The following is a 72,089-nucleotide window of genomic DNA, read 5'->3' as shown; positions in this document are numbered from 1 at the left end:
TGGATTTACTGAGTATGCCTACAAGAAAACAAATCTCAGGGTTGTATCTGGTGACATATGTAATACGTACTTTGATAATAAATTAATTTTGAATGTAACAAGGAGGTAGATCAGTGCTTGAAACATTGAGGGCTATGAGGATCTGGCAAAGAAAATGACGAGGCTTGGGTCAAATCAGCCATGATCATATAGAGTATTGGGGGAGGCTTGAGGAGTGGTGAGGCCAACTCCTGCTCCTATTTTCTCATTTTCTTAAAGCAACAGAATCAGTTCCTTTGTTCCATTAGAGTCAGACGGGCATAGATCAATTTCTTCTTTCTCCAAATTCCTACATGATACAAGTAGTCAGAACTTAGATTTGTGTTCTGCTTCAAGTGGTTTATCGTAAGCAAAAGAAAAATTTTGAGGAAGCAGCACTTTCAAAAAAAATTGTTGTCCGTTGTTATCTGTCCATATATTACAGGTTTCTGACCACAAGCTGTCTTTGTCATTGCCCTTTCTTGCTCTCTGTGTCACCTACCAAAAGCTTTTCCTGCATTCTGCTCTCTGATCAACACCTCCTGGCAGTTGTAAAACTGATAAGACAGCAGACTATCCACCTTCCCATCCTGGGCCCAGTGTGACACTGCCAACGACAGCCTCTGCTCTGTCATTCCTCCTCCAGGCAACAACCACCTCCACAAAGTGCCTGTGATGTTTTTTATCTGCAAAATATTAAACCAATTTAAATGAGTCTGAATTGTGAGTCTAACTTGGTGTTCTACTTTAAGCAAGGCATGCACGTATGACATTTGCCATCCATGTGTTCTGACATATAACCGTCAAGAAGTTCTTAAATGAACAAAAATCCTTAATCAAACAATAGGTTTTCAATAGTCACGAACAAGATGCTGGAAATCTGAGCAACTCACACAAAATGCTGGAGGGACTTAGCAGGCCGGGCAGCATTTTATGTGTGTTATTTACAATGGTACTCAATTATTACTGACATATTAAATATACAACACAACCCACCCTCAACTTTCCCATCCCAGCACATGATCACTGTCCTATCTTGCTCTCCATTGTCACCTACCAAAGCCTTTGCTTGTGTCCAGCTCTCTGCTCAAAACCTCCAACCTCCTTATTCTATCATTCGTCCAAGAATGTGTTTCCACCTCATTAATCCTTGCCCATCTTTCCCAGATGTTCCAAGACTACTTGGTTTCTGGCTTTTCAGGGAGATTAAATATCCCTAACTATAAATTGCAGTTAGCACTGTTAAACATCCCTTCTCAGCCTTCTCATTTCACCCGCAGTCTTTGACGTGGTTCCTCCTCCAGTGCCTCTCAGCGGCGTTGGGGAGGTTTTATTTCAATGTAAGCATAGCATTTCTAAATATGTAAGAATGAAGATAAAGCAGTTCACTCTGTTCTAAAAATGAATTGACATATTGTCAGGCCTCTCAAATGGAGCCTTCAGGGATTTGCAAATTTGAATCAATTTACTTTAGAAAAATGCCACCTCATTGACTTCATGGGATTTCTCCTGTGAGGTTTGTTGTCTATTTTGCATGACGTGGGAGGTGAAGTGCTGTTAGCTTACAGGGAGCTATGAGATATTTTGTACCATCCTCAGGATGTTTTTATAGGACTGCCAATATACATATGATTGCAAATTTAGCAACTTTTGGTTTGCATTCATAAGGAAGTTTTGCTGAAACTTACTAGATCACTTGTAAGACTTGCAATAACTCCTAGTTCTGGAAACACACTAACTCCTAGCCCTGGGAAAAGGCCAGAGGGGGTCACTGACTGGAATGGAAAATGGGTGAATAGGGAATGGTTAGGTACCGTCAGTCACACCTGGCACAACACTGGGTAGGCTGTACACAGTATGCAGTTCTGGCACTGACCTTGTGGGAAGTGTGACCTGCTCTATCTGCCTATACTTCTCGCTGCCTCAGTAATGCAGGCAGCATAATCAAAGATCAGCCACCAGGACACCCTCTCTTCTCCCATCTCCTACCAGGCAGGAACTACAAAAGCCTAAAAACATGTACCACCAGCCTCAAAGACAGTTTCTACCACACTGTTATAAAACTGTTGAATGGTTCTCTGGTTCAATAAGATGGACTCTTGACCTCACAAACTCCCTCATTATGATCTTGCACCTTTTTTGTTAACCTGCACTGCTCCTTCTCTGTAACTGTTACATATAATTTTCAACTTGTGGTCATCTTACCTTGTACTACCTGAACAACAGCTGCTCACAGTGCCAATTGTGTGAAATCAGGTTTGTGAGTTCGGTGAGTGGGGGCAGAAGACACTCACTACAGGTAAGTAGGTTAACTACTTATTTACAGGACAAGACAGGCACGGATCATTCAGTAAACTCTTCAAGTCCCACTCAGTTACAAATACTTACCTTAACTCAGCTGTGATTGGTCAGGAGTGCTGCACCTACATCCCCTTAAGTCTGGAATCATTACTTGGTTGGTTGATCATATCCAGCAGTCAGTAAATAAGATCATGGAAATAGGGGACCAGCTCCATAACTATTATTCTCTGAGGTGGGGGGGAGAAAGTGGTCTTTTGGGTCACTGGTATGCTGGGTAATAACTAGAGGGTTAATAATCCTGGGTATTATGGTGTTGTGCTTTGTGTGTAGTATAACAGGGTGTCCACAGAGGTTATACTAGTCTATGGGCCAAGTGTCACAGTGTGTCTTTCAAGGGGTTGACTGCTGCAGTAAGTGTCTAACTTACCTGCTCATCAAAAGCCACTCCAATTCGGGAGGTGGGGGTTGATCCATTTAAGGAGTGTTGCAGCCCCTCCCACTATCAGATGATGACGTTGTGGTGCCGGTAGAGTTTAAATGCAGTGCGCTGAAATCACACGGCCTCTTACTGCTCTCTGGGTTGCCCAGAGAGTTTTTTGGAGCTGGAAGAAAATACAGCGTTGGATTGACGATGAAGATTTCCTTGTCACTGTCTGAATCCGTGGTGGACCGATAACCAGGATCACAGATACCTGACACAAGATTTCTGCAGGCTCAGAAAGATGCTCTATAGATCCATCTCAATGAATACTGAAAAAAGGCAATCGTGACTTCAAAGAAGGTGTCAAAATGGTTAGTGCTGTTCCCAGCACTTATCCTCCCTACACCTCCTCCCTCCCTACCATTCAGGGACCTAAACAGTCCTCCCAGGTGAGGCGACTCTTCACCTGTGAGTCTCTTGAGGTCATATACTGTGTCCGGTGCTCCCGATGTGACCTCCTGTATGCCAGTGAGACCCGACATAGAATGAGAGACCACTTTGCCAACCCGTATGCTCCATCCATCAGGAAAAGCAGGATCTCCCAGTGGCCACCCATTTTAATTCCGCTTCCCATTCCCATTCTGATATGTCAATCCATGGCCTCCTCTACTGTCACGATGAGGCCACTCTCAGGTTGGAGGAACAAACCTTATATTCTGTCTGGGTAGCCTCCAACCTGATGGCATGACCATCGATTTCTCGAACTTCAGGTAAGGGCAGCCCCCTCCCACTCTCCTTCACCATGCCCCAACCCCATTCCCCTTCTCACCTTACCTCCTCACCTGCCCATCAGCTCCCTCTGGTCCTCCTCTCCCCTTTCCTTTTTCCATGGCAATCATCCCTGGGAAAGGAAAAGAGAATGCCGTGGTGGCTCTTCCAGGATTGCCAGTCTCTGAGCCCCTCCAGCCTCGTTGTCCTTGGTTATGCCTATCCTCCAGCTCCCCTCAACTTCTCCCAGCGGAGTCAATGCAACTATGCAGAACCTGACTTCCCCCAGTTGAGCAGGACCAGGGAATGAAGGAAAAATGCTACCTCTACTGTGGTGAGTTGGACCATTTCTGTTCTGCCTGTCCTGAGTTATCGGGAAACATTCAGACTCGTTCAGAGAAGGAAGATCTCAAAGCCCATCCTCCCGAGGTCCAGTCAGTCCGATGGGAGACTGAGAACATTGTCAGAAGAGCACAACAGCAGGAGTCTGCCCTAGGAAACAGCACACCAGCTTGCCATTTCACCCCTGGCTCAGCCTGTTCGGGTGTGTTACTGATGGGGCTTGCCTCATATATCACAGGATATTCGGGGACTGATGGAATAGTTGAGTTCAGCAAGAAGCAGTTTTCATGGATGCAGAGGTCAAGTCGTATGTGACAACCTGCCACTTCAGTAGCCAGAACAAGGAACCCAGATCACATCCACCGGGGCTGCTAGACCCATTGAGAGGTAACACGGTGATTATGGTGGTGGTGGACCAGTTCTCCAAGGCCTGCCACCCTATCAAAGCCTCCGTCAACTCGGGAGATGGCTAACCTGATTCTGCAACACGTGTTTAGAGTGCACAGCTTTCCTCAGGATGTCGTTTCTGACTGAGACCCACGGTTTTCTCTTACTTCTGGAAGGTGGTCACTTTCATCAGGATTTCATCCCCAGTGCAACGGGCAAATGGAAAGGACAACAATGGAGAGGAGTCCAAATTTCCTTGTGCTGTACAACCCAACCACCTGGAATGATCACCTGCTCTGAGCAGAATTTGCTTATGACACTCTGTGCCATTCTTCTACACGTATGCGTCGGCTCGAGTGCCAGTTTGGTTATTCCCCCCTCTACGTCCTGAGCAGGAGTCCTCACATCATCAACAGTCAGCTGGCATGCACTGTCTGTCAGCTTCTGGACTCCCGTCTGGTTTGTGGCCAGCTCCAGCACTTGGTAGATTGGGAGGGCTACGGCCCAGAGGAAAGCTCGTAGGTTCTCTCACATGACATTCTGGGCCAGAACCTGATCAGAGACTACTACTGTCACCACCCAGATCGCTCTGGCCCAGCAGGTGCTGGCCATAGGAAGGAGGGCCCTCTCATGCCTCAGTTTGGCCATCTGGGGGCGCCAGAGTCCTCCAGGCTCTGATGCTCCTCCTCCCTTCGTTATTTTCACCTGTGTCTGGTTTTAGTTATAGTGCACCTACTGTATGCCTTGTTTTACTTGTCTATTTACGTTCCCTCTATTTTGTTTGTTTCTGTTCGGTCGTGAATTTATCTCCTCAGTGTGTAGTGTTTCCTGAGACCTAGCCTGGGTACTTTACTGACCAATCCAGAAGTCAGGATTCTTTGTTCAATTCCATCCTTGTCTCTGATCTCCCATGCATTTGGGTCCACCTGGTCTAAGTCTCTCCTGGTAGTCCACAGGTTGAAGACACGGAACTTCACCATAACAAACCCGGTTCAACCCAGTCTGGCAACCACCCTGTTACACTAACACTCTGCTGGCTAGAGTTCGGAGAAGGACATCTCCCTGCAGAGTGTACAATGACAACACTCACAATAGTTAACATGGGGAGAAGGAGGCTGTAGAAGGTGAGAGCTATCACAGTCACCCAAAGGAGAGTGCAAGACCTGGTCCACAAGATATTCACTGGGGGTAAGGTGCAGATATTAGCAAATCTATGAGATCTACCAGGGCTATCACAAGACAAGATTGGCACATGGTTCCCTTGAAGGATAGCACCCTCACAGATACATTAACCTGAGCTGTGTACCACAATTTACACTTCAGGGTGGAGAGTCACAGAGTAGCATGTGTTTGTGTGGAGTTCTGAGCTCATTGACCAAAGTTCCACTTATTAGCATCCATTGAAGTACTTGTAGCAGAGATTCACTAATTGCTGTATTGTAACCCATGCCCATTGAGAAGAAGGGTGTTTGGGCAATCATTAGGTCGAATATGATTGAATTTCTTTGGTGGAGGAGCTCCCCCAGCCTGCACTGGGGAATTTTAGTTTGCAGGCTGCTTTTGCAACTAATTTCTCCACCAGGAAGACACCTCTAACTTGTATGGTCAGTGGTTCTGAGGGAAGAGGAGACTGACCAGGTTATCTTGTCTGTTCTGGGGGGAGAGGAGACTGAGGACGATCCCAGATGTCCCTATTATTGTCACTGCCTTCCTCCTGCTCCTCTCACTCCTAATGCTGTCCAGGCTCAACCTTGTGGCCATTTTCTCCCAGTCTCCAGGCCACTTCTTCTCCCTCTGCTACCTTTGTGAGTGTGTGGGGAAATGGAAAGCTCTTCGGAATAATGCAGGCTTTGGAATCTCCCTCTGAGGAGAGCTGACACCATCCCACCTGCAATCAGCCCATGGAGTGACGATCCAGGGAAGCAAAGGGTACTGCTTGCTCCACAACATCCAAATCTCCAGGCAGCTGGTCACCGGAAATGTCCAGCAGAGCGGATCTTCTCCAGAGGAAGCATCCATGAGTGTCCGCTGGAAACAGAATTCTTCTCTTGATCCAGAACTGACTGCAGGTTAAGGGAGTAGAAACTTTTCCTGCAGAGGACATTATGTAAGTTATTAAGGGACATTCTGCATGAATGCAGTCAATAGCTGCCAGCATATGAAGAAGGACCAAAGATTTCTCCTTACTTCAAACCAGAAAGGTCATATCCCTTATTTTGACTCCTAGATTGAGTCTCACCAAACAAGAAAGATATCCTCCCTGCAGGTGCCTTGTTGGACCCTTTGAGATTTATAGATACTTCAATGATATCTCCTCTTGTTCCTCTGGAGAATTCAGTTCTAGTCTACTCAATCACCCATCATTTGACAGATCTGCCATTCCGGAAAGAAGACTGGCGAATCTTCACTCTACTCCCTCTGTCACATACACATGCACTTGTTAATTAAGCAGACCAAGATTTGACAAACTAATGTAATTACATGTGGAGGTTTGGATGACCTACTCCTGTTCCTAATTCTTATGCGCTGAGATGATCAAGCAACCAAAGGACAGATGGTGTGTGATCCAATTTTCAGGCTAATGTGAATTCCTATTCCCATTCCTTAATAGTATGGCGCCCTCATGTGGAATGTGTGCTGGGCACCATCCTTCGCTGAGCTGTGTTGTGTGTTACATGATCATGAACCCAGGTGCTGTTGAGAAAGGGAAAGCGAAGAAGAAAAGATGGAAATGAGAGAAATGAAATGCTTGGAAAGGAAAAGACAGAAAGGAACCATATCAGATCAATGGCAAGAATGTGGCAAGAACGCATATGGCCGATTGATTGCATGGAAGTCTCTCTCTTTTTGTGTGGACGTCCGAGTGTGCATGACTCTCAATTCGGTGTGCACAGTTCATGGATCCTGCACTGTAAGTTGCCCTGCATGTACCGTGTCTAACATAAATCAAAAAACAACATTTAATCCTACTGCCCCATTGATGTTTCTACTCTGCATTTATATAAGAGTTGGCGATAAGGATCAAAAGAATGATAGCCACTCTACTCCAAGCACCCAATCCATTTTGGGGTAAAGCTATGACAAAACTGATCCCTGGAACATGACGGTGATGGAAGACAACCTTCCTGGACTACAGGAAACTCATACCAATTCTAACACCAGTAGCAAAGGTGGAGGAAGCAATGAAACTCAAGCTGCTCTTCATGTACTTGGGCAAAAATACTCAATGCGCTGCACCTAGCGAATGAATTTGAGCTAACGGATACATTTGAGGTTTTGGACAATGTTTGGGCAACACAGAGCATTGTCTTTATAACACACTTCAGCTTCTCACAGCTGTGGCTCACCCTCAACGAGAATATAGATGATTTCATCACGATTGATCCTAATAGTGTAGGAATGAAAGTACAAAGATTTTCCCATGAGCAAATTTGAATCAGCGATGCTTACCCAAATGTTAAATGTCGGAGTCAGCGGTGGGAGGACACAGGAGAGCCTTCTGTCCGAAAAACATGATTTGTCCTGGGACAAAGTCTGCTTCATTGCTCACCACTGCGAGGCAGTCAAGAGAAGCCTTGCACAGAGTCACCACCTCCATCACCATTGGTTTGGGCAAGAGCTCCCTCACAAGAACATCTCTATTTGCCAGCAGACACCAACCCACAGCCCACTGTCAACATCACGAAAGCCTCCACAAAGATGCCATCAGTGTGGTGAAAGCCATGCACAATGGTCTGATTGCAAGCATCAAAAGTTGGTCTGCCAGTTCTGTCAAAAGGTAGGGCATCTCCAGAAGATATGCTTCACTAAGCAATGCGCCAAGAGGAAATGGCTGAATTCAACCATTAACTCCTCACAAGGAGATGGCCAGTGCAAAGAAGTGGGCATTATTTTCCAAACCCTGACATGGGCGACTGAAACCAGCCTTCTTATTTGGTTACACTCACAGTGGACAACCAGCCCATGAAAAGCCACTGGGTCAGCTGACACCTTGCAAGGTGGATTCCCTTAAGTTAGATTCCAAAATTATGACAGCTATACCCAGCGGTCCGCAGCTGCACTGGTGATAGTGTAGACGTGTGTGGTGTGTTTATGGAAGAAGTGGTTCACCAGGGAGATCTGTTTCACTTCCACAAGGATGTGGCCAATGGCCTAATTTGCTGGGCAGAAATTGGGATAAAAAATTGCCAGTGCTGCTGGCATTAACTGTATTTGGGGCAACTCCACATTGAATTCTCTATTACAAAACTACCAGAGGTTTTCCCAAGTTGATACTTCCGGTCAGTGTATGGTAGCTAAGTTCAAGTTTTAGAGGAACTACCAACTGAAGTTTTACAAGGCACACCCAGTGCCATATGCGGTGGGTCCAAAGGGAGAAGACTGACTACAGACAGTGGGTGTGATAGAGCCCGTGCAATGTTCAGAGTGGGCCTGGCCTGACCCTCTGTGGAACTGTATCTACATCGATTATTTTGACCGTGCTAGGGACACATGCTCCTGGTTATTGTGGATACACATCTGAAGTATTTAGAGGCAATATCTATCAATTCATCAAGTTTCTTCACAACTACAATCTCCAGCTATGGCCAGTCTTCACCATATTTGGTGTTCTGGAAATGATCACATCCATCAATAACTGGCCTTCACAAATTCAGAATTTAGGGACGTTGTCAAGACGAGTGGTAAAAGGCACCTGACAATGGTTCAATAACACGCAGCGTCAAATAGCCTGGTGGAGTGAGCAGTGCAAACTGTGAAACAAAGCCTTTCCAAGCTAACACAGGGTGACTTGGTGGTAAAACTAAGCAGTTTCCCTTTCCAGTATCGGGTTACCCCAAATGAATTTTACAGGTGCTCTGCCTGCAGAATTAATGTTTAAGCGAATCACGCATTTTCCTACAGCTGGCCGTCCTGAATCTGGTCTGCAGCAAGCAAGAAGCCATGAAACTAAAATATGATACGCAGACCAGGCCAAGAATGTTTAGTGGCAGAGACAAAGTCTACGCGTGCATCTCACAGCAAGTAAACTGATCTCTGACTGTTGTCTGGCATTGTAGCCCAACCTGAGCTGAGAGACATTTGGATCATATACGCTAACGAAACGAGGAGGGGCCTAGGGAGGCAACAGAGGCATCCCCTGCCAAGGAAGCCAGTGCCCCAGCAGATGCACCGATGGACACTTCATCATGAGAAGAGACCCCGTGTCCTCGATGTCATCTGACCGTGAAGGTACGCAGCGAGAAGCTGTCCCCCTACGGTGGTCCACGAGGATGCGCCAGCCACTGAGTTGTACCAAGCGGTACAGACATTTCTTCATCTTTTTAAGTTTGCATCAATATTCCCTTCTTCCATGGTTCCCATCTAGAGAGGAGAGATGAACCATATTGGATTGATTGTGAGAATGTTGGAATGATTGATTGCACGGGAGGTACTCTCTTTTCACACAGGTTTTTGAACGTGCATGTTTTCTGCCTCGGCGGGTCTGGTTTGAGGTTCCTGCACTGTAATTGACTTTGTGTGTACCATGGTTAACATGACTCGGTAAAAACGTTTAACCCTAGTACTCTGTTGTTGTTCTTGCTCCGCGCACACATAACAGAAAGAAATACAGAAGAGCTAAAGGAGAAAGAGACTGGATAACAGGATGGGGAGAATATGGAAAGAAAAAGTGAAGGGAGAGATGATGGACAGAAGAGAGGGAAATAATGAAAAATTATATAAACTCAGGCACAAATGTAATGAAAATATTTAAAAAATACATTCTTTCTTCTTTCCTGATTCAATAGCAAGAGGTATCTACAAACAAAGGAGGCACCATTCACTTGTTAAACTTGATAAAAAATTACTTTACAAGTGAAGACCTCCAGATGTTGGAAATCCAAGCAACACACACAAAATGCTGGAGGAACTCAGCAGGCCAGGCAGCATCTATGGAAAAAGTGAACAGTTGACATTTCAGTTACTTTATAGATTTATATAAGGAATAAAAACAGAAAGAAAGGGAATAAATAATGAATGTAGTAAAAAAGAAAAGATAATACTTATCAACCAATCACTGAACCACAATATACACGCTAGAGAGAACTGTTGGGTATTTAGTATTTAAGTGGGGTGTATGGGGCATAGCACCTCTGGTGTGAAGACCTGTTTTATCTTCCGAGGTAGGTTCTTCACCTTTGCTCCTCATTTGGCACTCAGCTCTCACCTGTAGCTCTGAGTAAGCTGCTTACATGCAACAGCTGCCATACCCCAGGCAACGGCTTTGACAGGCCGGCCAAACAAGGTGAGAGTAGCCGTCAGGGTTTTTTTTTTGAACCCTAGAAGACTTTGGGCTTGTCTACCCAAAGCACGTGAAGACTGGATTCGGCAGATTGCATGGAAGAAGCCACCAGCTAGTTCAACGGGCAGGAAAGCGTTTTCCAGCACGTGTTTGGAGCGCGAAGAGCATGGCAAGATATGTAGATCACCCTGGTCATCCACTGCAACCTGACCCACCTCCAGGCATCTTGACTCTTGTCTTGCCACTGGATACAGATAGACTGGGACGAGAGAGTGAAGTTGTCAACCTGCACAACTCTCCCTCACTTTAATCAAACTCATGTGCAAGACAGGGCATCCACAAACACACCCACCCAAGGATGTCGGTGATTCTCATTGCTCACCATAGATACGTGCACACACAATAATTGAGTAATATTGTAAATATATTGTTTGATTAAGCATTCTAGTTTGGTTAAATATTTCATTATAGATTATATGTAAAAATCCATGAATTACGATCGTCGTGTTACCAATACAGCATATTGCATGTATCTTGCTTAAAGTAAAAACAAAGTTAGACTCGTATTCTGGTCTCTCCATGTTTTCCTTTCAATTAGATTTTATGCTTTGGAATACAAAAATAACAGTGGTGATAAGATATTTTTAAAACAAAACAGAGTTGACTACCTACCTGAAGAAGCGCAGCGAGAGGTTTGAGTTTGAAAAAAAGAACAGAGAGAAACATCGAGTTTTGGAACAACACATCTACATAAAAGGAAAGACGATTAAATTTTTTAAAAAGCAGAAAATGGAAGAATTCACAGGTTCATTAACAGTGAGAGCTGGGTGAGAATAATACATATTTAAAAAGCAGAAATGGCTGGCTACATCAGAAGGATCGATGCGTTTGATTGCGCAACAGATAATTGGGTATTGTATACTGAACAAATCAAGCAATATTTTGAAGCAAATGAAATAACCAATCAGGAGCGAGTGCCAATTTTGCTGAGTGTATTGGATTTAAAGACATACAGTGTGCTTAGAAGATCAACTGCTCCAACCAAACCAGCTGAAAGGAGCTTTACAGATAAGGTGAGAGTAACGCAGGGACATCTAGAACCAAAATGAATGTGATTACAGAATGTTTTAGGTTTCATAAGCAGAATTCAAAGGAAGGGGAGTTCATTACACCTTAAGTGGCTGAATTAAAGAAATCGGCTGAGCATTGCCAGTTCAGTGATGGGCTTGATGACGCACTGGTTTAGATTGTGGTAAAAACAGAAGGGTCGGCATCGTGGGGTCCTAAATGAAGTAAAGTCTGACATAGCAGAGCTTCAGTGGAGTAAAGGAAGTTACAGCGGTATGAGAGAGCTATTAAGACCATAAGACCATAAGGTATAGGAGCGGAAGTAGGCCATTCAGCCCATTGAATCTACTCCGCCATTCAGTCATGGGATGATCCAATTCTTCCAGTCATCCCCACTACCCTGCCTTCTCCCCATACCCCTTGATGCCCTGGCTAATCAAAAACCTATCTATCTTTGACTGAAATGCACCCAGTGACTTGGCCTCCACAGTTGCTCGTGGCAACAAATTACACAGATTTACCACACTCTAACTGAAGTAATTTCTCTGCATCTCTGTTCTAAGTGGATGTCCTTCAATCCTGAGGTGGTGCCCACTTGTCCTAGACTCCCCTGCCATGGGAAATAACTTTGCCATATCTAATCTGTTCAGGCCTTTTAACATTCAGAATGTTTCTATGAGATCCTCCTTCATTCTCCTGAACTCCAGGGAATACAGCCCAAGATCTTCCAGACATTCCTCATACAGTAACCCTTTCATTCCCAGAATCATTCTCGTGAATCTTCTCTGAACCTTCTCCAATGTCAGTATATCCCTTTGAAAATAAGGAGCCCAAAACTGCACATAATACTCCAAGTGTGTTTTCACGAGTGCATTATAGAGCCTCAACATCACATCCCTGCTCTTATATTCTATACCTCTAGAAATGAATGCCAACATTGCATTTGCCTTCTTCACCACCAACTCAACCTTGAGATTAACCTTTAGGGTATCCTGCACAAGGACTCCCAAGTCCCTTTGCATTTCTGCATTTTGAATTTTCTCTCCATCTAAATAATAGTCTGCCTATTTATTTCTTCCACCAAGTGCATATCCATACACTTTCTAACATTGTATTTCATTTGCCACTTCTTTGCCCATTCTCCTAAACTATCGAAGTCTTTCTGCCGGCTGTCTGTTTCCTGAACAATACCTGCTCCTCCACCTATCATCGGCAAATTTAGCCACAAATCTATCAATCCCATAGTCCAAATCATTGACATATATCATAAAAAGCAGCGGTACCAACACCGACCCCATTGGAACTCCACTGGTAACCAGCAGCCAGACATAATAGGATCCCTTTGTTCCCACTCTCTGTTTTCTGACGATCAACCAATGCTCCACCCATGTTAGTAACTTCCCTGTAATTCTATGGGCTCTTATCTTGCTAAGCAGCCTCATGTGTGGCATCTTGTCAAAGGCTTTCTGAAAACCCAAGTACACCACATCTACTACATCTCCTTTATCCACCCTGCTTGTAAATTCCTCAAAAAATTGCAGTAGGTTAGTCAGGCTGGATTTTCCTTTCAGGAAACCATGCTGGCTTTGGCCTGTCTTGTCATGTGCCTCAAGGTACTCCGTAATCTCATCCCTAACAATCAATTCCAACAACTTCCCAACCACTGATGTCAGGTCTATAGTTTCCTTTCTGCTACCTCCCACCCTTCTTAACTAGTGGTGTAACTTTTGCAATTTTCTGGTCATCCGGTACAATCCTAGAATCTTTCGGTTCTTGAAAGGTCATCGTTAATGCCTCCGCAATCTCTCTAGATATTTCCTTCAGAATCTGAGGGTGCATTCCATCAGGTCCAGGAGATTTATCCAACCTCTGACCATTAAGCTTCCTGAGCACCTTCTCATTCATAAGGAGGGAGGAGAAGATGGCGGCGCGACGCAGTGCACGCGACCGTTCTGAATAAATATCAGTATGTGTAACCAGGGGGCCGTGCACGATCCAGATTTGATAGGGACAGCCGTGAAGCGCAGAGGAACAACTGGAGAAACTTCTGAAATGCCTGCTTCGCTGCCACTGCTACTGTGCGATCGAGAATCTCCAGAGACGAAGGCCCCAAATCCTCAGCTTTGCGTATCGACTGTTGCTGGGGCCGGGGTCGAAACACTCGGCAGAGATGGTGCTCAGTGCTCAGTGTCGAATAGGTGGTCGGAGGCTCGGAGTTTTCGGACGGTGGTCGGATGCTTCCAGGATGCTGCATCAGCAAGTTGGCGGCGCTGGAGGTTCACCATCTACGTGAGATGATGGAACTTTCGAGAGACTCTGAGACTTTTACTGTGCCATGGTCTGTTCTTATCAAATTACGGTATTGCTTTGCACTGTTGTAACTATATGTTATGATGTGGTTTTTGTTAGTTTTTAGGTCAGTTTGTCATGTGTTTTCGTGATATCATTCTGGAAAAAACATTTTTATCATTTCTTAATGCATGCATTACTAAATAACAATAAAAGGGGACTACGTGTCCTCATAATCATAATCATAATAATTTTCACTGCACATACTTCACTTCCCTGACACTTTTGAATATCCAGTATACTGCACATGTCTTCCACTGTGAAGACTGATGCAAAATACGCATTCAGTTCCCCTGCCATCTCTGCATCTCCCATTACAATATTTCTAGCACCATTTTCTATTGGTCCTAAATCTACACTCAACTCTCTTTTACCTTTTATATACTTAAAAATGCTTTTAGTATCTTCTTTGATATTAGTCGCTAGCTTCCTTTTATAATCCATCTTTTCCTTCCAAATAACCTTCTTAGTTTCCTTCTGAAAGTTTTTAAAAGCTTCCCAATCCTCTATCATCCCTCTGGCTTTGGCTTCCTTATATGCCCTCTGTTTTGGTTTTACTAAGTTGGCCGAAGTAAATTGGAAGGAGATGCTGGCAGGAATGACAGCTGAACAGCAATGGCATGAGTTTCTGGGAAAAATGAGGATTGGGAAACTTTTAAAAACCTACAGAGAGCAACTAAAAGAATCATTAGGAGATGAAATATGAAATCAAGCTGGCAAACAATATTAAAGTGGAAAGTAAAAGCTTTTTCAAGCACATAAAAAAAAGAGAGATGAAAGTGGATATAGGACCGCTAGAAAATGAGGCTGGAGAAATAATAATGGGAACAAGGAGATGGCAGATGAACTAAGTGAGTATTTTGTATCAGTCTTCACTGTACAAGACACTGGCAGTGTGCCAGATGTTGAAGAGTGTGCGGGAGAGAAGTGAGTGCAGTTCCTATTACAAGGGAGAAGGTGCTCAGAAAGTTGAAACACCTGAACGTGCATAAATCGCTGGGGACAGGTAAACTGCACCCTAGGGTTCTGAAAGAGGTTGCAGGAGAGATTGTAGAGGCATTAATAATGATCTTTCAAAAATCATTGGACTCTGGCATGGTGCCAGAGGACTGAAAATTTGCAAATGTCACTCCACTCTTAAAGAAAGGAGGAAGACAATCAGTTAGCCTAGAAAGAAGAAAAAGGAAAAGAAAGGGGAGAATGACATAAGTGTATAGAAATGTAACTGCTACAACCACTACAGAGGAGAGTCCAGAGCCTGAGATTGTTTTCACAGCCACAAGTATCACCAGATAAGCAGAGAGACATCTTTTGTCAGAAAAGGCATTATCCCACAAGAGTAAGAAAAACTCCACAGCAATTAAATCTTCAGGCCTGAATGGGAATGGAACAACTTAAAATTCACTATGCTGTGGATGTCTAGATAACAGTTGTATTATACAGTATGCTGCCTATATAGTTGAGGTGCATTTTCTATTTAGTTGGAGTTTATAGCTAAGCAGGGAGGAGTGTTGTGTATTTACTACTTCAGTAATATTTGAGTAATAGTGCAAGTATGTTGTTTGTTAAGGTATACATGTTGGTTATGTGATTTATTACAGGTTATATACAAAAATACATGAATCACATACATCATGATGCCACCACATCATTTGCACGCTGCCTGCTTTGAGTAAAAATAAAGTTCAACTCACATTCCTGCTCCCTTCTTAAAGCACTCCCATATCCTAGACCGACGCCATTTTGTTTTAGAAACTTTCATTTTGTGTTACATATTTTAGTATATACCAAGGAAGAAACTAATTTAATTGTGTGGATAGCCAGAAGCTTTTTCCCAGGGCTGAAATGGCTAGCATGAGAGGGCACAGTTTTAAGGTGCTGGGGAGTAGGTACAGAGGAGATGTGAGTGGTGAGTGCGTGGAATGGGCTGCCGGCGGCGGTGATGGAGGCAGATATGACAGGGTCTTTTAAGAGACTCCCGGAAAGGTATGTGGAGCTCAGAAAAATAGAGGGCTATAGGTAACCCTAGGTAATTTCTAAAGTGAGGACATGTTCAGCTTTGTGGGCTGAAGGGCATGTATTGTGCTGTAGGTTTTCTATGCTTCTAAAAAACAGAAATAGTATATATTAAAAAAGTGAGGCAATGTCCAAGGGTTCAATGTCCATTTAGAAATCGGATGGCAGAGGGGAAGAAGCTGTTCCTGAATCGCTGAGTGTGTGCCTTCAGGCTTCTGTACCTCCTACGTGATGGTAACAGCGAGGAAAGGGCATGCCCTGGGTGCTGGACGTCCTTAATAATGGATGCTGTCTTTCTGAGACACCGCTCCTTGATGATGTCCTGGGTACTTTGTAGGTTAGTATCCAAGGTGGAGCCGACTAAATTTACAACCCTCCACAGCTTCTTTCGGTCCTGTGCTGTGTTGTTTATGCCTGCACGCCTGTGATGCCACCACAAGCAAGTTTTCTGTCACACCTGTACCTCACTACACTGGTGCATATGACAATAAACTCAACCTGACATGAAAAGAACCTGTTCACTGATGTCCTTCGGGGTGGAATTCCCCTGAGATTCCTTACGCATCTTGTCAATTCCACTTTGGATCTGAACCAGGATGACTTGCTTGTAGGTTCTGAGTGTGATACAGAAACCTCAGAATGTTTCTCAGACAGGCAGGAGATGGCTGATTAGGCTGGACAGATGTTCAGGGGAATAAGGCCAAATGCGGACAAATGGGATTATTTTAGATGACCATCCTGACCCACATGGGTGACTCGAGCCAAAGAGCCTGCCTCTGTGTGACATGACTCCGTGACTCTGTGTCTGTCTTTGTCACAAGGCGGCTCACATGACAGGAGAAACTAAGTTTTCCAGGGTCTCACCTTGGACATTATGTTTTGAGGTGCAGAGGAGCCGGGTTGTGAAAGACCTTGGCTTTCCAGATGTTGAAGGTAAGGCTCATCCCGTTTTTTTTTATTAAACTATAAAGTTTATTTACATCAAATACACACAAGGTACAGGCATTCAATATTTACAAGACAGTAAGTATAATCAGATTAAAATATGGTTACGACCATACAGCGGTCCCCAACCACCGGGCCGCGGACCCATACCAGGCTGCAAAGCATGTGCTACCGGGCCGCGAGGAAACGATATGAGTGAGCTGCACCTTTCCTCATTCCCTGTCACGCACTGTTGAACTTGAACATAGGGTTGCCAACTGTCCCGTATTTGCCGGGACATCCCGTATATTGGGCTAAATTGGTTTGTCCCATACCGGACCGCCCTTGCCCCGTATTTTCCCCGCTAAGGTAGAGCGTTCCTATGAAACCTTTCGTGCTGAAATGGAGTGATGCGAAGAAGCGATTACCATTAATTTATATGGGAAAAATTTTTGGGCATTCCCAGACCCAAAAAATAACCTACCAAATCATACCAAATAACACATAAAACCTAAAATAACACTAACGTATAGTAAAAGCAGAAATGATATGATAAATACACAGCCTATATAAAGTAGAAGTAATGTATGTACAGTATAGTCGGGAAGATGAAGGCGAGTGGGAAAAAAATCGGCACGTACGCGTATACGCACATCAGATGCGCACGTCACGCATGCTCACATAGGTGCCCGCGCAAGGCTTCATGGTCATGGTAGTCTTTCCTGAGGTAAAGTGTCCCGGGATTTGACTGCTACTTTTGTCCCTTATTTCAGAGTGGGAAAGTTGGCAACCCTAACTATAAAAGACATGTTGAGGAGAGTTTAACCCTACTTGAACACAACCCACCCCCCCAGGTCGGCCGGCCCGCAAGAATATTGTCATTATTAAACCGGTCTGCAGTGCAAAAAAGGTTGGAGACCCCTGGTCTATAAAACAGTAAATACCCTGGGGGACCCACTGCTCATGAAAATCCCCCAGTGTGCCCTTTCCAAGGACAGCTGAGCTCGGACGTATCTTCCGAAAAGGGACCGGCAGTTGGCCAGTGGAGCACCCTCCACCTTCCACCGCCTGGACCCATGAATGGCCATCTTGGCCAGGCCCAGGACCGAGCCCACCAAGAGATCCTTCTTGCAACCCACCCAGTTCCAAACTGGATGCCCGTATATGAGGAGCACGGGACTAGAATGCAGACAGAACGTCAGTACCAGCCCCTTGAGAAACTCAAAGAGGGGCTGCAACCTCTCGCACTTCATGTACGTGTGTACACAGACTCCCCTCGCCCGCAGAATGGACAGGTGGACGGGGGTCAGCGAACCTGCTCAGGATCCTGTTGTACGGGACTGCCCAATGCAACACCTTCTACCCCAGGTCTCCAGTGTACAGGGGAAGCACTCCTGAGTACAGGGATTTCCACCGCGGTCCTCCTCCGCTGCCAGATGGTAACACGGACCGTCCAGGCGAGTCCGGTCGGCAAACGAAGGTGAGGGTGTGAAAGGCGTGCGGGTGCAGCCTGTGCAAGAAACGCTCTGGAGCGTCATGGAACGGCACGGTGGGCATTCCCGTGAGATGGCTCATGTCGTGCGGGACCCTCACCCGCGTGGTCTCCCGAGGCCTGGGTCCGGTGAGCATGTTGGGTGGTGCTGCAAACGGAACCCCTCTTCTTCCCCACGCTCTCCCAATGCCCAGCATAACAGGATCGGAACCAGACCATCCACCCCCCACCCCAGCAACCAGAGCACCATCCAGTGGCACAGGAGCACCCTGCCCAGATCCCATACCCCGGGGGCAATCCCCTCAGAGCGGGGCAATCCCCTCAGAGTGGCACGGCTGACGCCGTCTGCCAGGAACCACGTGCCCTCCTGCGGGTGGTGCTCACCATCTCAGGGGATGACGACAGTACAGGTACCTCTGCAGGATTCTGAGTTGGAGAGCCGCCAGCTGGGTGCACACGCACACCAATGACAGACCGCCCTCTGCGATCGGAACACTCAGGACCACAGCAGAGACCTAATGCCTTCTATTGCCCCAGAAGAAGTCCACTAGCCTCTTCTGGGTCCTGGACACAAATGCCGTGGGTGGGATCAATGCAGACAGCCGGTCCAACACCCTGCTGATTGATAACTAAAGCCCTTCCCCGGTAGGGGATCACATGAAGGAGGCCCGACCAGCGCCCCAGCTGGGCAGAGGCCTTCATCTCCAAATCCTTCTAGTTCACCGGCCAGGTCTCCTCCGTCGAGCTCAGGTTGGCCCCCAAGTAGAGGAGGTGTGTGGTGCTCCACCCAAATGGCCTCGACCCCTCCAGTAGGGATCGACCTACTGCTGACCCACCAAGAGAGCTGCATTCTTCTCCCAGTTGACCCTTGCAGGAGACGCAGCCAAGAAGACCTGCTGGCAGTCTCGCATCCTCTGCAAGTCGACCAGGTTGGTGACCATAAGGAGGATGTCATCAGTTTAAGTCAAAAGGACGACCTCCGTGTCTGGTTCGTGGAGAAACAAACCCGTTAACCTCTTGTGGAGAAGGCACAGGAATGGCTCCATGCAAACCGAGTACTATAGCTGCAGTGAACGAGTTAATGCTGACTTGGAGCTCATTCTCTGAGAATGCACACTGTCACATACCCCGTGATGGGTTAAAGAGCCAGCAGAGATGGAAAACACTTTGGAGTCCAGTTTTGCTATTAACTAATAATATTTATTAGTAACTACACAATACAGTAATATAAATGCAGATAAATCAAACAGGTTAGCAATGATTATATATAAGTAAGTGTGGAATATGTATGAAAACCAAGCTTCTTCACGTCTAGGGATAAATAGATAGTCTTACGATAATGAGTAAAGTTCAGTTCAGTTCAGTTCGTGGTATTGAGTTGAATAGTGATGGAGAGAGAGAGAGGGAGAGATTTGAGTCTTCAGGTGAGCTGACGCCGTCGATCTTCCCGTTGTCCTCCGAAATCCTTTAGAAGTCACCAACTGTGACCACAACAAAGGGGACCGTTCTTTTGTGGTGGAGCAATCAACCCAGTCGAGGATTGGACACACAAATAGGTCCCCACCGGTCAAGCCCTGTTCATACTGCAAGAGCCACTGATTGACCTGCCTGATCGATCCTCCAAAAACCCACTTTTTCTGTGGGCACAACAAAGCTCATTCAGTGTCCAAAATCATGTCTCGCAGTCTATCATCTCACCTTCTATTTATCTCACCATACTGAGTACCAACTGTCTCTCAAATAACTCCTCCCTCCCTTCTCTGTGTAAGAATGAAGAATGTACAAGCAGGCTATCTCCTTAGAGAAATGTAAACATGCTGCAGAGAAACCATAACATCGATTGTCCATCAAATAACGCCGCTCTCAGTCACCATAGCGACCCACAAGCTACTCGGTGCCTTCTCTCTCCGAACCCAGCAGACACTTTTGTAATTAGCAGACACCCCCAAAATAAAATAAGCTGCTCAGCCCCCTTTGTGGGGATGTTAACTCTCTCACTTCACAGGGATGATTGAGACACACATTTGACACCCAGGAGGAACGTGAAGATCTCTTCTCCCACAGATAAAGTGAATTAGACCCAACAGATGATTTTCCCATTGCAATCAACACGTTTAATTCTGTCTCAGCCTTCAAACCTCAAAGCAACATGCACAAGATGGCGCCTGGTTATATGGTCAAATCACACCAACATGCATGGTCAAATCGTACCAGTATGCAGAGTATGGTACCTGGTTAAATGGTCAGATCACACCACCATGCACATACTGTGCATGGTTCTCAGAACTAAATCAAAGGGACCTCTGTCACTGAAGCATCAGAATTCCAGTTTAATTTCCACATCCCTTACAATGAAGGCTACTGATTTGTTGCTGGCTTTTATAATACCATTATATCTAGAAATTAGCTTTTTGTGATTTGTTAAAAGAACACATGCTACGAGTATCCTAATAGTTGCTCCTCAGCCTAGTGTGGCAACTACTCTGCTCTGAAAGGTTGGGACCTGCAGAGAGCAGCAAACACTGCCCACTCCATCACAGGCTTGTCACTTCCTTCCATCCAGTCTATCTTTGGGGTGTGTTGCATCTGGGTGCTAGCCCAAGCTCCCCTCCATCTCTCATTAACCCCGCTGATTAAAGCGCCAAGGAAGATTGAAATCATCGGTGCAGAGGACGAGTGAGTGCTCAGCACCATCTACCAGCCTCTTGCTCACTGGTGCCAGAGAAGGTGTCTGCATGTGGTGCTCTCTCGCTGATCCGGAGGGAAGGTCCTTGTGTTCGAGCGATCTCTCTCTCTTTCTCTCTCTCTCTCCCTCTCTCTCTCTCTCTCTCTCTCTCTCTCTCTCTCTCTCTCTCTCTCTCTCTCTCAATGTTGTTAGTAGATAATGCTGCAGCAAGGATTAATCAACATGGATTGTAGATTTGGACTCTAATTCAGGTTGATGATGTGTTCTAGTTCTGGGTGCTCTTTATTGATACCACTTTTGGACGATTTTAGAATTGAGGTGGCCTGGAGATAATGAACTCTGAGCTGACCTGAACTGAAATATGCCTTTTGATTTTGTGTTTTATATTATCTGTTTTTCACTCATTTTTATGTTGCCATTTACATGATATTTTGTGCGTTGGGGGGGGGGTTGATGTTAGATATTTTTCTTTGAACAGATTGGTTCCATGGTTCTTCATTGTTCCATGGCTGCCTGTGGGAAGGACGAACCTCAGGGCTGTACACTGCAAACATCTTTTGATAATAAATGTACTTTCAATCTTTCTTGAATAAATTAGTCCATTTCATTTGTTCTGTTGACTTATTCTGATTTTATTTTCCCTCTGGATTTTGCCTGCAGAACTCACAGAGTAGGGGGTCTGGAGTCCCAGTGGAATGCTGACCCATTGGATTGGGAAGGGGTGGAGGGTATGCGATCATTTGAGGAAGATGGGCAGTAACATTCACAATTCAGAATCACATTTATGCTCACTAACTTACATGACATGAAATTTGTTGTCTTGTGCAGCAGTGCAATGCAAAGACATAGTAGAATATATTTTATAAAATAAGTACTGAAAAAGGAATAATGAGAACTTATGGTTTGTTCAGAAATTTAATGGTGGAGGGGAAGAGACTATATCTGAATCGCTGTATGTGGGTCTTTGGACTCCTGTACCTCTTCACCAATTCTATTCTGAGAGGAGGGGATTCCCTGGATGGTAAGGTCCTCAGTGAAGAAGATCGCCTTCTTGAGGCAAGCCCCTTCCCACTCATGTTCAATGGCTATCTGATGTTACATTATGCCTTGATTTAGAGAAGATTTGTTGTTTGATTTCTGATTCTAAACATGATTTTCTAATGTTATGGGGAGCCTTTCTGAGTTATTTTCAAAATCTTTGAATTGTTATTAAAATACGGATCTGAGCCATTATTATTATAGTATTATATGGTAAGGTATTTCTTTTTTTTACCAACCAGCTCATTTCAGTAGTGGGGGTAGATTTTTCTAATAAAATACGATTATTTTATTTTATTTCATTTCATAATTCAATCTTTTTTTTCTGCATGATTGATTTGGAATAGGGGATACTGTGATCATATTACTGTGATTTAAATGTAATATAATTCGTATTACTCACTTGTATCCTTATGAATTTTGTGTCTGTATTTATCCAATTTATATAACATTAATAAAAATATTGAAAGAGAAGCACACCTCTTGAAGATATTAGATACCTTCAGTGGTGGGGAGTGTTGCACCTGTGCCTGAGTCTTCAACCCTCTACGACCTCTTCTGATCCTGTTCATTGGATCTTCTATACCAGACTGTGAAACAACTGGTCAGAATGCTTTCTATCATATCATCCATTGAAACTTGCCAGAGTTTTCGGTAACATACCAAATCTCCTCAAACTCCTAGGAAAGTGCAGATAAGAGTGAGGAATGCACTGGAGGTCAGTGGGGGATAATTTTTGTACACCCAGTGTTGCCAGAATAACATAACTTCGAAGCGGTTTGTCACATTATGTGATATATTAGACTAGGAAATCAGATCCGAGACTCATGTACTCATTTCAAGTTGAGATTAGAATCCTAGAGTCAAAGAGCAATGAATCACAGATACATACCCTTCGGCCGAATGAGTTAATGCCGATCCATCTAGTTCCAATTTCCTGTATTCAGCCCATAACCCACCAAGCAATGTCACTCCATGTTCCTGTCCCAGTGCTTCTCTCAATGCACCTGCCACATCAATTTTTTTGGTAGCTCGTTCTATAGATTTGCCACTCTCTCTGTGAAAAATCTTGCCCCTCAGACCCCTTTAGGTCTTTCCCCTCGCACTTTAAATCCATGCCCCTTAGTTTTGGACCCCCTACCCTGGGGAAAGAGATGTTAGCATTCAGCTTATCCATTCCTCTCACACTTGAATACATTTTGATCAGGTCACCCCTCATTCTCTTACATTATAAGTAATGAAGCCCTAACCTGGGCAGCCTCTTCCTATAACCCAAGCCTTCTAGTTCTGAAAACATCACTGTAAATTTTTCTGCTCTGCTTCCAGTTTAACACATACTTGCTGTAGAGAGTGACTAAAATTGTACTCCAAGTTTAGCCTCACCGACATTGCATCATAACATTCCCACACTCCCCCTCCCTCACCTCCTGGTCAAGATGGTACCAGTGAACAACAATTCCTCAGGCATCACCTTTCAGATAGCCAATCTCTTCAATTATTTCACTTTCTCAATGTCTTCTGCTTGTTCTTTTTGTCTTGATTGTGTTTCAGAAACTGTGATATGCAGTTTGGAATTTGCTTGACTGATCCAGTGCTCTGCTGTGTCCAGAAAGGACTGAGAGCACCAGCTGTCTCATGGAGAAGACCAGAGATGGGGTCCCGAAGAGGACCGAGAACATGAGCTGCCTCACAGAAAAGACCAGACTCAGGTCAAGGGGTCATGAACAACTCCACTTCAAAGCATCAAGGAAGATCGAAGCATCAAGGCGAGTGCGGAGATGGTCATTGGTCAGTGGTGGCCACAGGGGTGATGGCGGTTGGTAGCCAGGTCGACGGCATTTGAGCACAAGGTGACAGTCTCACTTCACAGAAGCAATGAGTTCCTGTGGCCACTCTCCTCAAATGCTGACAGGAGAATGTTTTTAATATGATATTCTGACATTTATGTGATGGTTAGACTGTATATTGTTCTCCTTCAGTTTTCGCTGTTTTCTCTCTTGTTACTGATTGGCAGATGGGTGATATGTTACTTTTTGTGAGTGAGGAGTTGGGGATTTGGGGACTGGTGTTCTTGTTGGTGCTTTTCTGTGAGGGCAACCTGTGAGATTTTGCATGTGAGAAAGGGAAATGGAGATTTGATGTTATTGTTTATGTTTTTTCCTGTGAGGTGGGGCTGGGGGTTTGGGGCTTTCGACGTTCCAGCTGCTGTCTTCTATCTGGGCAATCTGTTAGTTTATTGTGCAGGGGTGGGGTGGGGGGGGCGCGGTGTTAGGGTTTGTGAGTTTTGTGCGGGGGGAGTGGAGTTGATGTCTTTTCTTTCAACAATTCTCATGAGTTTTCTATATCTCACGGTTAACTGGAGAAGATGGATATGAGAGATGTACACGCATACTTGGACAACAAAATGAACCTTTGAACCTTTGAACCTCAGTGCCCTGACTGATGAAGGCCAGAGTACTAAACACTGTTTTCTCATTCCTGTCCACCAACGAACGATGCACTTCTACTCCTAGGACCCTCTGTTCCTTTATGCTCCCTTGTGCCCTAACATTCCTAGTATAAGTCCTATGCTGGTTGGACCTTCCAAAAAGTATCTGTTCAAATTTATCTGTATTGAAATCCATTTGCCACTCCTTAACCCACTTCCCTAAACGATCAAGATTAGCCAGTAATCTACCATAGACTCTTTCATTATCAACAACACTTTTAAATTTTGTGTCAGCTGTAAACTTATTGATCAAGCGTTGTGCAATTACAGCCAAATCATTTATATAAATCCTCTGGAAAATTCTCAGAAGAGTATTCTGTGAGATCACCCAGTAATAGCCAACGACAAGCAAAATAGCTGAGGTCTGATGTATTTTAACAAGGCTATCTTAGCACCAGTTTGTTAGTATCCTTCTTCTCACCTCGGTCTTTGTTCTGTCCTCACACCATGCAACAGAACATTTAAATGGCAGGGATGATCTCATTTCCCACCTCACTATTAACGTGAATGAAATATATTTTTCAAACATCATTTTATCATTGGAATATGAGAAGGCTAATCATCCCATCGAGTCTGTGCTGCAATTCCATCACTTCCAGTAATCCCATTCCCCCATTTATATCTCAATGATCTATTCTTTCTCCATACCTAGCAATCAAACCCTTCTTTTCCCGATTCCCCCATCACCCACCAACACACTGAGGCTAATTTACAGTGGCCAGTTAACCTACTGATTCACATGCCTTTGCAATGTGGGAGGAAACTGGAGCACCCAGAGAAGTACTCCCAGTCACTGTGAGAACATACAAACTCCACACAAACAGCGCAGTAGATTAGGATCAAGCTTGTGATGCTGGGGTTCTATGTTAGCTGCACTACCTGCTGCATCACTCTGACATCCCTGCATTGCTGTTTCAACCTTGGACTATTTTCTTGAAAGCAGCTATACTTTTTGTTTTGTTCAGGTTGAACAATCTGTTTATGTGGTCTGGCTTGTTCTGCAGTAAAAATAGAATTAGGGACATTAGTGTAATGAAGAGGAATTAGCAAACTCTGGATGGGTGAAGGGTCCACATTGTACTGTATGATTCTGACTAGAGCTCCAGTTCCCATCACAAGATCCATTTTCCAGCTAATACAGCTACCAGATACAGGACCAGACACCTCAGAATGCTGAGGTTGACCTGTGGTAACTACAGAGATGTCTCTTTGGTGCATGGCACTGGGAAAGTAACTATAGGGCCTCCTTCACTCTTCTCCTCCCTGTGACTCAATAGTGGCTCCCTGAATTTCATTGTGAGCTCCATCCATCAATTACCAATGCACAGAGCAACATCTGCTGCTGCACATGACCTTTCTTGACCTCACTGAAGCCCACATTTCCTTCATTAGACAACGATTTTCTCAGACTTGGCCATCCACTGAAATTGGCCTCCATCTTGCATTTGCTCCACAACAACAAGCAAGCCTTGATACTAGCCTTTTGGTCTACCCTATGACATTCTCAGTGAAGACAAAGTGATAAACAAGGCCATTTCATTGCCCCCAGTAGTTTCTTCAGTGCTTCTAGCTGCACTGTTTCACCTCACCTACAAGAAATGTCTCACAGCAGTGGAGCAAATCTCTCCTGCCAATGGGAAACCATTCAATGCAAGGTGATAATGATTCAGGAACAAGGTCACTGGAACCTCAAAGTTCAAAGTTCAAACTATTTTTAGTATTGAAGTGTGTATCCTATATACAACCTTGAAATTCATCTCCTTACAGGCAGCCAGAAAAAAAGAAACCCAACAGAACCTTTTAAAAAGAAGACTGTCAAGCATGCAATGTGCAGAAAAAAAAAACAAATCATGACAACAATAAAAGTAAACAAATAACATTCAGAACTGAAGTTCACTAATGTGACTCCATGGGCACAAAGCCATTCATCACTGCAGCCGGTCCAGAAGCCTGTTAGTTGAAGGCCACAGCCTCAGTTCAGGGTAGAGGCAAGTAAACAATGCAGAGCATCTTCAGAAGTTTTCTGATGACTCTACCATAGTTGGATGCATCAGCAAGGGAGATGAGGCTGAGTACAGGGCTATGCTAGGAAACTTTGTCACATGGTGTGAGCAGAATTATCTGCAGTTTAATGTGAAAAAGACTAAGGAGATGGTGGTAGACCTGAGGACAGCCAAGGTACCGGTGACCCCTGTTTCCATCCAGGGGGTCAGTGTGGACATGGTGGAGGATTACAAATACCTGGGGATACGAATTGACAATAAACTGGACTGGTCAAAGAACACTGAGGCTGTCTACAAGAAGGGTCAGAGCCGTCTCTATTTCCTGAGGAGACTGAGGTCCTTTAACATCTGCCGGACGATGCTGAGGATGTTCTACGAGTCTGTGATGGCCAGTGCTATCATGTTTGCTATTGCGTGCTGGGGCAGCAGGCTGAGGGGAGCAGACACCAACAGAATCAACAAACTCATTCGTAAGGCCAGTGACGTTGTGGGGATGGAACTGGACTCTCTGATGGTGGTGTCTGAAAAGAGGATGCTGTCTAAGTTGCATGTCATCTTGGACAATGTCTCCCATCCACTACATAATGGACTGGTTGGGCACAGGAGTACATTCAGCCAGAGACTCATTCCACCGAGATGCAACACAGAGCATCATAGGAAGTCATTCCTGCCTGTGGCCATCAACCTTTACAACTCCTCCCTTGGAGGGTCAGACACCCTGAGCCAATAGGCTGGTCCTGGACTTATTTCCTGGTATAATATACATATTATTACTTAACTATTTATGGTTTTATTACTATTTAATTATTTATGGTGCAACTGTAATGAAAACCAGTTTCCCCTGGGATCAATAAAGTATGACTATGACTATGACTATGACTATGACTATCAGGCCTGTCACTTTAATTGGCCAAACCTCAGGTCATTCCTCACTCTCAGACCTGGGGCCTGCTGCCTCGATACGCTCTCGGACCCAGGCCCTGCCACCAAACAGTGGGTTGTCCCTTGCTCTTGGGCACAGGCCCTGCCACTTCAACTCTGCTTCGCCTGGCTCACCTCACTTCGGCACTGCCGCTTTGAATTGCCTCCAAGCCCGTCCCAGATATGGGCAAACGTTGCCTCATTCCCCACTCTCCGGCCTATACCCACCACGCCACAACCATCCTGCACCCTCGAGACTTCACACTTCAAAGATGTCAGGTCATATAGGTGGTTCAGAAGCTCACATCTGAAAGGGGAGTTACAGGCTATTGATTGCAGTGATCATTTCCAAGAAAAAAAAAATGACAGAGCAGTAGCATGAGGCCAATATTTGCATGTGTTGTGATGGGGTCCTGAATTACCCCTATGAACTGTGCAGATGTAGTATGTCTTATTCCATTCCTTTTCAGGAATGATTGAAACTGTTCTGCACAAACTGGTCACCGACTAAGTGCTCTGGTTTCTCAGCACATCAACAATGTGTGAGGCTGTAGTGGAGGCTTATGGCCACTTTGTAACTGCATCCACTATTTGCAAGAGATATGTCCCCATCAATGGTCCAGCAAAATCCACAAGAATCCTCTGCCAGAGCAATGCAGACCATTCCCAGGGATGGAGACACACTGCTCTTGGCATCGTCTGGACATGTTGCCATCCCAAACAATGGTTGGCAAGCTGCTCGATCTGCTGATCTATCCCAGGCCACCAGACAAAGGATCAAGACAATGCTTTCATTTTGACCATGCCTAGATAACCAGTATGTAGCTCCTCCAACACTTCAACTCTCAGCTTCGATGGTGCAACAACTCTCAATCCCCACTTAAGGCAAGCTAGGTCAAGGGCAAGTTCATCCCACCACTGATAAAAAATGGGAGAACTGGGATTTCTGCTGCAGATTCCAGTCATTTTGGGATGCCATGTAGACCTGAGACTATGTAGGGGTCTTTTCTGGTTTCCCTTTCAATCATCTCTGTCGTAATAGGGAGACTTTTGAATTGCATTAGGGAGAATACATCAAGAGGAATATCCCCTTTTGTAAATTGTTCATGTTTTTCCTTTCACAAGGGTAAATGGGACAATCCATCAGCATTTCCATCTTTAGTTGTCCTCTTGTATTTGAACTGGTAGTTGTGCCCTCCAAGAAGCAGAGCCCATCTCCGCATTTGTGCTCCTGCTGTTAGTAGAACACCCTTCTGGGGACTGAAAATGGACACCAGTGGTTAATAATCAGTAATGAGAGTAAACGTTCTCCCATACAGGTGCTGATTGAAACATTTTACACCCCAAACCAGACTCCAGGCCTCTCTGTCAATCTGTACATATTTTTTCTGTAGCAGCAAGGGAACATGATGTAAAGGCTAAGGGACATTCACTTCCATCACGCATAGCATGTGACCTGACTGCACCTGTTCCATAAGGCAGGACGTCACAGGCAAGCTTCACTGGATCATGTCGATCATAATGTGTGAGTACAGTCTCACCATTTCCTTAGCCTTTCAGAATGCCACCTCACACTGCTTTGTCCATTGCTATTTCTTCTGTAGTAATCTGTAGTAATGAGTTCAAGGAGTGGAGCACAATAGCCAGCTTTGGCAAAAACCTGTTATAGTTTTTGATAAATCCTAAAAAGGACAGCAACTGTGACATGTTCTTTGGATTTGGGAAATCGATCTCTGCTTGAATTTTCTCAGCACACTTGTGTAACCCTTGTGCATCAATGGTGTGAGCACAGTAAGTCGTGCTTGGTTTAAAGATAATCTTTTTAACACTTTTGAGATTTCAAAGATGTTTCTTGTAATTCATACCAGTAACAATGATGTCATCCAGGTAAAACAGTACCTGGGCAGCCGTGTAACACCTGGTCCATAGCCCTTTGCCAGACTGCAGATGCAGATGCTACTCCAAAAATAATCCTGTTATAGTGATAAAGCCCACTGTTTGTGTTTATGGTGAGAAACACTTTGGACTCTTCTTCCATCTCCATCTGTAGATAGACCACATCTAAGTCCACTTTGCTGAAGTGTTTCCCTCCAGAAAGGTTTGGAGAGATGTCCTCAATCCTGGGCAAAGGGTATTGACCTACTTTCAGTATCGCATTCATGGTGGCAGATCCCGACAGTAGCACAAAGACGAGAAAATCTGCAGGCATTTTAGGCTGAGACCCTTCATCAGGAATGATAAAGGGAAGTTGATAGGTGAAAGAGATAAAGGGCTGGACAAAGGGGAATCTGATAGGAGAGGGTAGAAGATCATGGAAGAACAAGAAAAGTGTGGAGCACCAGAGGGAGGTGGTGAGCAGATAAGGAGATAAGGTGAGAGAGGGCACAGGATATATACATCCTAAAGAAGTATTCTAAAGGCAGGATGATGCAACCTTGGTTAACAAGAGAAGTCAAAACCAACATAAAAGCCAAAGAGAGGGCCTATAATAGACCAAAAATTAGTAGGAAGTTAGAAGTATGGGAAGTTTTTAAAACCAACAGAAGGCAACTAAAAAGTCATTAAGGTAAAAAAGAGTAAGGAAGTAAGCTAGCCAATAATATTAAAGAGGATACCAAAAGTATCTTCAGATACATAAAGTGTAAAAGAGAGGCAAGAGAGGATATTGGACCATTGGAAAATGATGCTGGAGTGGTAGTAAAATGGGGGAACAACAAAATAGCAGACCAATTGAATAAGTATTTTGTATCAGGTGGAAGTTCCAGGTGTCAGACGGCATGAAGTGTGTGATGTTACCATTACTATGGAGAAGGTTCTGGGGAAACTGAAAGGTCTGAAGGTAGATAAATCACCTGGACAAGACCAGGGTTCTGAAAGAGGTGGCTGAGAGATTGTGGAAGCACTAGTAATGATCTTTCAAGAATCACTAGATTCTGGAATGGTTCCAGAAGATGGGAAAATTGCAAATGTCATTCCACTCTTCAAGAATGTTTAGAGGTGGAGGAAAGGGAACTATAGGCCAGTTTGTCTGATGTCAGTGGTTGGGAAGATGTTGGAGTTGATTGTTCAGGAATGAGGGTACTTGGGGGCATATAATAAAATAGCTGTAGTCAGCAAGGGAAAATCTTGCCTGGCAAATCTGTTGGAATTCTTTGAAGAAATAACAAGCAATATGGACAAAGGAGTATTGGTTGATGTTGTGTCTTTGGAATTAAAGGTGACAGAAGACTTAGGCAGATTAGGAGAATGGGCAAAGAAGTGGCAGATGGAATAAAGGATGTGGGGAGGATGTTTTCTATAGTGGGAGTGTCTAAGACCAGAGGACACATCCTCAGATTACAGGGGCATCCTTTTAGAATGGAGATTTCTTTAGCCAGAGAGTGGTGAATCTGCGGAATGTGTTGCCAGCCGTGGAGGCCAAGTCTTTATGTATATTTAAGGCAGAAGTTGATAGATTCTTGATTGGTCAGGGCATGAAGGGAGACAGGAGGAAGGCAGACGATTGGGGCTGACAAGAAACACAGATGAGCTATGGTAAAATGATAGAGCAGACTTGATAGACCAAATGTCCTAATTTTGCTCCTGTATCATAAGTCCTGGGTATGACTCTAAACTGCAACCAGTGATGAGGCTCTGATTGGGGACTTTCAGAGATTTGGGGAAAATGGAGTTACCCTTAGTCATTCATTGCTCCGAGGGCTGCTCTGACCTGGAACGGTAGCATCTGCAAGGGTTCCTGCTCAGGATATGAGCGAAGGCCAACAGCAGATCCGGCAGGTTCAGTAACTGAACTTATGACGGAGAAGGCGGATGAGCTAGGACCTCAAATGTCAATGGCTATAGTACAGGTGGATAAACATTTGGGAAGAGAAATGGCGATTTCTTTAGTTCACCCAATGGTAGGCAATAGCAAACCACCGTTGCTATTTGCTAAGAAAACCATGGTCAAACTCACAAAATGTATCACACAACAACAGCGTCAAGAGGATCTTCAAGACAATTCTGAAGATGCTTTGCTCAGTAGGATTGATTCTGGTCAGCAGGGGATCCCTGATTGTCATCAAGCTACTGCTCATAAAATTCAAATAACACAAAAGAAAATTATTGCCATTTGGAATGTAAGAACCCTATATCAAGCAGGAAGATTGAACAATGTGATAAATGAAATGGAAAGGCTAAAGATTAACATCATGGGAATTAGTGAAGTTCGTTGGATAGGTGCTGGAACATGTCAGATTAGAAATAAAACACTGGTTTATTCTTGTGGAATATCCCATACTAATGGAGTAGGAATTCTTATGGATGAAAACATGGCAGAAAGTGTTTTAGGACATTGGGCAATATCAGAAAGAGGGCTCCTTGTTAGATTCAGAGGACAACCATTTAATTTAGCAATTATACAGGTATATTCACCAACAACAGATGGAACAAATGAAGATAAAGATAAATTCTATGAAGAGCTTGAACAAGCAAAGGATAGATTCAAATCTCAAGATATTGTTATTGTCATGGGAGATCTAAATGCTAAAGTAGGACAAGGTGTTGATGGAAATACCATAGGAAAATTTGGACTAGGGGAAAGAAATGAAAGAGGTGAGAAATGGGTAGAATGGTGCAAGATGAATAAGCAGGTCATTATGAATACCTACTTTAAAAACCATCCAAGACGCTTGTAGTCCTGGAAAAGTCCAGATGATAACACTAGAAATCAAATTAACTTTATTACTATAAACCAAAGATTTAGAAACTCAGTGACTGAATGCAAAACATATCCAGGTGCAGACTGTAAAAGTGACCACAACTCAGTAGTATGTCATGTAAAAGTAAAACTTAAAAAACTGAAGAAGCAAAAACCTGAACAATCCCTTGACTACTTGCAATTAATTAAAGAAGAAAACTTAACAAAAATTTACAATTGAAGTAAGGAATAGATTTCAAAGTCTAGAAATAGAATCTGTTGAAGATGATAGCAATCATGTAGAAATGAAATTTAACTCTCTAAAGGATGCCTTGGTAGAATCAGCAAAGTCAGTGATTCCTAAAAAAGAAAAAAGCACAAAGAATAAATGGATGACAGAGGAAATCAAAAATCTAATGGAAGAAAGGAGACGGAAGAAAGGAAATCCTATAGAATATAATTCCTCTCATAAAAAAGTTAAAAGCTTATGTCAAAAAGCCAAAGAAGGATGGTTAAACTAGGAATGTGTGCAAATAGGAAGAATTCCTATTACTGATCCAAAAAGGTTACATCAACAAATCAAGAATATCACTGGTAAAAAGCTCCTCTGTTCTTCAGGTGGATGTTTGAAAGCAAAGGATGGTACCATTATCATAGAAAAATATGAGATTATGAATAGATGGACTGAGTATATTCAGGAATTGTTTGAAGACAATCGAGCTGAAAAACCAGAAATTAAGAAAAACATTGAAGGTCCAAGTATTTTAAAATCTGAGGTTCGTAATGCAATAAATAAGATGAAGAAAGGAAAGGCAGCAGGTCCTGATGAATTACTAATAGAACAAATTATCACCCTTGAAGATTATGGAATTCAAAAACCTCCTGATTTAATCAATGACATTTATGAGACTGGAATAATACCAGTAGAGATAAAAAAAAAATCAGTATTTATCACTCTTCCTAAGAAACCTGGAGCAATAGAATGTGAATTACATAGGACCGTAACTTTAGTGAGTCATATCACCAAGATACTTCTAAGAATTTTGATGTCAAGAGCTAAAAGTAAGATACAAGCTGAAATAGGCAAAGAACAATGTGGTTTTGTGAATGACAGAGGTACAAGAAACACAATACTGATGTTAAGGATACTATCAGAATGAGCTATTTAAGTGCAAAAAGATTTGTTCATTTTATCGACTACACAAAAGCATTTGATAAAGTGAAGCACAAAAAGTTATTTGAAATATCACAGGAAACTCTAGATCTAGATCCGAAAGACCTCTGCCTAATCAGAAATCTGTACTGGGAACAAACTGCCGCTGTAATAATCGATGGAGAAGAGAGTCAATTTACAAAAATCAAGAGAGGCATTAGACAAAGGTGTGTGTTCTCCCCTGATTTATTCAATATGTACAGTGAAACACTATTACAAAAAATAAGAGACATCTCGGGAATCAAAGTTGGCAGTGAAAACATCAATAATTTCAGATATGCAGATGACACTGTGTTAATTGCAAGTACGGAGGAAGAACTACAAAATTTAATTGATATAATTGTTGAAGAAAGTGCAAAAATAGGTTTATCTATCAATTGCAAAAAGACAGAATGTATGGTGATATCCAAAAAGAAGGAGAATCCTATCTGCAGGCTGAGAATAAATGGGGAAGACATAAAACAAGTACAGAACTTTTGCTACTTAGGAAGCTGGGTGACATCAGATGGCAGGTGCGACTTGGACATTAAAAGAAGAATAGGGATGGCAAAAGACACCTTTATGAGAATGAAGAGTATACTAACCAATACTAAACTAGGCATGACAACCCACCTCAGAGTACTGAAATGTTACATTTATCCAGTTATGTTATATGGCTCAGAATGTTGGACAATATCTAGTAACATGAGGAAACGAATTGTAGCAGCAAAGATGTGGTTTTTGAGGAGGATGCAAAGAATATCATGGATGAAATGAATATCTAATGAGGATGTCATGAACAGAGCCAACACAAAAAGAGAAATAATGTAGGAGATTGTGGAAAGGCAACATAACTTCATTGGACATGTGATTAGGAAAGATGAGTTAGAATGCACGGTAATTATGGGAAAGATTGAAGGGAAGAAAGCAAGAGGAAGATGAAGACAAATGCTGATGGAATCAGCAGCCAGAGAACTGGAAATGAATACCAATGAATTGATCCACTTGACCCGAGTGTGGGCCATGGCAGTCAAAGCTCAGCCTAGGCATGGCACATGATGATGATGATGATGATATCATCATAAGGGTTTAAATAAATATGTGGATGGTCCAATGAGATGAGAGACCATACAGGATTTAGTGTTGGGTAGCAAGCCTAGCCAGGCTACTGACACCTCAGTGGGTTTGCAATACGGGAACAAAGACCACAATTCCTTAACTTTCAGGATAACTATAGATAAGGATAGACATGGTCCTTGCAGGAGAGTTTTATGTTGGTGTATGGCAAATTACAAGGGGATTTAGCAGGAACTAAGAAGAGTTAATTGGGAGCACCTTTTCTCTGGCACGTCTGCATCATTCATGTGGAGAGTGTTTAAAGCTCAACTGCACAGACATCCAGAAAGATATATTCCTGTTAGAAAGAAGGACAGGGATGGAAAGATAAGAGAAACTTCGATGTCCAGAGAGGTAAACGATTTTGTCAAGAATGAAAAGGAAGCTTTGGAAGTTAGGATCAAGTGGAGAACATGAAGAGTATAAAGAAGCCAGAATGGAACCAAAAGGGGAATTTGGAAAGCCAGGAGGGGCTATAAGATGTCATTGGCAAGTAGGATTAAGGTGAATAGCCAGGCATTCTATACATGCATCAAGAGCCAGAGCATAACTAAGGAGGGTGAATCTCAGGTGGTGACAAGAGGGCGTACAGGAGAGAGATACGCCAACTAGTGGAATGGTGTCACAGCAACAACCTGGCACTCAATGTCAGTAAGACAAAAGAGCTGATTGTGGACTTGAGGAAGGGTAAGACCAAGGAACACCTACCAATCCTCCTAAAGGGATCGGAAGTGGAGAGAGTGAGCAGCTTCAAGTTCCTGGGTGTCAAGATCTCTGAGGATCTAACCTGTTCTCAACATGTTGATGTAGTTTAAAGAAGGCAAGACAGCGGCTATACTTTATTAGGAGTTTGAAGAGATTTTGCATGTCAACAAATATACTCAAAAACTTCTACAGTTGTAACTTGGAGAGCATTCTGACAGGCTGCATCACTGTCTGGTATGGAGGGGCTACAGCACAGGACCGAAAGAAGCTGCAGAAGGTTGTAAATCTAGTCAGCTCCATCTTGGGCACAAGCCTACAAAGTGCCCAGGACATCTTCAGGGAGCGGTGTCTCAGAAAGGCAGCGTTCATTTTTAAGGACCTCCAGCACCTAGGGCATGCCCTTTTCTCACTGTTACCACCAGGTAGGAGGTACAGAAGCCTGAAGGCGCACACACTCAGCGATTCAGGAACAGCTTCTTCCCCTCTGCTATCCAATTCCCAAATGGACATTGAAGCTTTGGACACTACCTCACTTTTCTTAATAAAAAGTATTTCTGTTTTTGCACATTTTAAAAAGATCTATTCAATATGCGTTATTGATTTAGTTGTTTATTTATTATGTGTTATTTTATTTATTTTTACTCTCTCTCTCTGCTAAATTCTGTATTGCATTGAACTGCTGCTGCTAAGTTAACAAATTTCACATCAGCTCCTCTCGCCTGCTCCATATCCAGCAAGAGGCTCTCTCCGATTCCTCCCCCATCCTGCGAGCTGCTTGGTTTTTGCTCTTTCCATCGAGGCCCAGCGCAGACAGCAACCTCCAAGCCAACCTTGCCGGGAACCCCCTACAGCCGATCTCCACGGGGAATAGCCACATCTGCCATCCTTTGTCCTTGCACTCCTGGACTAAGGACTGGTACTTCAGGGCCTTTGACTCATAAGACTCATTTTACACCGCATGCTGTCAGAGCAGTGCTGCCAAGATAATCAAGGACATGGCCCACCCAGCCAATACTCTTTTCGTCCCTCTTCCCTCCGGGAGAAGGCTCAGGAGCTTGAAGACTCGTATGGCCAGATTTGGGACAGCTTGTTTCCAACTGTGATAAGACTGCTGAACGGATCCTGACCCGGATCTGGGCCGTACCCTCCAAATATCCGGACCTGCCTCTTGGTTTTTTTGCACTATCTTACTGCCCATTTTTCTATTTTCTATTTATGATTTATAATTTAAATGTTTTAATATTTACTATCGATTTGTAATCCAGGGAGCGGGAAGCGCAGAATCAAATATTGCTGTGATGATTGTATGTTCTAGTATCAATTGTTTGGTGACAATAAAGTATAAAGTATAAAGTAAGTCTCCTGGTGTCTTTCCTCCCATGGTACTGTGAGCTCCATCAGGATGATTTTCTTGTCTTCAGTGGACTGGTCTGGTTGAAGTGTGGTTTGTACCACCTCTGGGAACTGTAGCTTCCTCTCCACATCAATCCTTACCTCCCACGATTTGGCAATTTGCAGCAGATTAGATTTAGGAATTTTTTGATATGACTGGCATGGCCCTCTCCTTGATGAAAATGACTGCCCTGTTTGTCTCTCTGCCAGCTGGTCTCTTTTTACACCTCTCCCGCTCCAGTGTGTCATCAAGAACCTTGACAAAGCGCCACCTATACTGTCCTTGTGTTAAAGCTGTTTTGCATCCTGACAGTATGTGTGCCAGTGATCAAAACAATCAAATTCACTGTCACCATCTCTGCAAATGTCACACAGAATAAATAAAAACACACCGAGGAACTTTGATTCCAAATAAATATTCATTTAGACAGTACATTAGACAGGTAATACTTTACTCAGAGTCTTACAAAAATATCAATGTAGAATCTCATACAATTGACAAACTGTTTTCATGTCACTGCAGTTCTATAGTTAAAGCATTTCTAAGTGCTTTGAGTACTAATGATCAATCGTGAAGATTGCAGAATAATTTCTCTTGTGGGTCATGCCAGCTGTGGTGAAGTGCAGTGTGTTTTACTGACCTGGTGCACCAGCATTTCTTTTTATATTCTATGTTGAAAAAAACCAAAACAACAGTAGCTGTGTTCCTACAGGTTAAAATTGAGCTCTACTGATGGAGGCAAATGGGGTTCAAATGAGTTACAATAAAACACATGCGAAGTACCATGAATGCATGCCAACAGAAAAACTAGAAATGGTAGAGGTGATAGTTCATGAGGGCCGAGAGAAATGGACTGGTGTACCATTCCTGGGAACAGGAGTCTTTAAAAATAGTCCTCAGACTCCACAGAGACATGCAAAAGCATCAATAAGTTAATTGTTCTATTTTAAAAGTGCACCTGGGTATCTCATCTGGGCAAAAACATGACAGTTTGCAACAACCGGATCTAATGTGAGGGTCATGACATTACCGGGAAAATATAGAATGGTTATATCAGAACAAAGTGGGAAAGGATCTGATTAAAACACTACCAACCATAGATTAATTTAAAGAGCAACTATTAAAAAGATTGATGTGGAGTATGCATATACCAGTCTTTATGCTCATGAGTTATGCAGCCATTGTTGAAAATATCTATCAGCTATCTTCAATCAAAGTGGAGCTGTTGAGTCTTTGCCCAGCTACTGGGCCTTTTCAGTGACTATCCCACGCTCCTGCAGATACTGCTCTTTCTGTTTGGCTTTTTTTTCCAAGTTCCACTTGGTGAGGCTGTTATGCTCCCTGAAAGCCTATAAATAGAGAAAGGAAAAACACAGGAGTTGCTCAGAGTCTTGACTGAACTTCCTTTTGGGAGTTTTATATTAATCAATATTCACATTACATTGTAAGGCAAACTTAAAGCTCAGAAACCTTCCCAGAACTTTAAATGTTACTGACAGCACAAAATGACCGGGATCCATGTCGACTAAGGGACAGGCAGGCCACGATCAGCCCTCACACATATTCACTCTATTTCCAAGTTGTCTTTCCTTACCACCACTCCAGACTGAGGTAGTGTTCCCTTGATTCAAAAACCAGGATGGCCACAATACAGTGGGAACAAACAAAATATTTAGGTAAACAGGCTACGATCAGTGGATGTGACAAGGATTTATGTTGGCTTCCATCTTTTCAGTCTATGTCAATGATTTGGATGAGGGTTTAATATATCCAAGGTTGGAGATGATAGGTCGCAGCGTGGGCACTGAACAAGGTACCAAGAGACATCAGGGAGGTAATGATAGAATGAAGGGATAGGTAAATGGGGGAAAAACAGAGGACGGACAATGATTAATTAATGATCAATCACTTTGTAAGCGCCTTAGCGAACTGCTTTGGACAAGTTAGAAAAAAGCTTTCCCCAGCAGCCGGTGACGTACCAGTCATTGTTCTCTAAAGATAGGCAAGGGCTCAAATCAGGAACTATCTGATCTTGCAGAAGCAGCTCAAGGTATAGCTAAATATGGGAAGAATAGTGTAGGGGCTAGAATGTTCTGGAGAAAAGGGGAAGGGGTCCGAATGAGGAACTGATGGGCTAGCTTTGGCTTAAAATAATCATAACTAACTGTCCAATGATTATCTTACATCTAATTGTATCTTAGCATGTGATTGAAATGATTCTAATATTAGCTAAACTTGTAATCGTAAGATTTCCTGCTATTGTACCTGATCAATGTTATAAATTGTGAAGAACTGTGTAATTCAGGGACAGTCTCCGGACTAGCTCCTTTGGGATATCAGTCTGTGACTTCCCCCATAGCATGCTATGAGTAGAGAATAAAGTTTTGAAAAGAATTACGTGTGTCAGTGTATTTTTGGTACTATTGCTATTGGAACTTGAAAGATGGATTATAATGTGGAAAATGTGAGGTTATCCACTGCAGTAGAAAAAATAGGAAGGTTGAGTACTTTTAAATGGTGATGTGTGCAAAGGTATTGGTATTCAGAGGGGAAAGAGCCACCAAAATCTAACACACACTTAATTACAGGAAGAAATTAAAACAGCAAACAGCACACCAGCCTTTATTGCAAGAGGGACAGAGACATCCACTCCAACAGCCCACATGATCAGCGGGGCCTCAGAGATCTGGTCTCCCTACCCAAGGATATACCTGATAAAGGAAGAGCAGTGAGGGCCCACCAGTTTGATTCCTGCATTTGGTGGGTTTCCTTTACAGAGGAGACTGAGTTTACACCCTCTTGAGGTTGGAGTAATGAGCAGCAATTATTTTGAAACAGGCGATAATTTTACAAAGTAGGTATACCGATGGGCATCTGAACCAAGGTTCACAATCCCAAAATAAAATGGGAACTGATCAGGACTGAGATGAAAAGAAAAGTCTTCATCGTTGCCCACTGTGCTTTGGAATTCTCTACCCAAGTTGGTTGTGGAAGCTTAATCACTGAGCCTGCTCAGGATAAAGACTGGCATTTTTTTATATATTAAGAAAGTGGGGGGATATGCGGTTTATGCATATGAGTAATGATCTTACTGAAAGAGAAACAGGTGAGAGCCCTAGGACTCTCTCTTGTTTCTATTTCTTATATTCTCACTGACAAGATGGCTTTTTAAACCACTAAATGATTACACGGGATGGAGATATCCTGTTGGTGCACGTGTGGTGAAGTGAGGGGAGATCACAGAATGGGATCTGATGGGCGGTGCTGGGGTTGTTACACTGCGCTCTACAAGAACAATCTGGTGCTGGGGTTGTTACACTGCGCTCTACCAGAACAATCTGGTGCTGGGGTTGTTACACTGCGCTCTACAAGAACAATCTGGTGCTGGGGTTGTTACACTGCGCTCTACAAGAACAATCTGGTGCTGGGGTTGTTACACTGCGCTCTACAAGAACAACCTGGTGTTGGGGTTGTTACACTGCGCTCTACGAGAACAATCTGGTGCTGGGGTTGTTACACTGTGCTCTACAAGAACAACCTGGTGCTGGGGTTGTTACACTGCGCTCTACGAGAACAACCTGGTGCTGGGGTTGTTACACTGCGCTCTACGAGAACAATCTGGTGCTGGGGTTGTTACACTGCACTCTACAAGAACAACCTGGTGCTGGGGTTGTTACACTGCGCTCTACAAGAACAATCTGGTGCTGGGGTTGTTACACTGCGCTCTACAAGAACAACCTGGTGCTGGGGTTGTTACACTGCGCTCTACAAGAACAACCTGGTGCTGGGGTTGTTACACTGCGCTCTACAAGAACAATCTGGTGCTGGGGTTGTTACACTGCACTCTACAAGAACAATCTGGTGCTGGGGTTGTTACACTGCGCTCTACAAGAACAATCTGGTGCTGGGGTTGTTACACTGCGCTCTACAAGAACAATCTGGTGCTGGGGTTGTTACACTGCGCTCTACAAGAACAACCTGGTGCTGGGGTTGTTACACTGTGCTCTACAAGAACAATATGGTGCTGGGGTTGTTACACTGCGCTCTACAAGAACAATCTGGAAGGAAGTGAAGCATCAAGGTTGGACAGGGCATCCCACAGATGGACTTGGCCAACATTAAAGCCTGCTAATGATTGGCACCTAATATTAGACTAGAATGAAAAGTTAATTGGCTTTGGCAAATAGTCTCCAGTGTATAGGCCGGCGATAGAAGCTGGGGGTTGTTGAAGGGAATGTTTGGAGAATAAAATGGGATCAGTGTAAATGAGTGTCATTGATACATCATGGAAATAGGCCTGTCAGATTATAAGGCTGTGCTAACATCAACAACCCATTTCTGCTGACTGCTTAATTTTCAGTATTGACGGGTTCATTTCTGTGAGGTATGACTCGATGACAAGAGACCACTGCAGGTTCTCTTTGCTCACAGTAGGCCCTCCCATGCCTTTATCTTTTGCCTGCTCTGTTCCATCGTGTTGACTTCAATCACTGAACTCACATACAGAGGTAAAACCAGATTAAAGCCTCTCCCTCTCATGCTCTATTATCCACTTCCTTTACAAAGCTCTGTTTCAAGGTGTTAGCATCACACATGCCTGATTACATTCCGCTGGGGCACTTTACTTTGGGGGCATACAATTAATGTTTCTAAATAATTGCTGCTGTTCTTAGCTGTGACACTTAATGGGACTACTGCGCCCAGTGGAGATGTTTAATTAGTCTGTAGTTTCCAATCTATGGATCTCAAGAGAATGTCTAGATACAGATACCACAATCAAAATTCCAGTCTGACTGTAGTTACCCGACTATGGATGCTGGGAGTGCCTTGTTCTGATGGATTCACAGTTCTTTGGTTTGAATGGGTCTGTAGCTCTTGTATTCCTCTCCATTGGCCTGTAGATAGTCCTTAACAGCATTTCCCCCTTTACTGTGTCTGTGGTTTCTAATTAGTTATGCTACACTCTTGAATATGGGGTTCAAAGCCACATCACAAACCCCCTTCTTTGAAGTGCCAAGAACCTGTGGAAAGGGGCCAGATCTGCTTCTGAGGCCTACCCGGACCTGCCTGCATCAGCACTGCCTACTTTTACTTCACTGGTTATATTTTCAATGTCAGATAATGAATATTTAAGTCTGTTTGTTAGCAAATGGTAACATAAAACATTGATTTAAGAGGTTTATTCACTTTTATTCATTCTGTTTCAATTCTACAGAGCATAACCTACAACTAAGACTAATCTTGTTATACCTATTTATTGTCCTGGTATTTTGCATCTGCCTTATTGTTTCAGTTGCTCTGGGACATGCCCTCATGCCCTGATAATTTTGTACCACCATCCTCACTTATGCTTATCTTGACATTAATCAGAATCTCCGATTTATGAGTGGGCTGACAGGAGATAGCCAAGCAACATTAGTGCCACAATGAACGGCTGGGCTGTTTCATTTTCTCTTCATTAGATAGAGCAAAATAATTCAAAATAGTATATTTAAGATGATTTGCAGACTGATCAGACCTAACAACTGTAGGTGTGGTTCCCTCCCACTCTAGTCTCACAAGGATTAAATTCAATTTGTTGAAATGAGCCATATCAACTATTGCCGGATGTTGAAGATACAGAAATTCCAGCTGAAATTGTTTTCTATTTTGCTTCTCAAAATCAAATTAAAGCATGGCAACATTAAGGTGATTTGAAATCGATCCCATTCATGTGATTTCCACTGTCAGAGTGCTTTTACTTGTCACAGAAAAATCCCGGCACAGTAATTGCTGCCCAATACATGTCACAGGCAAACTTTCTACTTTGACTGTCCTTGCTTGAAGTTTAATTCATATCAGTTCATCCTCCAATGGCCAATTAACAGGGCAGTTACAGGATTGATTTTGGAGGCTCACTGGCCCAACAACAATGGAACAAACTTGTTAACTCGAGAAGAGATACACTCAATCACTGTAGGAGAACACAAGTGTGCAAGTATCTATTAGACTCAGCAGCAGGTGTGGTAATACTATAGCCTGAAACCATTTTGGGACATGTTTTAAGTCTCTGAACTTTTGGGAGAAGGATTTTTAAAAAAAATCTTTCATCCTAGATGTAGGCTAACATTTATTGCCCATCCCTAACTACTGTTGAAGGTGCTGGAAAGCTGCCAATTAGTTTAGATACAAGAAACTTTTCCCCCACGGCAGAGGGGCCTATGATGAGACAGCATGGATTTAGGGTGGAGAGTTAGAGGGCTAGACAGGATCTAGGGAAGTTTCCTTTACCATCTCACTTTCAAGGACTCTTCATCTCATGTTCTCGATATTTATTGCTTATTTATTATTTTTTTCCTTTTTGCACGTAATGCCCAGGTTAGATTTCTACTGCCACGCTGTGAAATATTTTTTATATCAGCAGTTTTCTGTAAAAGCAGTGTGTCCTGCCATTAAGAGTGTTCGGCTTCGGCTAAAGATAAGGAGCCATGTTGCTCAACTTAGGAAGGTTGTGTCAACCTGTCAGGATGGTCTTGGTACGTGTTGTAACTTTCTGCCCAGTGGGATGCCATGGAACATTCGAGAGAGCTGGGCAGGATGAGGTTTTAAGGATAATGGGCTGGTTTGGGGTCTTTTGGCAGGAGTTATGGAACGGGGCACAAGGGAAATGCTGAATGCTGCTCAAAGGAGAGACCCCGTTGTAAGTGTTGTGTACAGATGGAAGGTTCCAAGGGGGAAGTGCCAGTACTCCTGAGTTAGCCGTTTCTATTGAGATGGTGTTCCAGGGAAGTTTGAACTGTGGGTGGTGTCTTTCATGCAGAATGTGAGCATAGCGCATGAATACAGCAATACACCTGACTTCTACAGAAATGAGCTCCAACGTTTATGTTCATATTTAGATTGGTTTAACTGCAATTGGCCCTTTTAGCTTTCTTTTATTTTCCTATTAATTATTTTGATAAAGTTGAAAATTGGTAAATATACTTTACTTATAATTTTATGCTGGTGTATAATCTGTCATTTCTTGGCAACCAATAATTGTGTGAGCTGTATTTATACAATATTCGCTACAATCAATGTTCCTCAATCAGAACGTCCCAACTGTCCTGTTTGTTTGAATACCCATCGTAGCGACCCCCTAGATGTATATTGCTGATGAAAGGTGGCCGCCTCACGGCTGAGTCTCATGACTGTCAGCAGAGTTACTAACGAGCCAAGTTTGTCCACCAGCCCCTGAGAGGGTTAGATGGATTTGCACAGTTTATTGTCTTTTGCACACTGGTTGCCCATCCTGTTTACGGGATCTTTCATTGAATCTATTACGGCCATTGGATTTGTTGAGTATGCCAACAGGAAACTGAATCTCAGGGTTCTATAAGGTGGTATACATATACGTTGATAAAAAATTTACTTTGAATTTTGAATCACGAATGTACTGCCTGAGGAAGTGGTGAGACAGAGAGACTTTCACAACATTTAAGAAGTACCTGGAAGAGCACTTGAATCAGCAAAGTACAGAAGGCTGCAGATGGGATTAGTACAGATGGGTATTTGATGGTCAGTGTGGAAGTGAACCAAAGGGCCTGTTTCTGTGCTATACGATTCCAAGTCAATGACTGTAACTCCTGTAGGGCTCTTGACACACCCTCATATCTGGGTCAAGTGTCTCTGGGCAAAGATCCAATGATAATGAATAAGTTCTAATAGGAGAATCAGACCTGCATTTGAAAGGAGTAGTCTACCCTATCTCTCTCAGGGTGGTAGAGTTGTGGGTTTGCAGGCCACCAGTGAAAAAGTTGCCGAGTTGTGGAGGGTGCACACTCAAGTATACTGGGCTTGAATTTAGTGGCTGAGATGACAACAAATTATTTTCTAAACCTCACTACAGATGTTTGGCAGATGCAAAAATGGGTTAGCAGTGAACCTACCTTCTTTCCTGAGGCCACCATCACCACACAGGCCACAATGCTCATGGCAATCATCAGGTAGCAAACCTGCACCCTGATCTTGTTCCTCGCCGCTAGAAGCATTTCGATGCTGTTGGAAAGATTTCCAAGTGAGTTGACCATTTCAACCATCGAATATCTGACTATCACTACTGAGCAGATCATTGATTCCATCTACAAATTGAATGCTTATTTCTTGTAACAGTATTCCAGAAAACCAGAGCTTATGCTCCCCCATTTAAACAATGCATGGATAGATGTCAATGTATAGTAGTATTAAGCACAGTAACACTTAAACCACAATGCTGTCAAATTCCAAATGTCACAAAGTACGTCACGGACAATTGCAGCAATCTGAATGGCTAGTAATCCCAATGACTGAACATCCAGCTCACTCACTGTTCGAGGTCTGGAGTGCAAGCTGAGTGTATAGTCAGGAGTGGAAAAATAGGTTAGTATCCAGATCCGGGGAACAGAGGACTTACAAATTTCAGATTGCTTTGAAAGAAACTGATGACCAAATTTACCACACTGTCTGCAGTTCCCTTCATCCCAATGTAGCAAGAACAGCTCAGAGTGTGTGGGTGTTCTCTGATAGAACTTCAGCTCATGTTTCTGCAGCTTACCAACTCTGGCAAAGCTTGTAATCAATTACTTCCACCTCAGTTACAATCTTAGTATTTGAGAGTTACCCTAAACACACAATTTCTCTCCCACCCACTTTTGTCAGGCCTATGTCCATTTGAATCTCCTGGATTCTCTTTGGGAGGGGAACTGGGGTCTGGTACATCTAAGAATCAGATTTAATTTTTAAGGTCAAATGTTTGCAGCCAAATCTAACAGATCAATGTCATCTTGACTATAGCTCTTCCCACAATGTCACTTGGAAGAAATATTATTCCTTTTTCCCAGATTCTCCCTCTCTGATGCATCTGTTCTCCGGATGAGGCACCTGAATTCTAAAACATATGAAATACCCTCCTTTCTCAAAGGACAGGGTTTCCCGTTGCCCTCACCCACGTCTCCTCCATTTCCCACACATTTGTCCTCACCCCATCCTCCCACAGCCATAACAGGGATAGGGTTCCCGTTGTCCTTACCAACCATCCACGAGCCTCCACATCCAGCACGCTATTCTCCGTAACTTCTGCCATCTCCAATGTGATCTTTTCCTGGTTCTCCACAGGGATCATTCTCTATGGGACTCCCTTGTCCACTCATCCCTCCCCACTGATCTCCCTCCTGGAATTCATCCGTGCAAGTAGGACAAATGCTAAACGAGCCTCTACACCTCTTCCCTCACCACCTCTCAATGGGCCAAAATATCCTTTCAAGTGAGGCAACATTTCACCTGCGAGTCAGTTGTGGCCATCTATTGCATCCAGTGTTCCCGGTGCAGCCTCCTCTACACCAAGGAACTTTGCTCCATATGCAAAAGGCAGGATTTCCTGGTGGCCATTGCCCATTCTCATTCTGCTCTGTCAGTCCAGGTTCTCATCATAATGGAACCACTCTCAGCTGAGAGGAACAACACCTCATATTCCATCTGCATAGCCTCCAACCTGACGGCATGAATATTGATTTCTCCAGTGCCTGGTCATTTCCCCCCTCCCATTCTCTCTTTCCATTCCCATTCTGGTTCCGCTCTCACCCCTTTTCCTCTCCCACCTGCCCATCACCTCTCTTTCTAGCGCCCCTTCTCTTTCCATTTCTTCCGCTGTCCACTGTCCTCTCCTATCGGATTCCTTCTTCAGGTCCAGCACCACTTCCACCTACCATCTCCCAGCGTCTTACTTCATTCCACCCCCCACCTCAAGCACCCACCCAGCCGCCTTCTCCCTCATCTGGTTTCACGTATCAACTGCCATCTTGTACTCCCTTTCCTTCCAGTTCTGATGAAGGGTCTCAAACTGAAATATTGAATGCTTATTCCCCTCCACAGATGCTGCCTGACTTACTGAGTATCTCCAGCATTTGAGTGTGTTGCTCAAGATTTCCATCATTGAGAGAGTCTCTTGTGTATACATCTCTTTCTCTCACCCTCTTGCTTTGCTTCCTGCCTGGGAGCTGCTTATTAGTGCCTGTCCTGATGTAGTAATATTGTATCTTATATACATGGCTTAAGTTAGTGTATTGTGGCTGTTCAATGCTCCATGACACTATGTTCCTTTGACTATGGTCTACCATGAACAATATTACACCAGGCTTTTTCTTTTAACAGTCCTCAGCTATTCCAAACTTTTATTAAGATGGAAACTTTATCAATCATATCTTTTACTGAATAAACTCAGTTGTGTTATTCACACTCAGATCACCCGGAACTAGAAATACATCACCACATTCATAGCAACACTAGCCCAGTTCTTCAGAGGACTGGAATTGACTGCAGGAAAAATAATACTTCTATATCAAAAATGTTTTCCCTCCTGGTCTCTCTAACAGGACAGCCTGATCAATTGCTCCAAACACTTTTAAAACTGGCACAATAAAATCCAGCTCAGCTTTGGAAATGTTCAGCTAACTGCAGCTTGTACAGTGGGCTATTTCTGCATTAAACCAGGTGCTGATCTAGACAATGATATAGAGCAGAGCCGAGCTCACATACTGAAGACAAAGTTATAACCGGCCTCCTGAGCATTGCTGGTGCCTTCCACCCTAAGACACTGCGGACACCAAACCAGCAGGTGACAAATGGTCACAGGTTGGTAAGCAGCTCAATGCTCAGAGGGGTAGCGGCAGGAGGCAGGACAACTGGTGCTTCTCCAAACCAGCACCTGCTGAGTAAACAGCTTCCGTGGTAAAATGACTATGTATCTCAGTTGTGGTGAGAATGCATAAAGATATAAAAGTTGCCATAGGCCTACTCTCTGCCGAAAAGCTTTCATGGTTTTCTTTGTTTCGTGGTTGTCTGGTGAAGACAAATCTCAGAGAGTTGAATACTGCACACATACTGTCCTTTCACAATAAATGTATCTTGAAACTTGAATGTATTAATACTGATCCCAGATTTCGCTATCCCCACGCAAATTGTTTCAAAATTATAGTTCTTTCTATACGCCTATGTAGTGCCACTGAGCACAGCTCACCACCACTAGCAGACTGTTAAACAACCCGCATTGTGTCAGAGATGGACCAGAGCCTATATATGGAATTCATCACTCATTAAAAACAGAAAATGCTACAATCACTGAGCAGGTCAGGTGGCATCTGTGGGGGGAGTAGCAAAGACACCATTTCAGGTCAAAGGCTGCTGGCAAAAGATCAACCTCCCATTTTCAGTGATGCCCACTGAACCAACAGCCTGAAGATTCACAAGTCACAGCACTGCAGTCTTATGTAAAGTCATCAAGCTAAAACATCAACTCCCTCTCTCCATAGATGCTGCCTGACCTGCTGAATGCTTCTGCCATCTTCTGTTTGTTTTTATTTCAGGTTCTCTACACCTGTAGTTTTCACTTTCCAAACGTTTAGTACATTCCTCATCAAAGATGGATTTCAAATGGCTTCAACCATTTAATTCTCACTCAGAAATAATCTGTAGTTTAATGGCGGAAAAAATGTTTTGCCAAAATTGCGCAATAATCACTTGTTTTTTTTTACAATACACCTTATCTGATAGATGATAAATGAATTATCAGATAGATATTTCTGTCTGATAGAATTACACAAGTAGCATTGTAGTAACCACAATGAAATGCACTGAGGGCCTGAAATCACCAAAAAGAAAAAAAAAATAGACAGCAGTGGTATGTGACTGAGCATTTATTAAAACTTGCTAGAATTCCCCAGTTCAAGCTTACAATCTTTGTGTATACCACCACGTTGATGCAAGCAGATCGATAAGCAGAGAGGAGGTGATAAAGGAATCAGCTGCGCAGAATTGATTATGAAATCACTTACGAAACCATTTCTGGGATGTCCTCCTCCCTTTTGAAGCGTCCAGTCCACAGCAGACACTTTCTGTCGAACACTGAGGGTATCCGGCCTTGAAGTTTATACGGAGAATATTCTTGAAGAGATGTAAATACACTTAAAATCACAGTTGAACAGAACAAAACACATCATTTGCCCCAATTCTCTGAGGACGTTTTTTCTTTGTTAGTTGTGTAACAGAGAGATACAGCTCAGAAAGAGGTCCTTCGGCCCATTGAGGCTCCTCAGACCCTTGTACACTGATCCTACAGTGATCCCATTTTACTCTCCTCACATTCGCATCAATTCCTTCCAAATTCTACCAATCACCCACCCTCAGAGTGACTTACAATGGCCAATTAACCTACCGATCACCCTGTGTTGTGAAGTGGTTGGAACCCAGAATGCCCAGAAGGAATACAGGAAGTTACAGGGAGAATATGCAGGCTCCTGGCAGACTGCACAGGAGGATGGGGTGAAAGTGGGTCTCTGGTGCTGTGAGGTAGCAGCTCTATCCATTGCGCCCCTCTACAGAGAGTGCAGGCTTCAAGTACAAAGTAGCATTCAGACCCATACCTCTGTTTATTGCCCACCTCCCCGCCACCAATCCGTCCTGTCCCTACGCTCCTCGATATTCCTCCTGCACTGCCAAGCCACAAGGGCAGCACAGAGTGTGCTGGTAAGCACAGCACTTTACAGTACCAGTGGCACTTCGTTCATTTCACGCTACTGAGTTAGTACGTTCTCCCCATTACCGTGTGGGTTTCCTCCCACAGTCCAAAGACGTACCAGTTGGTAGGTGAACTGGTCACTATTAGTCTAGGGTTAAACTTGGGGATTGCTGGATGGTCCAACTCGAAGGGACGGAAGAGTGTTTTCTGCGTTGGTCGTCAATAAATAAGTACATGAATAAATGAATGAATTAAATAATGAGTAAATACCCAACCCCAAAATGATACAGTATGGCTGCTCAGATTAATCATTCACCTATAAAAATGTCATCTGACCTTTACGATTCCACAGGTTTAGAAGAATGAGGGGGGAGGGATCTCATTGAAACCGACCAAATAATGAAAGGCCGAGATAGAGTGGTATAGTGAGGATGCTTCTTATAGTGGATGAGTGTAAGATCAAAGAGCACAGCATCAGAATAGAAGGACAGCCCTTTAGAATAGAGGTAAGGAGGAATTTCTTTAGCCAGAGGGTGGTGAATCTGTGGAATTGATTATGTATAGGCAACTGTGGAGGCCAACTCATTGGGTATATTTAAACTGAGGGTAGAAAGGGTCGTAATTCATGACGGCATCAAAGGTTACAGGGAGAAGGCAGGAGAATGGGGTTGAAAGGGATAATAAATCTGCCATGTTGAATGAGCAAAATGGCGAATTTCTGCTCCTCTGTCTTAAGGCGCAGATGAATCAAATGAGTGTAGTAATGACAGTGAGATGGAGATCTGTGCTGTTCATCCACATGCAGCCAGCTTTACTTACTTCCTCTTGACCCCTACTCTATTAGTCAACTGTTGACAAGCCAACACCAGGGCTATCCAAATCAGGCACAGACAATAAATGCATAACTCAATGTACCCACACACTGTACAAGAAGGAACATCAAGTGAACTAAGTGAGAATGGGATTGCTGGTAATTATTGGGCAACGTCTGCTCAGTGTGACCCAACGGCTTCCATTGCCAGACCTGGGGAAAATGTCTGAGATGGGAAAGGCTTGAGAGCAGATACTTCCAGATCTGACCGTGCCTTAGGCTGCACTCAACTGCTGGGATAAACTGCCGATGTCCTGGGTTCATAGACAGGTAAGGTTTTGGTACCCACAACCTGTACCTCTCAGCTGAAGATTGAAGGAAGTCACAGCAAAGCTGACATGAGACACCCTACACATGCAGAAGAAAAGATAAGACAGAGGGGTCAAACATTTCCATTTACAGGGGTGGACGATGAATTATTGAGTCCAGGAACAGGCATTCAATGCACCATGTCCAACTATACTGAGAGAACGGGGACGTGGAATTTAGTGACAAACTCAAATAAGCAACCTACAACAATCTTTAAACTCAGTGGCCATTCTATTAGGTACAGTAGGTATCTAAAGTCCTTTTGTACCTAATAAAGTGGAAACTGAGAGTATGTTCATGCTCTTCTGCCACGGGAGCCCATCCACTTCAAGATTCGACATGCTGTGCATTCAGAGATGCTCTTCTGCACAAGACTGTTGTATCATGTGGTTATATGAGTTACTGTTACCTTCCTGTCAGCTTGAACCAGTCTGGCCATTTCCCTCTGACCTCTCTCATTAACGAGACACTTTTGCCCAGAGACCTGCCACTCACCGGATGTTTTTTTCACTTTTCACACCATTTTCTGTAAGCTCTGGGGACTGTTATGTGTGAAAATCCCAGGAGATCAGCAGTTTCTGAGATACTCAAACCAGCCTGTCTGGCACCAACCATTATTCCAAGGTCAAAGTCACTTAGATCATATTTCTTCCCCATTCTGATGTTTGGTCTGAACAACAACTGAACCTCTTGACTGTGTCTGCATGTTTTTATGCTGAGTTGCTGCCACATGATTGGTTGACTAGATATTTGCAGTAATGAGCAGATGTATCTAATGAAGTGGCGACTGAGTGTATAGCAATACAGATTATATTTTCTGTAATGTAATCGCTCCAGGGAGAACACAAAGCAGCAGAGCACAAGAACAAGTCCTTCAGCCCACAATGTTATGCCAAATTAATTAAGCTAATCATGCACAATTAAACTAATCTCTCCTGCCTACATCACAAACGAGAGAAAATCTGCAGATTCTGGAGATCTGAGCTACACACACAAAATGCTAGAGGAACTCAGCAGGCCAGGCAGTATCTAGGAAAAGAGTACAGTCAACGTTTCGGCCCAAAACCTTTTGGCAGTCTTGCTGAAGGGTTTCGGCGTGATATGTCGACTGTATTCTTTTCCAAGATGTTGCCTGGCCTGCTGAGTTCCTCCAGCATTTTGTGTGTGTTTCTCCTGCCCACACATAATGTCCACAGCCTTCCATTTTCATGACATTCTCAGGTCTACCGATGAGCCTCTTGAATGCCTCTATCATACTTGCCACAATTACCACCTCTGGCAGTGAATTCGAGGCATCCACCACTCTGTGTAAAAGACTTGCCCTGCACATCTCCTTTCAACTTACTTCTCACCTTAAATGAATGCTCTTAGTATTCAACCCTGGGAAAAGAAACCAGCACTGTCTAGTCCATCCACGCTTGTCATAATTTTATAAAATGTTGCCAGGTCTCTCTCCTCTCAGCCTCTGTTTCTCCAGAAAAAGTGACCCTAGTTCGTCCAACCTCTCCTTGTACCCTCTCCAAAATCTCCACCGTTTACATGTAATGAGGCAAACAGGACCAAATTCGATACTCCTGATGTAGCCTAACTGGAGTTTTACAAAACTAACATAACCTCCTGATTCTGAAACTCGGTTCCTCGACTCATAAGGGCAATCATGCCATAGTCCTTCTTTGCCACCCTTTCAAAATGCACATATCAGGATGCTTCTGTTGAATACAGCTCAGCATTTAACACCATCATCCCCTCAAAACTAATCAATAAGCTCCAAGGCCGAGGTCTCGACACCTCCTTGTGCAATTGGATCCTCAATTTCCTCACTTGCAGACCCCAGTCAATTCAGATTGGCAACAGCATTTCCTCTACAATCTCCATTAGCACAGGTGCACCACTAGGTTGTGTGCTTAGCCCCCTGCTCTACTCACTGAACACTTATGACTGTAAGGCTAAGCATAGCTCCAATGCCATATTTAAGTTTGCTGATGACGGCCACTGTCATAGGCTGAATCAAATGTGGTGACGAATCAGCATATAGGAGGGAGGTTGAAAATCTGGTTGAATGGTGCCACAACAACAACCTCTCACTCAATGTCAGCAAAACCAAAGAGCTGATTATTGACTACAGGGGGAAGAAGCCAGGAGTCCATGAGTCAGTCCTCATTAGAGATGAAGAGGGCCAGTAACTTAAATCCTCTGGTGTTATCATTTGAGGGGATTTGTCCTGGTCACAGCATAGGTGCCATTAAAAAGAAGGCACAACAGCACCTCTATTTTCTTAGAAGTTGGCGTAGATTTGACATGTCACCTAAACTTTGACAAACTTGCACAGATGAACAGTGGAGAGTATCCTGACTTGTTGCATTGTATAGGAACACCAATGCCCAAGAATGGAAAAGCCTACAAGAAGTAGTGATACAGGCCAGTCCACCAAGAAAGCTGAATCCATCATCAATAACCCCAACATCCAGCACCCAAAGTATGCCCTTTTCTCACTGTTACCATCAGGTAGGTGGTACAGAAGCCTGAAGGCACACACTCAGTGATTCATGAACAACTTCTTCCCCTCTGCCAACAGATTCCTAAATGGACATTGAACCCTTGGACACTACCTCACTATTTTAATATATATTATTTCTGTTTTTGCATGATTTTTAATCTATTCAATATACGTATACTATAATCCAATTATTTATTTATTATTATTTTAGTTTGTTTTTTTCTCTTCTATATTATGTATTGCATTGAACTGCTGCTAAGTTAACAAATTTCATGACACATGCCAGTGATAATAAACCTGATTCTGATTCTGACCATCCAGGCCATGCCTCGTCTTGTTGATGCCATCAGGAAGGAGGTACAGGAGTCTCAGGTCCCACACTACCAGGTTCAGGAGCAGTTATTTCCCTTCACCATCAGGCTCGTGGATAACTTCACTCACATCAACACTAAACTGATTCCACAACCTATGGACTCTACACACATATTCTCAATATTATTTACTTACCTATTTTATTTTTTTTTCTCAGCTCAAGCTGGTAAACAAGAGGTACGGGCATAGCCAAGCATGCTCATTTCTCAATTGCTAGGAACTTTCAGATTATTCTAGTGGTGTTTAGTATTGTGGCTTTCTGAAGATTTACATAGATATTACTGTACTTTATACTTTATTGTCGCCAAACAATTGTTACTAGAATGTACAATCATCACAGCGATATTTGATTCTGCGCTTCACGCTCCCTGGAGTACAAATCGATAGTAAATATTAAAAATTTAAATTATAAATCATAAATAGAAAATAGAAAAGGGAAAGTAAGGTAGTGCAAAAAAAAAAACGAGAGGCAGGTCCGTATATTTGGAGGGTACGGCCCAGATCCAGGTCAGGATCTGTTCAGAAATCTTGTCACAGTTGGAAAGAAGCTGTTCCCAAATCTGACTGTACGAGTCTTCAAGCTCCTGAGCTTTCTCCCGGAGGGAAGAGGGACAAAAAGTGAGTTGGCTGGGTGGGTCATGTCCTGTGTAGTCCTAATTGTTTAATAATATTGTGTAGTGACTTTGGGATGATACCAGTTGTAGATATTACTATCCGGACAATGTTCATGTTCCATAGTCTTTCAATTTCCTTTTTTAATTCAGCATATTTCTGGTGTTTTTCACATTGATTCCTGTAAGTTATGCGTGTTTGGAATGGCTAAATTTATTAAGTTGTTTTTGCTTGTTTTATTTTATCTGGATGGTTGATATGGATTGTCCTTTCTGTAATAACTGATCAGTCATAATTTGTGGTATTCTGATTAAAAACTGGATCAGGGTTATATTTATAGTAAGGTATGATTTCATTTATGAGTTTGTATTTTAAAGAAAGCTTTTGCTGAATGATGTTTGCCACTTGATTATTGTTATTATTGTGTTACCACAGTTTGTCTTTTGTACATTTGTTGTTTGTCAGCCTCTGTCTGTAATTTTTTCACTGATTCTACTGTATTTCTTTGTTTTACTGTGCAGGTCCATAAGAAAATGAATCTCGGGGTAGCATATTGTAACATAGTATATGTACTTCCATAATAAATTTACTTTGAACTTTGAACTGTGTAGCCACTTTCAGCCCTTAAAGCATAAACTCCAATTTATTTTCCAAGTAACTACTTAATTTCTCTCTCTTTCTTTCAAATGGGAATCCAGATCTTATCAAATTCCCTTGCTAAATCAAAAAAAAAATCCTGAACTAGCCAGCGTTTCTGCAAATCATTTTAATTATGTGTTCTCTGGCTACAACTCCACCTCCATTGCCCATTAACTTTCAGCTTGCGAATATCATTGCAATAAGGTAATCAGGTAATAATTTAACTTCCTTATTCAATAGGAAAACAAAAGTCTGTGTGAGTCATTTCATGTGTCAGACATCTCCTACATCAGAAACGAAACAGTCACTTCAGTTTACAGTAAATGGAATATATTTCCCAATGACCTTCCTTAGGTTTAGTTCTGCTGTTGCAATCACTATCACGTCATTAAGAAAATTTAACTGCAGTTCACTTAAAATGCTGTTTAACATTTAAGATCCATCCTGTTTGTGTGTTAATTGCTTTGTAATTCATATTGAAACTATCTTTCTCACTTCTAAGGATAGCAAAACATTACGGCAGCGAAAGAAATTGTAGACGAATGGGTGTACGAACTATATGGTATCCAATAGATTACTTCCCACTTACTCAGTTACACTTAAACTGGTGATTTACTGCAGGATTAAGAGCTTTGGACGTTTTATGACTTATAATAAAGTTGTTGGAACAGATAAAATAAAGGCCAATCATTACAATTAAATGAACTGCAGCACAAAAACGAACAAGTTTAAATAAAATTACTTCAATGCACAGGAGCTAACTTGCCACATTGAAACAGAGATTTCCCGGGTGTTATCAATGGAGCTCTGGTGTCAAGTCATTGAGGCTTCTTTCCAGAGGAATGAAACCATTCTCTCTGCGTTTTCTTCATAACTGAGTTGTTGGAGAAGTGGACAAAATGGTTTGGGGTTTTAATGTTTGGGAGAGTGTGCGGGTGTTGGGGGGGGCGGATAGTGTTTGGAGACAGATAGTGAGGAAGAAAAGGAAATTTAGAAGACAAGGATAGGAGGTGGAGGGGAGTAAACAAAATGCATCAGAACGAAATACAAGAGCAGCAAGAGTACCAGTGAATGCTACTAATTACCATCAGATTAGACCAGCTCTTGCACAGGTTGCCCCATTAGCTCAGGAACATCTACAAAAAGTTTCTACCTCTTTAGATGTACACAGTTAAAACACATGCACATAACTTAAACATTGAAACAGAGAAACATAGAAAACCTACAGCACCATACAGGCCCTTCGGCCCACAAAGCTGTGCCAACCATGTACCTATTTTAGAAAATACCTGGGGTTACCCATAGCCCTCTATCTCTCTAAGCTCCATGTACCTACCCAAGCATCCCTTAAAGGACCCTATCGTATCCACCTCCACCACCATTGCTGGCTGCCCATTCCACACACTGACCACTCTCTGGTAAAAAAAAACTTACCCCTGACATCTCCTCTACTCTTCTTACCCTAAATTGCACTCCATCACAATCAGGTAAAAGTTTATTCACTCTGCATGTGCCAGAACTGAGAGATAGTTCATCAGAGTGTGGCTGCCCCCTTGACCCTGTTACTCCCTCTTCACCAGCCCAGCCTTTCTCTCGGACTGGCCATTACCTCTGCCCCGTCCCTCTCAAAGTACAGCCCTTCCCTCCGAATGTCCCTTCCACTAACCTGGTCTCTCCCTCTGCAACGGGACTCACCAGTCCTCTGACAGTTCACCGGTTTACATCGCCTGCTACCCAGCGCGCCAGGCAAGAGATGAGTGAATAAGGCCAGCAGGCCCTCTGGTAGAGTGGTCCATCAGACAGTAGAGAGGGACAGAGCGCTGAGGCGGCAGGTGAGCATCGCAGACCCAGCTCCATCCCACATCATGGCCCACACCAACACCACCCCAGGACCTGGGCTTTCCTGACCACTTGAACCAATAACGCCTCCAAGGCTGCTGGCTTGCTGAGAATATCGGCTAGACACAGCACTGTAGCAGAATCCTTCTCCACAGATGTTGCCCGACCTGTTGGATATCTCCACTGGCACAACCCACCCTCCGTGCCGATGTATGCGCTGAGCGGCCCCAGACCGACCCACTGAGCCTCACCGTTTACCGGGGTCCCGGAGTCTCTGTGAGTCCAGCGCGGCCCACCGGCAAAGCGGAAGCCGCGAACGGCCGCGACTGGGAGCCGGTTTTGGACTGAAAACAGCCGACGGGCCAGGGTCATTCCTCGCTGCATGATGAACGGTACGCTACTAGTCCGGTAAACTCACACCGCCCTGGGAGGAATGAGAAACGCGAAAAGATTTCCGGAAAAGGAGGGGCCACAGAGCAAACTTCACCCTCCGGGAGAGGGGAACTCCGCTCTTGAGACATAGAGGGAAAGAGCGAGAGTATGTTCCGGGTAAGAGACACCTTCGCCAACTACTGAGGCCGGATCTCACCCTCTCTCCTGAGTGACCCGTGCCGTCCCCCACTCCCGGCGGGTAACAGTTCTACCCCCTCAAAGACCCCACCCACGAGAGAAACGGAGAGACCACGCTCCCAGTGGGACGTTTGTCTCCCAAGGGAAGGGTGGCTCACTCTCACTTCCAGGGTAGGGTCTCTCCCCTTTCTCCTGAGAGTGTGTCTGTCTGTCTGTCTCTCTCCCCCCCCCCCCCCCCCCGGGATAGGGCTTCTCACGCTTTCCACCTCCGGAAGAGAGAGACAAAGGGAGCAAACGTGGGTGGGGGGGGGTGGTTGAGAGACTCACAACCCTGGTGGGGTGGGGGGGGGTGAGCTGGGGGAGGAGAGGGAGGGAAAGAGAGAGAGAGAGAGAGATGTTGAGACCCAATGCCCATGGGAAAGAATGAGACCTGCACGCTTGGGGTTGAGAAGGAGAGAGTGATCCTATTCACAGGAATGAGGAAGAGAGAAAGACCTTAATGCTGAGGGAAAGATATCCCATCCCTGGGAGACAGAGAGAACGAGAAAGATACCCTTTTCTGGGAGAGGAAGTGAGAGAGCGACCACCTCTGGGAAGAGAGACTCCATTCCTGCCGGAGGGAGAGATCCCATGGAGAGGGAGACTCCACTGGCAGAGGAGAAAATTAGGGAAGGGAGAGAGAGAGAGAGACCATCTCCAGGAGTAACCTACATGAGAGTGAAGGGGAAAGGGGAAGGGAGAGTTGCCAATTCTGGGAGAGACCTCAGCCTGTGAAAGGGGATGCCCCTATAACTGGGAGAGAAAGAGAGAACCCACTTCTAGGAAGGATCTCTTCTCCTGGAGAGAGACACCACCTCCAGAAGAGGGAAGGGGGTTAGACAGAGAGGGAGAAAGAGAAACCCCACCCACTGGAGAAAGATTTTTTTTTAGTTTTATTATTGACTTTACTCATGATAAATATATATACACACACACAGTAAGAAACATAGCAATGACATAGTGTAAACTTGAAAAGGGAGAGAAAAATACCACAGACATAGCAATTGTGACCTTGGGGTAATGCCACTTTCATTGTTGGAGGGCTTTCTCATTCAACTCTGCCCCTCCTTGAAGGACCCTAGACTGTGGTCCTTTCACACAAAGCCTCAGCACTGGCTGCATCTCTCAGTACGTACACTGTGTGGACTGTGAATGTCTGCAGAAGTCTCTTACAGCATCTTGTTGTGCTGTAAGACCAACAGGCTTCCGGCAGACTAGAGAATGTCGTTCACCGAGCTGATGGGCTTCCAGCAGCACTGGATGCCTGGCTCGATGTCTGTTCCTGGTATCAGAGAGTTCTGTGTTTCACAGCTGCTGGGGATGAACTGGGGCAACGGTGACTCTTGTTGGCCTCTATCACCAAACCCCATTAGCAAATCCAGAACCAGTAAAGAGGTGGGTGACCATTTCTCCCCACCACAGCTATTCGAAGGGCAGCGTACACTGAGGGTGATAGGTCACCTGTCGAGGAGGGCTGTGACAGGGAGAGCACCTCTCACTGTCAGCCAAGAGAGGTCTTAATGCTTGTTGGTCAGAACTGGTGATGACGCATTTGACCAGATGATTTGGACTGTTTGCTTAGGGAACAAACCCACCGAATCCCTCCAGGTCTGGAGTACATTCCACACTAACCACTGATGGACTTGTGGTTAGCGGTGCTTTCATGGAAGAACCTTCCACGAAGGACAGGTAGTGTGGCAAATTCTGATCGACTGGGGCATTGAACGGTAGGATGACCAGGCCTATCTTCTACAACAGCAGAGTAGCAACACTTGGGGTCCATGCACTTTGGGTCCACACACCACCTGATACAGCCACACACGAAGTTGGTCATCAGGATGAGGGCAATGTTTGGTACACTTTTGCCCCCATTCTCAGGGGACTTGGGCATCGTAACCCATTGGACCTTCTCCAACTTGGACTCCCAGATAAACTGGAAGACATCTCAGGTGATTACTGAGGCAGAGATGTGAAGAGCAGGCCACACTGCAGCAAATACAGCAGCCCTGGGAGCATATCACACCTGATGACGATGTTTTTCCCAGTTATTGACAGAGATCTCCCAGATATTTGCACAAACCCAATTTTTCATGTTAATTTCATGATCCACTCCAGCCAATTTTTGGAACACAGTTCAGCTCCTCTGAGCCAGATCCCCAGCTCCTTCGTCTAGTTGACTCTGGCCCTGGTGCTGACTCAGAACGGGTCACAGACGCTTGATCCATCTGCAAACTGACCCGAGATCCGAGCAGAAGGTGGCGACATCATCCGTCGTGCACAGGGCGGTTTTGAATTGTATGCCTTCTCTGCCAGGCAACATCAACCTTCTTCGTCTCTCGTCCTTCCTGATGGATTCAGCGAGCAGTGCAATGCAACATACAAACCAGACAGGGGAGAGTAGGCATCACAGACTTGATCGGGGAACTGTATGTTTCCCACACGTTGATTTGGACAGCCTATGGATACCTATGTAGAGCTGTTGGATCCTGTTGCCAATTCCCTCAATGAACCCCATTTTAGTATATCCATTATGTGCATGGGGGATATCCAGTAGAAGGCCTTTTCCTGTTCTAAAATGATCAGGCAGGTATCCACCCTTCTCTCTTGGTGACAGTGTCAAAGATTTTCCTGTATAAGCTCGGTCTGGGTGGATCACCTGCCCCTGGGCAGACTTGAACTAGTTGACCTTGGACAGGATCTTATAATCCACATTCAACAATGAAATGGATGTCCGATTCCTAATGTCCTTCTTCTCTCCCTTCTGCTTATTGAGAGTTAAAGATACCCTTCCTCATGGAGACTGACGTGCCACTAGCCAGAAGCTAGTACATAATACACTTCCAGTTGGTCTGGGCCCATCCAGTCCCACAAAGCAGAGTTTAGCTAAGCCAGTAAGCCATCACTTCCAGGAGTTTTGGTCAAGTCAAGGGAATGGATGGAACCTGTCAGCTCCTGCCTGTCGGGGGCTAATCCAGACTCTCCCATTTACTGCCGCCTAGTTCTGGAAGGCCCTGCTGTCTGTATTCTAACTCTCATACAGACTGGTATAAAAGGTCCATAGTATATGTGTCAGTGAGGATGTTACTGAGCTGTCTTCTCTGTTAACACTGTAATTCACTTAGCTGCCTCTGTGAAGCTTTCAGAAGTATGAACACATCTTATCCTATGCCATGGAGTGGACCTGGATCTGCAGATGATCTAGGAGGATTCGGAGGCAAAGAGCATGCTGCTACCCTGGAGGAGAGAGAGGGAATCGCCACCTGTGGGAGAAAGAAGCACGGATCCAGGGGACAGGGACCCCAACCCTGAAGAGGGAAAGAGACCCCACACCCTAGGAGAGAGGGGAGAAGATTGTAAGAAATGCAAGTGATGAGGGGGAGACAGCAAGAGCAGGACAGAGACCAACATATCTGCATGTTCCCTCCCCTCCCCTCCCCTCCTCTCCGTGCCTCCTCCACCTTTTCGAGGCATCACTTGTTGAAGATGTCCTCGATGCTGGGGAGGTATTGCCCATGGCACAGCTGGCTGAGTTTGCAACCCTCGGCAGCTTTTTCCAATCTTGTGCAGTTACTCCTCCACATCAGACGGTGATGCACCCAGGTAGGATGTTCTCCATGGTATTATCTGAATGGTGGCCGATTAGGAAAAGGGGAGGTGCAACGAGACCTGGGTGTCATTATACACCAGTCATTGAAAGTGGGCATGCAGGTACAGCAGGCGGTGAAAAAGGCGAATGGTATGCTGGCATTTATAGCGAGAGGATTCGAGTACAGGAGCAGGGAGGTACTACTGCAGTTGTACAAGGCCTTGGTGAGACCACACCTGGAGTATTGTGTGAAGTTTTGGTCCCCTAATCTGAGGAAGGACATCCTTGCCATAGAGGGAGTACAAAGAAGGTTCAACAGATTGATTCCTGGGATGGCAGGACTTTCATATGAAAAAAGACTGGATGAACTGGGCTTGTACTCGTTGGAATTTAGAAGATTGCGGGGGGATCTGATTGAAACGTATAAAATCCTAAAGGGATTGGACAGGCTAGATGCAGGAAGATTGTTCCCGATGTTGGGGAAGTCCAGAACGAGGGGCCACAGTTTGAGGATAGAGGGGAAGCCTTTTAGGACGGAGATTAGGAAAAACCTTCACACAGAGAGTGGTGAATCTGTGGAATTCTCTGCCACAGGAAACAGTTGAGGCCAGTTCATTGGCTATATTTAAGAGGGAGTTAGATATGGCCCTTGTGGCTACGGGGGTCAGGGGGTATGGAGGGAAGGCTGGGGTGGGGTTCTGAGTTGGATGATCAGCCATGATCATAATAAATGGCGGTGCAGGCTCGAAGAGCCGAATGGCCTACTCCTGCACCTATTTTCTATGTTTCTATGTTTCTATCTGTAGAAATTTGATAGATTTGTGGTGTCATACCAAATCTCCTCAAACTCCTAATGAAATATAGCCCCTGATGTGCCTTATTTGTGATAGCATCATATGTTGGGCCCAGGATAAATTTTCAGAGATGCCGATACCCAGCTGGAACTTCAACTTCCTCACAGAGAGGACCCAGGCTATAAAAATAGGGGACAAGCTCTCCTCTACAATCACTCTGAGCACCGGTGCCCCACAAGGCTGTGTACTCAGCCCCCTGCTGTACTCATGGTACACCCATGATTGTGTAGCCAAGCTTCCATCGAACTCAATACTTAAGTTTGCTGATGACACCACAATTGTAGGCTGTATCTCGGGTAATGATGGGTTTGAGTACAGAGAGGAAATTAAGAACCTGGTGACATGGTGCGAAGACAGCAACCTATCCCTCAACGTCAGCAAGACAAAGGAATTGGTTGTTGACTTCAGAAGGAGTAGCAGACTGCATGACCCAATTTATATCGCTGGTGCGCAAGTAGAACAGGTCAAAAGCTTTTAAATTCCTCGGGGTCAATATCACAAATGACTTGATCCAACCAAGCAGAGTCCCCTGCCAAGAAGGCCCACCAGCGCCTTTACTTCCTGAGAAAGCTAAAGAAATTTGGCCTGTCCCCTAAAATGCTCACTATTTTTTGTAGATGCACCGTAGAAAGCATTCTTCTAGGGTGCATCACAACCTGGTATGGAAGTTGCCCCGTCCAAGACCGGAAGAAGCTGCAGAAAATCGTGAGCACAGCACAGCACATCACACAAACCAATCTTCCGTCCTTGGACTCACTTTACACCACATGCTGTCGGAGCAGTGCTGCCAGGATAATCAAGGACATGACCCACCCTGCCAACACACTTTTTGTCCCTCTTCCCTCTGGGAGAAGGCTCAGGAGCTTGAAGACTCGTACGGTCAGATTTGGGAACAACTTATTTCCAACTGTGATAAGACTGCTGAATGGATCCTGACCCGGATCTGGGCCGTACCCTCCAAATATCTGAAACTGCCTTTCGTTTTTTTTTGCACTACCTTACTTTCCCTTTTCTATTTTCTATTTATGATTTATAATTTAATTTTTTAATATTTACTCTCGATTTGTAATCCAGGGAGTGCGAAGTGCAGAATCAAATATCGCCATGATGATTTATGCTCTAGTATCAATTGTTTGGCGCAATAAAATAAAGTAAAATTGAAACTATTCACCCTGTGAACAGATGGTTGAAAGATCAAGCCTCTGGATATGCAGCGTGGCTGGAGAATGGCTGGGTTTTGAGCTGGTCTATTTAAGACAAAAGGTCCTGATGAAATGGTCTGCTTGTTCGTCCATCATTGACGTCGATGAGGACCTCGACACCATTATGATGGTGTCGAGACTAGCGCATGATTTGAATTTAAGTGAGGGAGAGTTGCCCAGCGTCAGCCTCACTCTCTCTTCCCAATTCCCATCTGGATCCAGTGGCAAGGCAGAGTCTAGACGGCTGGAAGTGGGACTAGGCGCAGTGGATGACCGGGACGTCTTCTGTGTCTTGTCCTGCTCTACACGTTCCATGACGCTTGCAGAGACCGCTTTCTTGACCGTTGGACCTTCCATTGGTCTCGTCCACTCAATCCGCCGGAGTCTATCTTCACATGCTGGGATAGACAACCCCCTATCTCACTGAGGGTTTGAGACCCGTCGGCTACCCTCACCTGGTTTAGCCGGCTTGTCGAAGCCATTGCCCGGGGTGTGGCCGCTGTTGCATGCAAACAGCTACGGGGAGCCACAGGTGAGAGCTGAGTGCCAGGTGGGGACCAAAGGTGGACTAACCGCCCTGAAAAGGACACAACATGTTCCCCCACCAGAGGTGCTACCCCTCCCTGACACCCCATACACCTCAGACATTAGCCCTATTTCTCTCTCCACAGATGCTGCCTGACCTGCTGAGTGTTTCTTACTTCTAGTAATTGCTTCACTTCATGCTTTTCCGCTTGTTACCTCTGCTACTTTATGAATTTTTGTACCTTTAAGACTTCCATTATTTTGTTCCCCTCATGCTGTAGGGGAACTTATTTTCTTGCTGTCTCCATTTCATGCTTGAGGCTTGAGAAAGTCATTCACTATGGCGGGGTTCCAGACTTTTCAGCTGTGACTGGAGACAGCTAAGGCTCAAAAATACTAAGACAGGTGGCGTTGTGGATAATGAAGTAGGTTTTCAAAGCTTGCAGAGAGATTTAGGCCAGTTAGAAGAGTGGGCTGAAAGGTGGCAGATGAAGTTTAATGCTGATAAATGTGAGGTGCTACATTTTGGTAGGACTAATCAAAATAGGACATACATGGTAAATGGTAGGGCATTGAAGAATGCAGTAGAACAGAGGGATCTAGTAATAATGATGCATATTTCCCTGAAGGTGGAATCTCATGTGGATAGGGTGGTGAAGAAAGCTTATGGTATGCTGGCCTTTATAAATCAGAGCATTGAGTATAGGAGTTGGGATGTAATGTTGAAATTGTACAAGGCATTGGTAAGTCCAAATCTGGAGTATTGTGTACAGTTCTGGTCACCGAATTATAGGAAAGATGTCAACAAAATTGAGAGAATACAGAGAAGATTTACTAGAATGTTACCTGGGTTTCAGCACCTAAGTTACAGAGAAAGATTGAACAAGTTAGGTCTTTATTCTTTGGAGTGTAGAAGGTTAAGGGGGGATTTGGTAGAGGTGTTTAAAATTATTAGGGGGATAGATAGAGTTGACGTGAATAGGCTTTTTCCATTGAGAGTAGGGGAGATTCAAACAAGAGGACATGAGTTGAGAGTTAGGGGGCAAAAGTTTAGGGGTAACATGAGGGGGACCTTCTTTACTCAGAGAGTGGTAGCTGTGTGGAATGAGCTTCCGGTAGAAGTGGTGGAGGCAGGTTCAATGTTGTCATTTAAAGTTAACTTGAACAGGTATATGGACAGGAGAGGAATGGAGGGTTATGGGTTGAGTGCAGGTCGGTGAGACTAGGTGAGAGTAATGCGTTCGGCACGGACTAGAAGGGCTGAGATGGCCTGTTTCCGTGCTGTAATTGTTATATGGTTATATGGAAAACTGAGAAAACAGGGATGGGTTTATGTCATTTGATCTGTCAAATCTGCCCACCATCTGATCCTGGCTGATGTGACCCAGGCCTCGACTCCCTTCCTTGCCAGTTACCAAGACTTCAACAACATCTTTAAATACTTCCAGAGATCTCACCTGCACCAGCTTCATTGTTAGAAAATTCTAGAAATTTATCAGCTCTGACAACAAGAAATTTCATGACACCTCAGTATTAAACAACGTTATTCTGTAACAATGCCACTTGTTTGGGATTCGCTGACCAGCAACACAGAAATGTACAGCACAGAAACGGGCCCTTCAGCCCATTGTGCTCAGTCTGGCCATCAGGTACCTACCTATACTAAACCCATTTCTGAGTATTTGGTCCACAGCTGTCTGTGCCTGGGTAATTCAGCTGCTGCTCTAGGTACTCCTTAAATAGTGAGAGTGCCTTATTCTATAGTAGTGGTGCAATTATGCATGTCAAATATGATGTTCTCCAAAGTGCCTATTGACTTAACGGAGAATGCCTGTGCGTGACTTTATTTAACATGGGGAGGTGGATAGATGGACAGCCACTACATAGGCCCTGACAGATCGTGGTCCGGTCCCAGTGGCAAGATGAATGTTGACCCTTTGTTGCTACAGGCTTCCTCCGCCATCACTGCCACTGTGATGTGCCGTCATCTTCCGCCAGCTCCACTGTTGAGGCCTTGGTTGGAACACATTTTGCCTGGAACCTCCCCCCTGAACTTACCGCTATGGGAAACCCCAGCAGAAGCTACGTTCCTGACTGCATCGCTCCCGGGATCTCAGGAACGCATAAGGCCCTCCACTCCGACAAAGTGCGGATCCACCATCCCCTCGGGTTGAAGGGTCCACATTGCATCCACACTCTGTGTTGCAAAGTTCTTCCTCAGATGCCCTCTGTACTCTGATTCAGTGACCCAGAGTTCCTGATGTTGAGCCATCAACCTGAAACATGAACTGTTTTTCTCCATCCACAGACGCTGCCTGACCTACTGAGTTCCTCCTCCACCATCTACCATCACTACTGATTCCAGTCTTACCTGACAACACCCAGCTCAGTGATTCCTCATTTGGTGGTCTCCTTTGCCATCTTCTGGACAAGGTTATTCTGCCAGCACCAGGTGTGGTTCCTCAGGGTGAGACTGTGGAAGTAGCAGCGCCTCGGAGGAGATGTGTAAATATCCTTGTTCAACTGGCCTGGACAGTCCTGGCTTTAGAAGGAGGGGGTTTCATTGAAACAGACACTACTGGCAATTCAGGCCACTGAGATCATTTTCTCAGCAGGGGGTGGGGGACGGTGTTGAACTGCAGCCAATCAGTGAACGGGAGCATGAGAAGAAGAGGTGATTTCAGACAGGTCATGATTGAAGATTAAAAAAGCAGCAATTCATCACAGTTATCAGAGTTTGAACTGAGGAAGAGCAGTGAACAGGATTCATTAGCAAGGGTGAATAAAAATAAGGCATGGGCAAGTGAAGTGACCATTGTTGGAGCGGGCCAGTGTTCGAGTGGGTAGGCTTTGGCTTTGGCTCATCAGCTTAGGTTATTTACCGCCACCAGCCTCATTGTTAGAAAATTCTAGAAATTTATCAGCTCTGGCAACAAGAAATTTCATGACACCTGAGTATTAAACAACGTTATCCTGTAACGATGCCACTTGTCTGGGATTCTCTGACCAGAAACACAGAGGGATACAGCACAGAAACAGGCCCTTCAGCCCATTGTGCTCAGTCTGGCCATAAGGTACCTATCTATACTAATCCCATTTCTGAGTATTTGGTATTAGGTTAGTTATTTCTTCATTCTTCACTCCTCATCTGTTAGGGTACAGTCAGAGTGTTATGTTCTTTGTTAGGGATTAGGGAATTCCAGTAGACCTACAGACTCCCAGATACCCACATCTGCGCCAGGTGCATCGAGCTGCAGCTCGTCAGAGACATGTTGAGGAACTGGAGCTGCAACTCAATGACCTTCGCCTCGTACAGGAGACTGAGGAAGTGATAGACAGGAGCTACAGGGAAGTAGTCACCCCTAGGTTGCAGGAGGCAGGACAGGGTGACTGCCAATAGAAGGAAAAGAAATGGCAGCCAGTACCAGCTCTGCTGGACATTTCCCCCCAATAATAAGTATACCGTTTTGGATACTGTTGAGGGTGTCGACCTGCTGGGGGGAGCCACAGTGACCAGGTCTCTGGCTTGTGGCTCAGTAGAGAAGAGAGATGAAGGAGACTGCAGTAGTAATAGGAGATTCCACAGAGGAATGGAGATGGGATTCTGTGGACATGATAGAGACATCCGGATGGTATGTTGTCTCCCAGATGCGAGGGTCAGGGATCTGTCAGATTGGGTCCATGGCATACTTATTACCCCTCAACTATAAGGCTCTTGAACCGGAGGGGATCATTTTAATCAATCTTCACTTCCCTCATCACTGAACTGTTCCCACGAACTATGGTCTCACTTTCAGGGACTCTTCATCTCATGTTCATTGAGTCATAGTAAAGTACAGCACAGAATCAGGCCCTTTGGCCCATCCAGACTGTGCTGAGCCACTTACACTGCCTTCTCCCATTGACCACGAACCTCCAAACCCTGAATAGCCATCCAAACTTCTCTTAAGCATTGAAATTGAATTTGCATGCACCACTTGCACTGGCAGCTCGTTCCACACCCTCACCACCCTCTGAGTGAAGAAGTATCCCCTCATGTTCCCCTTAAATTTTTCACATTTTACCATTAACCCGTGACATCTGGTTGTAGTCCTACCCAACCTCAGTGTGAAAAACCTGCTTACATTTACCCTATCTATACCTCTCATAATTTTGTATACCTCTATCAAATCTCCTCTCAATCTTCTATGTTCCAAGGAATAAAATCCTAATCTGTTCAATCTTTCCATAGAACTCAGGTCCTCCAAATGATACATCATCCTTGTAAATTTTCTCCATACCGTTTCAACCTTTTTTACATCTTTCCTGTAGGTAGGTGATCAAAACTGCATACAATACACCAAATTAGGCCTTACCTGTGTCTTTTACAACTTCAACATAACATCTCATCTCCTGTACTCAATGTTCAGGTATCTATTGCTTATTTATTTATTATTTTTTTCTTTCTTTTGTATTGCACAGTTTGTTGTCTTTTGTAACTGCTTGTTTGTTCGCCTTGTTGTGTGCATTTAAATTTGATCAGAGGGACAAATTATTCCCAGTGTGTAGTGAGTACAGGCAATGTATGGCCAGAGGAAGAGATGGGTGTGTAACGTTCTAATCTCAATGTTTAAACCCCTTTATTGGATTGCAGAGAAATCTTCTAATCTCATGTAAAGTCAATAAAGCACAAAAACACCTTTCTGAGTCTATGCCAATGAGCTAGTACCCATTTCCATTGCACAATACTCCCCCACAGAGTCTATCACCCACCTACATATGAGGGTCACTCTAGCCACCAACCTGCAGGTCTTTGAGATGCAGTAGCAGCTGGGAAAGCCACAGTGACCACAGGGATACGGACATGTCCCTGAGGAAGGAGATAAGAATTGTGATGATGTGTTAAAGGATTACAGGTTACTGCTGAGATTGTACTGGGTGCTCTGTGTGCACTTGTGCTCACCTAACGATAACAATGTTGTCATTACTTTGGAAAACTGCAGAGAAAGTTCACGAGTATGGTACCAGGACTGGAGAACCTGGGTCATAAGGAGAGGGTGATCTGGTTGGGACTGTTTCCCCTGGAGACAACGAAGCTGAGGGATGATATTATAGCGGTTCATAAAATAATGAAGAGCACAGATGGGGTGAATATCTACAGTCATAATGTTATACAGCACAGAAACTGAACTTGTGGCCCGAAAGCCTTCTAAGTTAAAAGGAGGAGGAGAAGATGGTGGCGCGACACAGCGCGCGCGGCCACTCCAGTGAATGATATCTGTTATCTGTCAAGTAGGGTGCTGTGCACAATCCTAATTTGATGGAGACAGACATGAGAGAACGGAGGAACATTTGGTGAAATTTCTGAAATGCCTTTTTCACTGCTGCTGCTACTGTGTGATCCTGAATCTCCAGAGGAGAAGGCCTCGAGTCCTTGACTTTGCTTGTTGCTCGGCGGCCAGGACAGAGTCGAAGCGCTCAGCAGAGATGGTGCTCGGTGCTCGGTGTCGAAGGGCTGGTCAGAGGCTTGAAGTTTTCGGATGGTCTTGGTGTCGGCTGTGGTCCGGTGCTTCCAATGCATCGACAGTTGTCAGTGCTTGGAGATCTATGGCAGAGAGAGTTTCTCCCTTCTGCCGCCTGCTATCGGGACTGTCGGGAGTCGATCAGAACTTTGAGACTTTTTTTTAACCATTCCTATGGTCTGCTCTTTATCAAATTATGGTATTGTTTTGCACTGCTGTAACTATATATTATAATTATGTGGTCTTGTTAGTGTTAGTCTTTGGTTTGTCCTGTTTTTTTTTGTGATATCACTCCAGAGGAACATTATCATTTCTTAATGCAGGCATGCATTTCTAAATGACAATAAACGAGGACTGAGTATCCTCATAATCTAAGTTTCTCCCATTTTCTCAGAAGTGGTTTTCCCATGCACGTGCCAATATTGATCATGCATATCTCGTGTACTGAAAACAGCAGTAGTTTATTATTGGAGGAAGATGTTAATGTGTCATAGAACGTAGAACAACAGTAGAATTGATCTTTCCTCAATAACACTCATTGGCTGAGTGTTCTACATTGCAACCACACACCATATGGGAGAATTCTTCCTCAGATGCCTTCCAATATTCCTCTGTACTCTGATTCAGTGATGCTGAGTTCCTGATGTAAAGCCATCAACCTGAAACATTAATTCTTTTCCTCCCTGCACAGATGCTGCCTGACCTATTGAAAACCTCCTCCACCATCTACCTTCACTGCTGATTCCAGTCCGCCTGGCAACGGCCAGCACAGCAATTTCTCACTTGGTGGTCTCCATCTCCACCTCCCGGACAACATTATCCCTGCAGCACCAGGCATGGTGTGCACAGGGTGAGACTCACAAAGAGAGAATCAGTAAATCACACTCCCACAATGTTTGTGTTTCGGAGTGCTGAGTTAATATTTCGTCTGGCAGGGGATCAAGATCCAGGACTCACTGTGTCAAAAGGAAAGCTGAGTCATTCAGGACAGAGTAGAGAAGGAATCTCTTCAGCTGGGACTGTGCAGGATCGGTCCTGGAGAACATTCAAACAGGGAATGGTCGACTGCAGGGCTATGGGGTGAATGTGAGGATGTATTGCCGAGGAAGGAGATAAGAATTGTGATGTCATGTTACAGGTGTACAGGTCACTGCTGTCATCACACTGCATGTTCTGCATGCACTTTGGTTGCCTGGCGATAGGTGCCACATAAAGACAACACAAATATCTCTGCAAGGAATTCTGTAGTTTCTTCCAACAGGATCTGAGACTGCACTTGGGCAGGACTGGGGATATATCAACTTTATTACCACCAATACTTGATTTTTCAAAGGTAGGGGGGAAATTTAAGGTGAGAGGGGAAACATTTCATGGTGATCTAAGGGACAAATTATTCCCAGAGTGTTGTGAGTATAGGCAATGAATGGCCAGAGGAAGAGATGGGTGTGTACAATTACTTTCCAAAGAGATTTGGTCAGGTACATGGGTAGGAGAGTTGAGAGGGATATGAGGCAAATGCAGGCAAAAGAGAATTGTACAATCAGATCTCCAGGCTTCCAAATCTCCCTGTTCTCTCCTGGCCAGCTGCCTATTGCCCATCCTGCCCACCCTTCACCCAACCCAACAGCAGGCCTCCCATATCATCCAGTTCACCTGTCACCCAGACTACAGTGGGTTTGCTCCCCCATTAACACGAATGTAACATTCTAGTCTCAATATTTAAACCCCTTTATCAGCTGAGATGTGGAAACATCCCTGTTCAACTGATTTTAGAAGGAGGGGATTTCATTTGAACAGATACTTCCAGCATTTCTGGATGTGGAGTCACCATTTCCACTGGGACGGGATCTAGACCAGGACCTCACTGTCTCAAAAAGATGGCTCAGCCATTCTGAATCAAAATCAGGTTTATTATCACTGACGTATGTCTTGAAATGTGCTATTTCATGGCAGCAGCACAGTAAAATACAAAAATAAACTATAAATTATAATAAGAAATTTGGAATATAGAGTACATATATGAGTAATAGGAAGTGCAGAAAGAGATAAAAAATTGTATAGCAGTGTTCATGGGTTCATTGTCCATCCAGAAATCTGATAGTGGAGGGGGAGAAACCCTTCCTAAAGTGTTGAGTGTGTGTCGTTAGGCTTCTGTATCTCCTCTCTGATGGTGGCAATGGGAATACTGAACATAGAACAGTACTGCACAGGAATTAAATCAGTAATCGAATGGCTAATTAAACTAATCTTCTCAGCCTACACAATCTCCATATCCTTCCATTTTTACAAATTCATATGAATATCAAAAGGTCTCTTAAAGTCTGTAAAATTTCTTCCTCTATCATCACCCACGTAGCACATTCTAGACACTCACAACTCTGTGTAAAACAAAATCCTTCTCACATCTCCTTTGAAACCACCCTTCCACCTTAAATGTATGCCCTCTGCTATTAGACATTTCACCCCGGAGGAAAAGATTGTGTTTTATCCTATCTACGGCTCTCATGTTCATATAAATCTCTTTATCAGATCTCCTCTCAGCCTCTGTTACTCTAGAGGAAACATCTCGAGTTTGTCCACCTTCTCATTATAGCACATGGCCTCTAATCCAGACCCTGGTAAACCTGCCCTTCACCTTCTCCAAAACCTCAATATCCTTCCTATAATGGGGTGACCAGAGCTGGATGCAATACTCCAGATGCAGCCTAACTGGAGTTTTATAAAGCTGCAACATGTAACTTGCCCTGTTCCAATTTAATACTCCCCTGCATGATACATACTTATCCTTATTTATATGTCTTAAAACTTAAGGAGTCGTTGTCACAGTCCCTTACTGTACACCCACTGAAAGGTCAGTCAACTGACCAGGCTTTTATCCAGCACCAGTTCCAGTATAGCCCCACCTCGACACACGCTTCAAACTATCCGTCCCATCATATCTCGTACCTTGCTCCTGCTTGTTTTCGCTGGCTCTGGCATCTACCTTCCTCTTCGCCCCTCTGCTTTCTGACCTGGTGTGCTGATTTCCATTCCCCTGCCATACTAGTTCAAACCCTCCCGAGTAGCATTTGCGAACCTTCCCGCTAAGATATTGGTTCCCTTCCAGTTTAGCTGCATGCTATCTGTCTTGTATGGGTCACCCCGCCCCAGAAAAGGTTCCAATGAGTCAAGAATTGAATCCTTGCCCCCTGCACCAGTTCTTCAGCCACTCAATCATGTACATCATCCTGTTCCTACTATGACTAGCATGAGGTACTGGGAATAATACAGATATTACTACCATGGAGGTCCTACTCCTCAGCCTCTTTCCTAATTCCCTATACTCTCTGCACAGACCCTCTTCTCCCTTTCGACCTATGCCATTGGCACCAATGTGCACCACCACCTCTGGCTGCTAGCACTTCTCCTGAAGAACATTCGACAGCTGTTCTGAGACATTCTGGACCCCAGCACCTGGGAGGCAACACACCATCCTGGTGTCTCTTTTGTGGCCACAGAACCTCCTGTCCATCATTACTGAGTTTCCTAACATGATCACTCTACCTGACTTTACCCTTCCCCGCTGAGCCTCGGTGCCAC

General features: G+C 44.2%; 1 protein-coding gene and 1 long non-coding RNA gene across 2 annotated transcripts; one reads left to right on the top strand and one right to left on the bottom strand.

Annotated features, from left to right (window-relative positions):
• Positions 1-36,985: 36,985 nt before the first annotated feature.
• LOC134352898 (protein FAM162B-like) lies at positions 36,986-56,748 on the bottom strand. The gene is made up of 4 exons (XM_063060484.1): positions 56,485-56,748; positions 48,412-48,520; positions 44,494-44,602; positions 36,986-37,935 (listed from the first exon to the last, which is right to left on the bottom strand). Exons 1-4 carry the CDS (start codon positions 56,615-56,617, stop codon positions 37,828-37,830), a joined length of 459 nt encoding a protein of 152 aa, XP_062916554.1. The 5' UTR covers positions 56,618-56,748; the 3' UTR covers positions 36,986-37,827.
• On the top strand, positions 56,647-69,802 carry LOC134352899 (uncharacterized). The gene is made up of 3 exons (XR_010019495.1): positions 56,647-56,782; positions 65,318-65,461; positions 69,202-69,802. It is a non-coding gene; the product is annotated as an uncharacterized LOC134352899 (long non-coding RNA).
• The last annotated feature ends 2,287 nt before the right edge of the window (positions 69,803-72,089 follow it).

This window comes from Mobula hypostoma, chromosome 10 (assembly GCF_963921235.1).
Source record: "Mobula hypostoma chromosome 10, sMobHyp1.1, whole genome shotgun sequence".
In the NCBI taxonomy this organism is placed as follows: domain Eukaryota; kingdom Metazoa; phylum Chordata; class Chondrichthyes; order Myliobatiformes; family Myliobatidae; genus Mobula; species Mobula hypostoma.
Note: the sequence above shows the minus strand (reverse complement) of the source record. Positions and strands in the feature narration are given on the sequence as shown.

Coding starts and splice junctions, on each gene's coding strand:
- LOC134352898 (XM_063060484.1), bottom strand. CDS start 56,617: ATGCAGCGAGGAATGACCCTGGCCCGTCGGCTGTTTTCAGTCCAAAAC. Junction 44,603..48,411: donor GACATCCCAGAAATGGTTTC/GTAAGTGATTTC, acceptor TCTTTCCAACAG/CATCGAAATGCTTCTAGCGG. Junction 37,936..44,493: donor TGGTGGCCTCAGGAAAGAAG/GTAGGTTCACTG, acceptor CTCTATTTATAG/GCTTTCAGGGAGCATAACAG.